General features: G+C 48.6%; 1 protein-coding gene and 1 long non-coding RNA gene across 3 annotated transcripts; one reads left to right on the forward strand and one right to left on the reverse strand.

The window, feature by feature from the left end:
- Nucleotides 1–8,565: 8,565 nt before the first annotated feature.
- Nucleotides 8,566–35,776, reverse strand: LRRC38 (leucine rich repeat containing 38). The gene is made up of 2 exons (XM_036925447.2): nt 33,798–35,776; nt 8,566–9,992 (listed from the first exon to the last, which is right to left on the reverse strand). Exons 1-2 carry the CDS (start codon nt 34,432–34,434, stop codon nt 9,739–9,741), a joined length of 891 nt encoding a protein of 296 aa, XP_036781342.1. The 5' UTR covers nt 34,435–35,776; the 3' UTR covers nt 8,566–9,738.
- LOC130683307 (uncharacterized) lies at nt 32,505–39,993 on the forward strand. Of its 2 annotated transcripts, XR_008996899.1 has the most exons (5): nt 32,505–32,912; nt 33,244–33,445; nt 36,003–36,167; nt 38,178–38,766; nt 39,681–39,993. It is a non-coding gene; the product is annotated as an uncharacterized LOC130683307 (long non-coding RNA). The 2 variants fall into 2 exon arrangements; XR_008996898.1 differs by having other exon boundaries at nt 38,178–39,993.
- Nucleotides 39,994–71,146: the final 31,153 nt, after the last annotated feature.

The following is a 71,146-nucleotide window of genomic DNA, read 5'->3' on the forward strand; positions in this document are numbered from 1 at the left end:
GTGCTGGAGTCACGAGGTACCTAGTACTAGGAATTTTTGGCGGAAGGAATTTTCGGTGGAAGGAATTTTCGGCAGAAGGAACGGAAGGAGAGGGGTGGAAGGGAGCGTTCTCATCCGCAAAGGAGTCACCTCGTTTATGGCTGTTGGAGGGGGGCCTGAGGGTCCGCCGCAGTCGTGAAGGCCTGAGGCGGGGAGAGTTCCCTCCTCGTCCCTGAGCGTCAGGGCCTTGCCGGACGATCACGGTCAATGGCGCTGCGATAGCTCGGGGAAAAGTGGCCCACTCCGGGGGAAAACTTACCTAAAGGCCAGAGAGGAGTGGTGAGTGTGAGGAGCCAGCGCCAGAAAAAGAGGATGGGGGCAAGCTGCTGCTGGTGTCGGGGGAAGACGGGGCCCAGTTGGGGTGTCCCGTCTCCCGGGTTTTGGCACCAATGAAAGGAAAGGAGCGACACACAGCAGCAATTCACCGGAGAATTCCGCTTTATTAGGGAGAGGTGCTGGGTTATATATGAAGGGGCATGGGGTGATTGAGGTGTCACTTCTATGGGGCTGGTGGCTATTGGCTAGATGCTAGGATTAGGGGGGCAGGGGGTGATTGGGCTTCAGGTGGCACCGGCGGGAGCCGAGGACCCGGAAGAGAAGCAGGAGGTTTGCCATCTTATGGGTGGGGGGCCCTTCACCCATGCCCCCCCCACATTATACATGCTAATCGTAAGGCCCCCTTTCTTTCCCCCCCACTTATCCCTCCCTTCCCACCCATCCTCCCCAGTCCCTTTCCCTTTGGTAACTGTTAGTCCATTCTTGGGTTCTGTGATTCTGCTGCTGTTTCGTTCCTTCAGTTTTTTTCTTTGTTCTTATACTCCACAGATGAATGAAATCATTGGTACTTGTTTTTCTTTGCCTGGCTTATTTCACTGAGCATAATACCCTCTAGCTCCATCCATGTTGTTGCAAATGGTAGGATTTGTCTTCTTCTTATGGCTGAATAATATTCCATTGTGTATATGTATCACATCTTCTTTATCTATTCATCTACTGATGGACACTTAGGTTGCTTCCATTTCTTGGCTATTGTAAATAGTGCTGCGATAAACATAGGAGTGCATATGTCTTTTTCAAACTGGGCTGCTGCATTCTTAGGGTAAATTCCTAGGAGTGGAATTCCTGGGTCAAATGCTATTTCTATTTTGAGCTTTTTGAGGAACCTCCATACTGCTTTCCACAATGGTTGAACTACTTTACATTCCCACCAGCAGTGTAGGAGGGCTCCCCTTTCTCCACAACCTCGCTAGCATTTGTTGTTATTTGTCTTTTGGATGGTGGCCATCCTAACTGGTGTGAGGTGATATCTCATTGTGGTTTTAATTTGCATTTCTCTGATGACTAGCGATGTGGAGCATCTTTTCATGTGTCTGTTGGCCATCTGAATTTCTTCTTTGGAGAACTGTCTGTTCAGTTCCTCTGACCATTTTTTAATTGGATTATTTGTTTTTTGTTTGTTGAGGTGCATGAGCTCTTTATATATTTTGGATGTCAACCCTTTATCAGATCTGTCATTTATGAATATATTCTCCCATACTGTAGGGTACCTTTTTGTTCTATTGGTGGTGTCCTTTGCTGTACAGAAGGTTTTCAGCTTGATATAGTCCCACTTGTTCATTTTTGCTTTTGTTTCCCTTGCCTGGGGAGATATGTTCATGAAGAAGTTGCTCATGTTTATGTCCAAGAGATTTTTGCCTATGTTTTTTTCTAAGAGTTTTATGGTTTCATGACTTACATTCAGGTCTTTGATCCATTTCGAATTTACTTTTGTGTATGGAGTTAGACAATGATTCAGTTTCATTCTCTTACATGTAGCTGTCCAGTTTTGCCAACACCAGCTGTTGAAGAGGCTTATACTGCTATTTTAATGCTTCTGTAATTCGATTCCCAAATACTCTCTTAGAACCATTTCAGTGGCTGTGGGTCAAGTGCAATAGTCTGGCTTGGACTCAGCCTGGGCTCTGCCTCATCCCCTCACTGCCTTGGACTTCCGTCCTTACCGGGGGCTACATGGTGGGGCCTCTTCTGGTGAGGAAGTGTGGGTGCTTGTCTGTTCACGTGACAATTAAGGGCTCCTGTCTGCCGGGCCTGGTCAAGTGTTGGTGGATAGTGGTAGAGATCCACGGGCTCTAACCTTCTGGAGCTTACAGTGTCAAGGGCATCTCTGGGGACAGAGGATTCGGTGGGGCAGGGGCAGAGATCCCTGGTGCTGGCTCAGAGCTCCATGGTGGGGAGGTCCTGGCATTTCTCACCTTGCCAGGCAGCTTATAAGGGCATGGCAAGTGAGACCACAGCCTCTCCCAGGCTCAATAGGACCCTGCAGCATCCCAGATCCATCAGGAAAGAATGGAGGTGTGGAATGGCACGGGTGCCCATTTCCCTTCCTGTCGCACCTGAGCTGCTGGTTGGGAAGCTGGCTGGGTGCCTGGCTGTGGGAGGTGGTGGTCCTGTCCAGGGGATCTGTTTGCTAGTATGGATAATCCTGAGTGGAGGAGGCCTAACCAGTGGAGGTTTTGGTATTTAGGAATGGAGCCCAAGAGATGGGGAAATTGGGAAGATCTTAGAGTATCTGGTTCTCAGCCTGGCTTAGGGACTAGTCTGATGCCACATGGGGCCATTGTCCCCCCTTCTATGAGAAGCACCCCGACTGCAGAGTGAGAGCTGAGAGGAAGGTCACTCTGGTCAGCACCTCCAGCTCGGGCAGTCCGGGATTAGATGCCTGGGCACGGCAGGGACGGTGTGCGGAGTGTGTCGCCCAGGACCCGCAGCAGAGTGGGAGAAGGCCACACCACCTGGGGCAAGGGTGAGCCCTCAGCAGACACAGTGGATGCTCGGTGGATGCCGTTTCTGGAGCGTTTCAAGACCAAGAGAGACCCTGCATCCCCAGAAATACTCAGGGTCTGGGGTTTGGGCAGGCAGACCTTTTACTGACTTGCAGTTAGATGGTGGGCTCCATTAGGACAACATAATTTGGGTCTTCATGTGGCCTCATTTGTATTCCTGGAAAGTGGACCCCGAGGATGCATCCTTGTGTAAGGTGGATTACACGTGTAAAAGCAGCCTATGACATTTATGCAGCCATGCCAGCACCATGAAGCAGCTGGGTCTGTTAGGCCGCTAGCGGCAGGGCTAGGGGCTGATTTCAAAGTGTAAAAAGGAGCACGGAGAGCCTTCATTCCGTGCCAGAGGTCTGCAGACTGCTGGCTCTCAGTGCCTGTTATCTGGTGCTGGGATTCAAGCTCTGATTCAACGGTTCTGTTGAGATGGGGTCCTCTTCTGCACACCTGTGATGTTCAAGGAGGCACTGCCAGGATTCTGGAGCAGGAGGGAGGGACCCCGTTTACAGGGCATCCCTTTGTGCCAGACACTGTGTGGGATGCCCCTCCATGATTTCATTGTGTTCGCATCAACTCCGCCAGGAAGTCAGTGTTACTCTGTTCACAGGGGAGGGCTTGAAGCCCCAAGAGGGTCCACGGCCAAGGGTACTTGGCTATGAGAACAGAGTGGACACTATGTAGAAGGCTGACACTTCACCTCCCAGGGCTCCTTTTGAGACCAGTTGCCATGAAGTTGCTTCGTTCTGGTTATTCACAGTCAGAGGCTGGAATGGGGCCGGTGGTTCTGTATTGAGTGGCAAACCCTGAGAGAATGATTTTTGGAAAACCAACTCCCAGCTCGGGCACTGCAGAGAGCAAATGAGTTCATGACTAATGGTCTTGAACATGGGTATGAGATTTTACAAAAGAGTACACTGTATTTTTCCCAAGGCCAAAATATAATAGCTCAGACATTGGACAGGCGTGTTTTCAAAAAATGGATTGCATCTGCAAACAGCAGAGAACAGTGTTCTTTTCATTTTTTAAAAAAAAACTCTTTTATATGGAAAATCAATTTAAAGTGTAGATGTGTGTTTATTAGCCTGGATTCCTAGAGAACAAAGCTACTTTGTTGGTCGCAGGCAAATGAAACCCACAGGCGTCTGCTTTTGGGAAGGTTTTGTCATGGTTTCAATAGACCACTTGGCAAATAATAAATTACTTAGCCCCCAAAGCTGCTAGAGGCCACTAAACAGAAGTTTATGAGCAAGGCCTGGGGCAGCGGCTGGCTCAGTTGGTGGTGGCGGGATGTTAAGGAGACTTAGAGCCTTGATGTACCCCAGGGTCCAGTTAAATTTAATAGAGTTAGAAAAACCACCCACCCCCAACCACTGAGTGTACCTAGGATTCCTGCCTGTAATTTTGGTCACCGGAGCCTGAAGGGACATTGGAGGAGGCGAGAGGAGGGAGGAGCATTGGGGTTCCATGCAAACCCTTCTCTATCACTGTGAAAGCAATTGGTGTGCGTGCATTTTTCAGCCTTTCTGTATGAAGGCCTGTACGGACCAGCCCCACAGGACAGAAGTAGCATCTGGTCCTAGAGCCAGAGCCGGGGCGAAGGGCCCCCCGCCTTTGGTCTCGGCTATGGCACGCTGGCCTAACTGTAGCATCTCTGAAGCCAGGACAAGAGCACAAACACCCTTCACACACCCACACCTGCATGTTCACAAGTCATAAATGAAGTGACCGTGACAAAAATACCTTTGTGATGATTTGGGAGTCCAGGGTTAATGATTCTTGAATTCCCGGCAACCTGTCCCACAGTATGGCAGCAGGGGGCGAGCCGAGCTAAGACCGCCCCCTGTCCCTTCCCAGACCCGGTTCCGCCTTGTGCCTGTAGGAGTTTTGAGCACAGTATGTGGACACCTCAACCTTTGTTCACCCCCCCACCAACTACACCCACTGCCTGGCCACCGGGTCTGCCTTGGAGGAGGGATGCTGGGAAAAGGCCCACCCCTGGGCAGAGAATCCTGGGGTCCTGAGCACCCAGAGAATGTTCTGGAAGAGGCGCTGGTTCTGGGTGTGTGTGTGCCCTTGGCCCCACTGATTCTTCACCCCAGGAGGAAAAGCAGAACAGGGGGAGGGCTGGAAAAGGCCGCTAAAGCTCTGACCCAAGACAGGGGTACCTTGCCCAGATCTGAGGGCTGTGTCATCACAGTAAGATCAATTCCTTTGGGATGCTGAGGAATCCTCCAGTCATCAGATCTTAGGAGAGCAAGAGAGTGAGAAAAGATATTTTGGTGGTTTGGACTTTCCCAAAGGGGTCCAAGATGTTGGATTTGAGGCTTACAAGAAACTCACCCCAGGTACCCAGCAAGTACAGGCTCCTCTTCCTGGCGCCCAGCTCAGAGCCCCAAGAAATGTGCCACTCCTCCATTCTCCTGGCCTGAGAAGGCAATGCAGTGGATGGAGAGAGGGTGTCCAGGGGTCAAAGCACCTGTGGCCAAATCCCTGTCTATCACATACTGGCTGTGTCCTGCCAGGGACACTAATCTCAGGACCAAACCAGTTCTCTGAATAGCCAAGTGGAGGTGATGGATCCGTAAAGGGGAAGTGATAATGCAAACCACCTGTTGAAGGTTTGCTTTATATGTCAAGTTGGTTGGGCCATAGTACTCAGTCAATGTGTGGTCAAATATTATTCTGGATGTTTCTATAGGGTGGTTTTAGATGAGATTATTTAAACCAGTTGACTCTGAGTAAAGCGGATTTCCCTCCATAATGTGGGTGGGCCTTATCAAATCAGTCTAAGGCATTTAACGGTGCAAAAGACTGGCCTCCCCTAAGCAAGAGGAAATTGTATAGCAGCCAGCCTCTGGACTTGGACTGCAACATCAGCTCTTCCCTGGGTCTCCAGGTTTTGGACTTGGGAGCCTCCACAACTGCATGAGACAATCCCTTAAAATAAATCTCTTTCTGTATGTGTATATACACAACCTATTGGCTCTAGTTCTCTGGAGACCCTGATAAAAAAAAAATGCAGAGTTTGTAAGTTGCATAATGGTGTGGTCCAGGGTTTAGCACAGGAAGTACCCTCGGTACGCATGAACTATTACCATAAAACTGGGAGCAGGCTTTCGAGTCCAAGAGCCACAAATCCACTCTGGCTCTGCCATGTCCTGAAAGCTACCCACCTTCTCTGAGCCTCAGTTTCTTCATCTATAAACCTGGGATACTATATATAGCAGCTTTCACCCAGAGTTATAGGGATGCTTAAATAGAGCTCCTGTTTGGAGCGTTTCCAGTGCATTGCCTGGAATTAATTTATTTGCTTTTTCAACTGATACGCTTACTATGTGCCAAACGCTATGCTAGAGGCCTGGGACTCAAGGGCCTGTGATCCTGCCCTCAGGGAGCTCAGGTTCTAGTCCAGAGAAGAGACAATAAACAGGTAAGAAAGAAGTGGGGGGCATTTCACACCATGTACATGCTGCGCAGAAAATAGTACCAGGTGGTGTGATGAGAATAATTCTGAGGAGGTAACATCTGTGATAAATGACACCTGTGGAGATCTGGGTAAGGGACACTTCTGGTGTGGAGGAGGCCCTCAACTGGTATGTAGCGTTGCCCTTCTGGTTGAACTTGAACCCTACAGCAGGCCTGGGGGCACTGAACCATTGCCTACTGTTCGTAAAACACCACTTCTCCAAAGGCATTTCTCCTGGTCGGGATGTTTTCTTGGGCTTGACTGCAGGTGCCCTCATGTCCCCAACATCCGGAGTGCTTCACAGGCTTTATGTCCACGCAGGAAAGGTTCCAGCTGGCAATATTTCAAAGCTCTCCTTCTTCCCCAGAAGCAAGTTCATCCCCCAACTCAGTGCAGCTGGCACAATGATGGGTGGTGGGTGCCCAGCAAGTCCTGGTTGCCCGTCCCCAACTACCCACTCACTCCGGGCATGACCACTGGCTCCTACGTCATGCGGGACTTGTGCCTTCTAAGGAAACCACGACTAGGAGGAAGAAAACGGACTCATTAAGTGAGAATTCATCCACTGGAACCTATTAGAACAAGGCTCTGGTACTATTTCTACCACTTGGGGCACCACCTCCCTAGGGTTTGGGAGAAAAAGAGACTTTGGCAGGGGCCCAGCTGGATCCAGGGCCTCTGTGTCCCCGGGAGGGTGTTCCTGGGGGGTGGGGACCAGAGACTGTGATGAGAGGCAGGGATTCCAGCCCCACTCAAGTCTCAGCCGAGTGCATGGCCCGGCCGGGGAGGTGCCGAGGTCAGATGCTCCGTGCCTCAACCTCCCAGCCACAGAGCCCCGACCCCCTCCACGAGTTCTCCGTCTTCCCTCTGTAGCTGGGCGCCAGAGGACTGCCTCTCTCCCAGCTGACAACATTCTCCGGGAGACTTCCTCCACGTTAAGGGGCAACGGGAGGCTGGAGCCCTTGGGCATTCAAGCAGCACCTGGCGCGGGGTGGCCAGTTCGTTTGCTAATTCTGTTTCCTCAACGGAAGCATTACCTGCACGGAGGGCGGGGCCCACAGGGGGTGGATCCCTCAGGTGTGAGGTTGCCATGCAGTCTGCGAAGGTGCCCCCCACCCAGTGACAGGGAACAGTCCCTCTGAGCTAGGGCCTCCCGGGGCCAGCTATGCTGCAGGCTACAAGGGGTGGCGGGGAGTCTCCTCAAGGGCAAAGTGGGGAGAGTGGAAGAGAAGGAGAGGAGGGAGGGAGAAGGGAGGCAAAGAGGTGGGAGAAGGAGGAGGTGGGATTCAGCTCAAAACCACCCCGTCAGAGGCCTTCCCTGATGTAATGGCTAATTTGGTGTATCATCTGTGTTTGGTCATAGGGCGCCCAGATATTCGGTCAAACATTTCTGGGTGTGTCTGCGGGGGTGGTTCTGGATGAGATTGGCATTACAGTCTGTAGACTGAGTAAAGCAGGCTGCCCCCCCCTCCCAGTGTGGGTGGGCAGCGGTCCATCTGCTGAGGGCCTGACGGAACCCAGAGGCGGAGGAAGGGAGGCTTCTCCTCCTCTCTCTCTTTCTCCTTGCCTGACTGCCAGCCTGAGTCTTCTGCCCTCAGACTGGAGCTCAGACTATTGACTGTTCTGGTTCTTAGGCCTTTGGACTCAGACGGGAGCAACACCCCTTGTCTTCCTTGGGTTTCTATCTGGGCAACTGAAGATTGTGGTACTTCTCAGCTTCCATAATCACATGAGCCAATTCCTTATAATATAGATGGATGATACATAGATAGATAGATAGATAGATAGATAGATAGATAGATAGATAGATAGATAGATAGATAGATGATAGATAGATAGATAGATAGATGATAGATAGACAGATAGATAGACAGATAAATAGATAGATAGACAGACAGATAGATAGATAGACTGACTATCTATCTCCTCTCAGTTCTGTTTCCCTGGAGCATCCTGGCTAACACACCTAACTACCCACTCTTGAGTAGCTCCTACCAGTTAGTACATCACAGGACCTCACATATTTCCTTCATGTTGCTCATCGCTACCTGAAGTTGAATTTTATCAGCTTGTTTATGTTCCATCTGTAAGAGCATAGGGCCCAGTGAGTGGGAGCCCGGTCTTTCTTATTTAGTGTGTACCCACAGCACCTGGATGGGTCCCTGGTGCTTACTGAGTCTTTGAAATCATTGGTGGAAGCAAAAATGGACGGGAGCAGTGGAGGAAGGAAGTGTGAGGAATATATTACGAGGAACAACAGAGAGATGATTCCCAGAAATATTCCAGGAGCTTCTCAGGAGCCCCTCATCTGAGTTTCAGTCCCCAACAAGGTCCAACGACGCTAACATCTGTCACCCTGCATTACCTGCTGGGTGTGTGACATTGTTTTTTTAACATTGTCTCTGAACCGAAGCGCTGCCTTCCTTGTCACAGCCTGTACTCCAAAGAAATGTCACACACACCCTAAGGCCCCTGCTGGAGGTTTTTCAGAGGTCAAGTCCCAGTTTGTTTATTTTCAACATTTTCTTAGTCCAGTGCAATCTGCCTTCACAATCCTGGCCTTGTGGAAAGTTCTAGAGATGACAGTCTGAAATGGTGAAGCAGAGAACAGCCAGGTATCAGGTGGCTGGGGAGGGACTCAGGGTGCAGGTTAGGGATGGGGCTGGGGGTGGGGACAGGAAGGGAAACAACTCAGTTATACTTTAGAGGGAAGAGTGACTGAGTGGAGGCCATCACAACTACACGAACTGACCGTCCTCCCTCTACAAGTGGCCTCCTCTTAGGCTAAGGATCAGGGTTTGAGTTCTGTCAACAGAAGTTTTCCCAAGCCACTCACCAAAATGCAACAGCAAATACCCATTGGCCAGGCCTTAGTTTTCTCTTCAATGCCATTTTAACCAAATGGTTTGCTCTGCACGTAACCTCCCAAGGTTACTGAAGCCCATTACAGCAGAAGCCCTGCTCCCAGACAGGGACCTGAACTTGAATCCCCACTGTCTGTGGGGCTGCGTCTTGGAAGGAAGGAGATGCCACACAGTCTCCCAGTCCAGATCTGAGAAATGGACACACAAAATAATCTCTGTGGCGGAGAGCTGCAAGTCTTCTCGTCTCTGGGCTGGTTTTCAGCTGTCAGCCAGGCAGCCCAACTTGGCCACTTCTGCCCACGCACACACAGCTCAGGCTGGGAGGCTGGCAGCTCTGCCTGGGCACTAGGCCCTGTGGATTCTAAGCTCTGGGATCGGAGGGGCCGCCGGGCACGCCCAGGGTGCAGAGCATGGAGCAGGTGCTGCTCTGGGCATGACCGGCTGATGCTCTTTTGCTTTCAGCGTTCCCCTCTCTTCTCAGAGGGGAGCCCCTGGCTCTGGTTCTGTCCAGCAAGGAAGGGCAGGGGGTGGCTCAGTCGTCCTCATCCTCGTCTTCCTCCTCGGTGTCTTTGTTGGGGGTGCACCTCTGGACGCACTGCACCACGGTGGCCAGAAAGAAGCTGGAGATGATGGCGGCGACGGACACGGCCACCCCCGAGAAGATGATGATGAAGAGGTCTGTGAGCGACAGGCTGAATCTGCACTCGCTGAAGCTGGCCTCCGACAGCTCGTGCAGGAACACCCTCCTGTTCTCCGCGGGCAGGGAGCACTGGAGCCCATCGAGGCCTGCGTGGGGCAAGGAGGCAGAAGGAGAGACAGGCTCATGCTGCAGCACAGGACTGCCTCAGAGTTGGCGAGTCCGGCGCTTACAGGGTACAAAGCAGGGGCATTCTCCCAAAACGAAAGGGGGAAAACATTGGTTTGTATGGAACTTAAAACTTAAAAAAATGTCTGAGTAATCAGCATCGGAAAAATCACAATGTGTTGGTGTCTTTGCCCCACTTTATGGCATGGGACTCGGGTTATTGGTTTGGAGTCTGCTGGGTGGTGAGGGAAGGAGGGCGTCATCATTTTAGGGTTTAGGGCCCCTGTAGACCTTCATCCAGACCTGGGTCATCCGCTGTCTGAGGCGGGGTGCAGGGTGGGCCAGATGTGGGGATGGGGAGCTGCTTCCGAAGTTGGATGCCACGGTCCTTGTCATCGCCCTCAGGGCAGCATGAACCGCAGACTAGCCTGGCACTGTAGAAGCTCCGCCACCACAGAAGGGTTTTACCCCCTTGACCGGAGTGGGGAAAGTTAAGTCTTTACCTGGAGGGGCCTTCAAAAAGCAGTTGCTGATGCTCCTCAATCACCTGAAGAGGGCTTTAAAATGCAGATCCCCAGGCATCCCCCCCGCCCCAAGAATCTGATCCAGCAGATCTAGGGTGGGATCCCACACTCTGCATTTTAGAAAAGCATGTATAATAACCAGGCAGTTCAGATGCTGCTGGTCCACAAAGCCCACTTGAGAAGCACTGTCTTCCAGTTGTTGAAAGGGAGAGTTGGGGGGGACTTGAGAGCTTCTAGGATGTGCGTTCCTACTAGGACCAGAGGAACCCTTATAAACTCTGTTTTGTTTACTGGGATCCCCTTTAAGTTTTCACTTGAAGAGTGTTTGGTTAATTTAAAAAGAAGCTTCAAACTCTCGAGTCTAGAAAAACATGACATCTGAGTACATGCTGAGAAAGTGCTTTATAACAACAATAACAATAAATGCTAACTAGAACTTAGCATGGGCCAGGTGCTTTTCTTAGCACTCACATATAATAATCGTCACAATGCCATCAAGTGAAGTGTGGGTAGACTCCATACCCTCCTTTACTTAGCCTAGAGGAAAACTTGACTGAGGCACAAAGAACTCATGGTCATTCTCCAGACACTCATTTATTCATTCAACACACACTTATTAAGTTCTTAGCATGTGCCAAGGGATTGGTGATAAACAAGGCAACAAAGGCCCCTATTCTCAGGGAGTATAAATATTAGTGGGAGCAGACAGACACTCATTCACACATTCAACAAATGTTTGTTGAGTATCTACTAGGTAGTAAGCCCTGGGGATATAGCAGCAAACAGAACAAAGCGGTTGCCCTAATGCAGCTAATGTTTTAGACAAGAAATGAGTAGATCAAGAAATACATTAAATGTTTAGGATGAAACATCAGGGTAAAATGAGAAAAAGTGTCTGGGACAAAGGACCATTTTTAGCGAGGGTGGTCAGGAGGCAAGATGGAACCAGCCATGGAAGAACAATCTAGGCAGAGAAGATAGAAAGTTGGCAAACAGCTTGGCGTTCAGGGAACAGGATGCAGCCAGGGCAGCAGAGTATGGGAACTGAGTATGAGCTGAGGTAGAAGAGATGGGCACATGTTGAGATGAAGCCTTTGATGGCCAGGGTCTCCAAATGAATATTATGAACAGAGGACTCACCTCCACCACTGACCCTGTTATGGACTGAATTGTGTCCTGCTCCCAAAATTCCTGTGTTGAAGACCTAATGCCCAGTGTGACTATAATTGGAGATAGGGTCTTTAGGGAGGTAATTAGGTTTTAGGAGGTTAGAGAGTGGGGCCTTAAACTCAAAGGACTGGTATCCTTATAAGAAGAGAAAGCGAGAGAGAGATCTCTCTATGCGCACATGCGCAGAGGAAAGGCCATGTGAGGACACAGCAAGAAGGGGGCCACCTGCAAGACCGGAAGAGAAGCCTCATCAGAAACCAACCCTGCTGGCACCTTGATCTGGAACTTGTAGCTTTCAGAACTGTAAGAAAATACATTTCTGTTGTTTAAGCCACTTAGTTTGTGGTATGGTTATGGTTACGGCAGCCCTAGCAGACTAATACAAACCCTCATTGGACATGAACAAAGACACAGAATCCTGTTAATATTAACTAAAGACTATTTGTTACCAAGCATCACCTACACATCCTGACTGATACACAATATGAACTATATAAAAGTCAAGTTACTGCCATGATTCCACAGACTTCAGACATAAGAAAACACATGATGTTAGAATTTACAGAGGTCATATCTTCTGTTTCTGATTTGGAAGAGGAGAGAAAAATTAAGTAGCAGTACCTAACACTCATATTACACTTACTACATGCAAACACTATTCTAAGTGCTACATCCATACTAACTAAATTCTCACACAACAACTCTATGAGGTAGGTACTGTCGTTATGCCATTTTATGGATGGGAAAACTGAAGCACAGAGAATCTACATAGTTGGCCTTCAGCAACACAGTTTCACGGACGTGGGAGGATGCCATTTTGATAGGAAGCTCAATTGCCAGCAATCTCTGCTTACTTTTGGCTTCCTTGCAACTCATAGGAAAACCTTCAATTGCTCTCTTTTTCAGTGCTTCCAGGTTTCAAAAAGCTAGTCCTCAGCCCATCTCCAGAACTGTCTGAAGGTCAGGAATGTTTCTTCACACCTCATTAATTAGCAGGCTTTTGTCTGCAAAGAGCAGCTCTACCAATTGTACAGCAACCTGGCAGCCGCCCTTTGGGTCTTTATTTGTGTACCTTTCCTTTTCCAGCTGAAAAACAGAAGCTTTCTCCTTCCTCTGTGCTGGCCCATCTTTTCTTTCATCTACAGCCAGCCCACGGATGCTCTTTTCCCTGTGGGAACCACTGCCCAGCAACCAGACTCACACTACTTCCTTTCCCTGAACCAGCGTCTACCTTACAGACCCCAGGAAGTATCTATGCCACAGCTCTGTAGGTTTCTCCAGTTTACACTTGACAACAGTTCTCAGCTGTTCCTTTTTTGTTAAAAAGCCAAACTTTTGTTTACTTTGTAGGAGCATTTTGCATGCAATTGAACAGAACACCAGAACTTTAAGACAGAGTTTAGTGGGGTTCTGTTGCAGATACTGTTTTCTGCAATGGAAAAGTGTGGAGATCAATTGCCCCACCTCCTCTAAGCACCATCCAGCCCACCCCCAGCCAAAGATGTCATGAAAATAAACAAGATGGATACCAATGGACTTGCAGGAAGCACAGGCAGTTTCTAAATCCAAGATAATATTTGCGATCTTCAAACCTGTAATGGGTCATTATTACACTTTCTGGGAGTCCTCTTCTTCAATAAGCTGTATTAACTGGAAAAAAAACCACCTCAAAACAACACAAGTTCACAGAGTCTGCTGTTTAAACTCAATCTTTGCTGGCCGAGAGTCCTCAAATCAATTCTGATTTCTACAGTGGAGTTTGTACCTTGAGATTAGGCTTGGCCTTTTTTTTTTTTTTACAATGTGACACTTTTAGAAAATGTCATCTTGAATTTCTCAGTGGCTAGAAGAAACGGGCTTCTTTAAAAAGTGCCACATACAGGCTCACCAGAGGTGGGGGCCTCTGGAACCTTGCTTGATGGGACTAGCATGATAAGATACACTGTCTTAATGCGTTTTCATGACTCACAAAGGGCAGAGAAATAAGAAGAGCTGGACAAAGAGAGTCAGTCCTGCAGACAGGGATGGGCTGGGGGTCGGGGGCAGGCAGGGCAGGGCTGCAGAATGAATGCTCTAAAGACACAGTCAAGGCCAACTGCAGAACTCAGGCGTTGGAGGTTATCTGACTTTGGGGTCCCCTCTTCTGTCCTGTAGAATCTTACTTTAGACCAGAGTTTCTGAGCCTCAGCAGTATTGACATGTTGGGTCAGATCACTGCTGTGGGGCTGTACTGGGCACTGCAGGGTATTTACCAGCATCTCTGCCCTCTACCCACTAGATGCCAGTAGTACCCCCACTACCCAGTATGATGATCAAAAGTGTGTTCAGACAGTGCCACATGACCCCTGGGTGGGGGGGTGGAATAAAGTCCTTCTGGATGAGAACTTTAGACAGAAAAGCTTAGCTAAGTAGTAGCCTTCTAAGGCAGGCTAGTTGGAGTTAGTAAGTTTATTCGGAGGATTTGATTCATGCATTAAACAAAAGAGGTGAGCTTTACACTAGATGCCATGAAGGATACAAGAAAGGGAGGGAGGGAGGGAGGGAAGGAGGAAGAAAGAGGAAGACACAGTCCTGGCCTTGAGAAACTTAGTAATAGGAGGGGCATTAGGACCGGGGCAGTAGGAGGATGGGCATATGGAGAGGAGGAGGGGAGTCCCTGTGATGTCCCTACTTGATCTGGAATGTTCTCTCTCCTTTCCTGACCCCCATCTCTTCAGCCATCTGAGTTAAGAAAAAGCCAGTATCTATAGGGCAGTTCATGTGTGCTGGGCGCTGCTTTTAGGGTTTTACGTGAATTGACTCATTTAATCCTCATACCAACCCAATGAGGAGCCTGTTATAATTATCTCCATTTTACAGATGATTAAACTGAGGCCCAGAGATTCCAAGTGACCTGCTCAAGCCCATGCAGTCAGGGAACAACAAAGCTGAGACTGACCCTGTCTCGGTCTGGCTCCAGAGGCCACACACTGACCACTGCCCCATCCCACCCACTCCCCAGGCAGGGAGACCCCAGGCTGCACCAGCCCCTCCTGGCGTCTCAGAGCAAGTTCCCTCCAGGCAGAGGGTCTCTTAAAGACATGTCCTAGAACTGCCGCCACCCTCCATGTCCCCAGGCCCTGACCTGGACTGGAGAGTTCAAGCTGCTGCTACAGCCTCTCTCCAGCTGAGCGACTGGCTCCATGGGTGCTCTGCAGTGTGGACATGGAGGGGACAGACCCTGGCAGGAGCCTGGCTCTCCTGCCTGATGTTCTGTGACCCTGGGCCAGGCCCAGTGTCCTGAGCACCACCTCATGGTGATACTATGAACATGAAATGAAGGTCTATCTAATATGCTCCAACCATGGTGCCTGGCCACCATTCATGGTACAAAAAAAAAAAAAACCTCAGTGTGCACATAAACATATTTATTATAATGAATTGGCTCACATGATTAAGGAGGCTGAGAAGTCCCAAGATCTGCAGTTGGCCAGCTGGAGCCCCAGGCAAGCTGATGGTGTAGTTCCTGCCTGAAAGCCGGCAGGCTCAAGATCCAGGAAGAGCCAACGCTTCAGTTCAAGTCCAAAGGCAGGAAGGAACTGATGTCCCGGGTCAAGGTAGTCAGACAGGAGTTGTTCCCCTTATTGCAGGAGGGTTAGCCCTTCTGTGCTAATCAGGCCTTCAACTGATTGAACGAGGACCACCCACAATAGGGAGAGCAATCTGCTTTACCATGTCTACTGAATCAGAAGTTCATTTCATCCAAAACACCTTCATAGACACACTCAGAATGTCTGACCAAATACTGGGGCATATTTCTGAAAAAGAAGAATGTGCATATTTCCCAATTCAGTATAATCCACCTCCTAACTCCTGCACCCTCATCCATGCCTTGAACTGGGAAGAATCTGTGGGAGTGTGTGTGGTGGGGAGAACCATTTACTGAGCACCTACTATGTTCGGATGCAGTGCATGCCCCTCAGCCCACACCATTTATCACTTACCTCCCTAAGCTGCACTGTATTATCTTCAACTCAGAGCTGAGGAAGCAGGCCTCAGAAATCTTTGGCAATTGCCATACTATTAAAGCCAGAATTCAACTACACGCTCAGCTTATTTGACTCTGAAGCCCATGTTTTTTCTGTCTCTCTCTGTTGCCTGTAATGCTGCCTCCTGGACTAGAATAGCGTCCCCTAGATATAGTATGGTCCCGAATGATGGCTGGTATCCAGTGGGCCTTGTGTGGAGCTGCTGGAGAGTCATTGCCAGAACTAAGAATTTGGATTAAGGGATTTAAAATGGCAGTTGTGAGGCATACACTCCACGGCTCTAGGGCCAAAGCCCCTTTCTTCTGGCCTTCCTGTGTGTTTTTGTGAATAAAGTCTTATTGGAACCCAGCCAGGCCCCTTGGTTTACTCATTAATTTTGTGCTACAACAGCAGGTTTGAGTTGTTGCAGGAGATTATATATGACTCACAAGGCCTAAAATATTTACTGTCTGGCCCTTTACAGAAGGTTTGCTAACTTTTGTTCAGAACTCAACCTCGGAAACACTTCCTCTTGGAAGCCTGTCTGGAATGCACCTCATGCGTCAGTTCCCAAGTCAGGCCTCCCCTTCCTGGTCCCCCACACCATTCTCCAACAGGTCAGCCCCACCACAGTCCGGCGGCCCTTGTCTCCCACGTCTGCATCCACAGCTCCCAGCTTAGGGCCTGGCACAGAGTACATGGAATATCACCAAAGCTGCGAATATCCAGAACAAGCCAGAAACGTCTAAGTGGGAAGGCTCTTGGTATGTGACACTGGCAGGGTCCTGAAGGTAGTCTGAAAGTAAGGGCTAGTTTGTCAAAAAGCTAATCAGAAACCACTCACTTATTTGTGGGGAGACCAGAGGAGCTACTACTCACACATGCCATTTGTTTGGTAGACAAACTTTCAGTTCCGACATCTATAAACCCCAGATACAATACAATAGGTTCTTCAAGGCAAGAATGTTGGCAGCTATCAATTTTTATGATTTCTCTATCTTCTTCAGTGAAGGGCATCCAGGAAGTGAGGAGCCTTTCCTGTCTATTACAGGTCATTTGTGAAGTAGTAATAGTAATAGCTGGTGGGTTCCACAGGTAACACACCTCCCTCTCTGAGTCTAGAACTGAATGAATGAGGGACATGGGATTCAGAGGAAGATTAGGATGTCAGCTTTGTTACGGACAGAAGACACAGCCTCACGGTGTCTTCCTATAGGCTGCTCCACATCTCCTTTCAGCACGAGTGAGTGTTCTACAGAAAAACCTACATCCCATCATTCCTCTGCTCAACACACCACCCCTTCCCAAAACTCTTCTCTCTCAAAATGAAATCCATGATCCTTACCACCACGCCCCAAAGCCTCTTACTCCACTTTTCTTGCCATTCCTCAGACACCCCAAAAAGAGTGCAGACCTACCCCAGGGCCTTTGCACCTGCTCCCTCTGCAAGATCCGTCCTTCACTTCCCTAAGGCCTCTGCTTAGATGCCACTTTATCAGAGATGCTCTCTGACATTAAATGCTTATAATCGAAGCTGCACAGTAAATTTGTAAAACCAGTTTGGAACCCATGCTATATCCAATGGTGGCCCAAGTCTGGAGGAGTCGTTGGAAAGAACATACAAGGTCATTCTAAAGGGGTTTGGGTGTTATATTAGATCCCAAGGGCCACCACAAAACGGGTGGCTTAAAACAAACGTCTTCTCTCCCAGTTCTGGAGGCCAGAGGTCTGAAATGAAAGTGTCAGCAGGGCCGGCTCTCCCTGGAGGCTCTAGGGAAGGACCCCTCCTGCCTCCTCCAGCTCCTGGCAGCTCCACTCCATATTCGTCTTTCACATCTCCGTCTGTCTTTGTCTGTCAGATCTCCCTCCTGGAAGGACAGCTGTTGTTGGATTTAGGGCATTTCCTAAATCTAGGATGATCTCATCTTGAGATCCTTAACTTAATTGTATGTAGAAAGACTCCTTTCCAAATCAGGTCATATTCACATGTTCCAGGCATTAGGACTTGGACATACCTTTGTCGGGGAACATGGGGGACAGTCATCTGTTACCTTTTGGACTTTCACCCTCCATCTCTCTTCATCTGGAGGCAGTTTCCAGGTTTCATTTTGGACAATCACCTTTCACCCCCTTGGGTAGGTCTTGGTGCAACTTTCTTAAAACCACAGCCCTTCCCTGGACAGGGGGTGGCACATGACCTATACTGGGCCAGCAGCTCTCTGAGCCAGTATACAGAATCTGAGTGCATCAACCAAAAAGATGGTGGGGCCCAATCAGTCCAGCAGCCCTGCCTTGGAGAAATCGGCCGTTGGTTTTTGTCTTCTAGACTCCCAGAACCGCCTCTTGCACTTCTGAGGCTGCTCCCCCAGGCTTCTCTCCCATCTCATGAACTGCCTGACGTCTGTGCACTAAGTCCCTTTGCGTACATTAGCCAGGGCTGGCTGCTGTTGTTTACACTCAAGAGGCCCAACAGTGGGTTATAGGAAAGTGGAGTTAAGGAGGAGCTGGACACCTGCCCTGTTAGCCTCTGTCCCACAGCCACCATCATCTCACTGCCCAGCTGTCCTCCAAAACCATGTGCTTGGAGGCTCCAGGGTCTGGAGGGAGTGGGAACGATTGAGTGCAGCTCAACTCCCTGGGGAGACAACTCAGTGAACAGGCATAACTGACGGCAGGTTGAGCCCCTACCTTTTGCCTTGTATGGGACTTCCTCAAGCCCACATTTACCTTCCACGGAAACTAACTGGGTTCCAGCTCATTCTGGCCTAGGCAGAAAGGGCCCCCCTGCTCCTTCCCTTTATAACCAATTCGTCCTGCTCTACCAGGGCGCACTCAGATGAGACCTGCCACCTTTCTTGTGCAGGGTGGCTCAGCACCAAGCCTGCTGCCACCCTTCAAGTCTCTCTCCCCTTGACTGATGCCTTCTGCCCAGCAGCTGACACCTGAGCTGGAGAGGGTGAAGAGCTGCCATTCTCCCGAAATAGATGGTGACACAGCTGAGGGTAGATTGAGATTAATCTCTTGCCCCTTGTCAACAAACAGGCCTGTGGCCAGAGGATCTCTTGGAGCCTTTCCCCTGATCTGGCCTCCTGGGAGCTGCCTAACCCAGATCAATGTCAGGCTCTCCTAAGCAGGTTTTGTTGTTAAAAATGTATTTTTGTTGTCCTTATTCCAATTATTATGCAAAGCTGGTGTATACACTGAAACAAAGAAAATTTCAAAAAGGAAGGTAAAAAAACCCAAAAATACATATTTAGTACATGTGTTGGCTGGTACCTTTCTGGATTTTTTCTGCGTGTATGTGTACATAAATCCTTCAGGCAGAAATATGTTCTGCCACTCTGTTGGATAACCACACTGGGAGCATCTTCCCAGTCAAACAACATAATTATCAAACATCCCTTGTAATGGCTACAGGGATATTTTATTGCGCAGATGAGCCATGATTTACTTCCCCAATCCCAAGATGTTTCTAGTTTTTCTCTTACTAGAAGCAACACTGTTGTGAGCATCTGTGTATTCATCTGTAATTATTTCCCCAAGATAAATTCTCAAAAGTTGAAGAGGGTGCGAGCGAGTGCCCGCACTCATGCCAGCCGTGGATTTTGTCACTTTTTCATCTCTGCCAATCTGATAAGCCATAAAGCATATATTGCTGATTTAATTTGCATTTCTCTGATAACCTGTACTGCTGAACCTTGTCCCGTGTGCTCACTGACCATTTGGAGTTGTTCTCCTGAGCACTGCCTGCTCAAGAGCCGTGCAGAGATCTTTGTAAGTCTTACCGGGGTATGCGAAGGCCCTGGTGACAAGGTGGCTGGGGACAGAGCGTGGCTGGTCCATCCACCCAACCCACTGCTGCAGCTGCAACTCCCGGGGAAGGGGCTTCCCTCCCGCACCCTGGGAGAAGCCCCAGCACAAAGGCTCTCCAGGGACCCCGGGCGTCCACCAGAGCACCACTCCTGTCCCTCTCCTCTGCCCAAGGAGTAAGAGGGCTCCCCTGGGCAGGAGAAACACCCTTCCGGGCCCTCCCCGCCAACACCCAGAACTCAAAATCTGAACACAGCTTTGTGTTCTTCCACACGCACAGCCAGACTTTCAGGCAGGGCCTACCAATCTCAGGGCGTCACAGGGGTTCAGATCCGAAGGTACCGCTGACCTCTGTTAGACCCCTCCCGGCTGCCCCTCTCCTTGACGTCACAGCTGAGAGGCCCAGAGAAGTTAGGCAACTTGTCTAAAGTTACACGGAGCCTGGATGGAACCAGGGCTCCTGACTCCCCACTGAGCGCCTTCCGGGCCCTGGGTTCCCAGTTCACCATGAGCGCCCGGCGGGTGGCAGGTGGCGTGGCCCCTGCTGCAGCCGCTCGACCTGGGAAGGGAGGCTGCACGGAGGCATGCAAATGGCACTGCCAGGCCTGCGCCTGCGCGTGGGGGGCAGGGTGCCCGGAACGGAGCTCTCATTTCCGTGGTACCGACCTTCGTTCTCCACAACTTTCATTAAATACCGACTGCGGCATCGGGGGAATCTCCCACGTGTCCTCCCTGTTTCAGCCGCCAGACACTGTGTCTGATTAAGTAACCAGCTGATTCCCACTGGAGGAAGACGCCCCGGCAGCACCGGTCAAGGGCTCCTGCGTGGGCCTGGGTGTGTTCTGTAGAGTGGGGGCAGCACAGTGCAGGGGGCGCTGGGCCAGGTTCTGGCTTGTGTCTACTGTCCTCCACCCCAGCAGCCTGCCTCCCGGCCCTGGGCCTTAGGGCACATCAGTCACACACGCAAGCATGGACCACCGGCTGGCCCACAATGTGGTTCTCCCTTGGTAAGAAATGAGCAGAGATGATAACGGAGGGCTGAAGGTTGTATTCCCTGGGAAGGCATGCGTGCATTTCCACAACCACCTCCAGCATCACCATCACTGCCATCATCTCGACCATCACAACCATTGCTGCTTCACCACCTGTCCTGGGTCCTCCACCTCCACCACGAGGCCCACCCGCCCCAGGTCCACACCACTGCAGCCATGTCAAGCATCAGTAACAGACATGTGCTGTAAGTTGGGTCCTGGGCTGGGTGCTGGATAGCCAAACCTGTGTGTAGTTACCATTGATGATCTGGTCAGAGAGAGCCTTCTGGCAACGCCTGTGTGAGGGAGTCTAAGACTGGCCCTGTGAGTCCGGGTCCTCCAGCCCGTCACGGTGACCGATGCTCCTCACTGCCTTGGAGTGCCTGAGACACCCGCTGGGGCTCCCTCCCTGGACCTGACCTCTGAGCACCCAATGTCCCAAGTTAACACCTAATGGTGGGCTCCCTGGCCAGGTGGAAGAAGTGATGTGTTGAGTCTTGGGCGGGATGAGGGGCACGTATGTTAAGTGAGCCCCCACTGATTACACTGTTGAGATGATATTCTACAGGGCAGTAATTATTGAAACTCCTAGCTGTGGATAAAATGAGAGTTCCTGTGGCCAGGATTCTCACCTGGCTGGGTTGACTAGCTCACTGCACACCTGTGGGCAACACATGGCTGTTGACTCTATATAAAGAGCTCTGCCCAGTGCTCTGCACGCGACATGGTGGCAGGGCTGCAAGACTGCAGGAGAGCAGAGCAGAGGCTGCAGTGGTGGCAGCGCCGAGGACGGAGGTGCAGAGGATGGCTGTGTGGGACGACTGTGCAGAGAGGCCCAGAGGACGGCTGTGCAGGATGGCTGTGCAGAGAGGCCCAGAGGCAGAGAACAGCTTGCTGCATGCAGACTCGCTCTGAGTGAATGGGATTTTAGTGACTGACCTGCCACCTGGAAGTAAAGTTGGGTATAACCCTTTCACCCCAAGAACGCTTTGCTATCATTTTCTTTGGTCACATTTAATCCATAGTGAACTTGCCCAGGGCTGAAACCCATTGGCAAGACACTAGCATTTACCAGGAACTATGATAAGCACTTCACCCTTATCAACTCACTTAATCATTTTTCTTGAAAGACCTTGTCTTGCCCATGGGTTTCAGCTCTCGACAAGTTCACTATGGAGTCAATAAGACCGAAAAGTGACAATGGAATGTTCTTGGGGTGAAAGGGTTTATACCCAACTTTATTCCCATGGTGGCAGGTCAATCACCAGAAGCCCGTCCACTCAGAGCGAGTCTGCACGCAGCAAGCTGGACTCTGCCTCCGGGCCTCTCCGCCCCCCCGCAGCCGTCTCAGTCTCTGTCCTTGGCACTGCCACCACTCCAGCCTCTGTTCCTCTGCAGCCGTGCCACCCTGTCGCCCAGAGCACTGGGTGGAGCTCTTTATATAGAGTTAATAACAATGTATTGCCCACACGTGTGTAGTGAGCCAGCCGACAAGGGCCAGGTGAGAATCCTGGCCAAGGAGCCTTCACTTTCTCCACACCTTCAAGCAGTGTTCTCACCTGGGGGTGATTTTGTTCCTGAGCAGGCACTTGGTGATGCCTGGAGGTATTTTTGGCAGTCAGGACTGGGTGGGAAGCTACTGGCACCTCCTGGGTAGCAGACTGGAAAGCGGCTGCACATTCTACAGCACGCAGGATGGCTCCCAAGGCAGGGAATCAGCCTGCACATAACAGCAATGGTGCCAGGCCCTGCTTTGGGGTGTGCCCTGCCTGTGACACCCAGTCACTCCAGGACGTCTCCCCATGAGTGCTGGCATTCCGCCATCAGCCCCTAGGTTTCACTCTATGCCCCAAACAGCCCCAAAACAATATACTTACAAAGCAATTCTGATTTTCCTGGGAAGTCAGGACCCAGGTGGATTTTTTGTTATATTTCTGATTCTGGCAGCTGGAGCCAAGGGTAGACCCGGAATCCCAGCAGCCGCACCTTCACCTTGCGGTTTTCACTGGGTCCCAGCACTGCGGCAACTGCTGTCACGGGGGTCAGGGTTGTGGGTGGTTGGGAAGTGACCGCAGGATGAGGCATAGGGCCTGGGACTGGGGAGGGGGTGTCATTAGGAAAAGCCTGTGCAGGTGGAGAGGGCCTCACCTTCATTCAACTCCCTATATCACAGGTGGGGAAACAGGCCCGGAGAAGTGACGTTACTCTCCTGTGGAGACAGATGCTGCCCGACATGTCCACATCCTAGGGAATGTGTGAGTATGTTTCCTTCTTACATGGTAAAAGGGGCTTTGAGATGGGGATATTATCCTGGGTCACCCACGTGGGCATGGTGCTGTCACAGGGGTCCTTAAAGAAAGGACGTGGGGGGTCAGAGTAGATGTGACAATGGGAAAGGGGGTCGGAGTGATGTGGGGCATGAGTCAAGGAGTGTGGACACAGACCTCTTGATTTCAGCCTGTCAGACCTATTTTGAACCGTAAGATAGTAGATTTGTGCTGTTTAAAACCACTCATTTTGTGGTAATTTCTTATAGCAGCCACAGAAATTAACACATCCTCCAAGATCACGCAGTAAGGCAGGGACAGGGGGCCTGGGAGTCAGGGATCCCCATGCTCAGTCCCAAGCACCTGTGGCCATACCACGTTGAGACATCTGTAGCTCAGTGTGAGTCCCTGGAACTGGGGTCCTTGGAGCGGTGACCCAGGCATTCATCTAGAGCTGAAAACAACAGCCAGCCTTCATCATGGGCTTCCTGTGTACCAAGCACTGTGCTAAGCACATTACAGGGCTATCTCTTTGATCATATTTTACACGAGAAAACTGAAGCACAGAGAGGTTAAGCCATCTGTCCAGGCTCACACAGGGGGATTCAGACTGTGATGGATCTAAATACAAAGCCCAAGTTGTCAGCCTCTGTGCTACATCCCACTCTAGTGACTGCAGAGCAATGTGAGGGGGTAGCATCAGCCTGGGATCAGGGGCCGTGGCCTCGGTCTCAGCTTTTCACTGGTTTGCTGTGTGGCTTGGGGCAAGCCACTTGATCTCTCTGAGCCATGGTTTCCTATCAGAAAGTGAAGAAGGGTAGACTAGAAAACTCTATAATCTAAGCTTGCCGAGTCTTCTGGAGTGTTCTCTCCAATTTGTCAGGTATGCCATCATGTCCTTAGTTTCTGGAGTGGAATTTATTTTCACTGATGTTCAGTCTGCTTTGACTTCTTCTAAGATGTTCAAGTCATCTTTGAATTCAGGCCAGGAGCTGAATCGGGGAAGCTTGCTGACTAAGTATGGCTGTGAGCCTAACGCAGGGGCTCTGGACCCAAGAGGATGAGCCTGCAGTGTGGGGACCCTAGTTTCTGATACGAGATTTGACAAGCCATTTGGTTAGCGGTAAAGATCCTGGAGCCAGTCTCTCGGGGTCATCCCTCCGCTCTGCCACTTCTTGGCTGGTGACCTTGGCTGAGTCACACTAACCTGTCTGTGCCTTGGCATTCTCACATGCAAAATGGGGTGATCTTGGCTGGCACTGACCTCTCTGGGAGACGTGAATAGACTGAGAGCTATGCCATCCATCACAGTAGCCTCTGGCCTCATGCTGAGAACACTATACATGACCAGTCTGGCCTGAGAGGTGCTGGAAGTGTAAAATGCACCCCAGGTTTTGAAGACCTAGTATGCAAAGAATGGAAAAATATCTCAGGAATGATTTTTCCCTTTGATTACAAGTTGAAGGAGTAACATTTGAATGTGCTGAATTAAATAAAATACTAAAATCCATTTCACCTGCTCATTTGACCTTGCTGTGGCTACTAGAAATTTTTATATTTACATACATGGCTCTCTTTCTATTCGTAGTGGGTGGAGCTGCTCTAAGTGCTTAGTTCAGTACTCAGAACACAGTAGACTCTCAATAAACGAAGCCAGAGTGACCTGCTGCGGGCAGGAAGCAGGGACAACCCGAAATCAAATAAACAAGAGCCTGGTCCATACTTTTGTGCCTATTTCCCCAGATGCAAATGAAATGAAGCAATCTGATCGGACATGATAAAATCCAAGGGCTGGACGCTATTTTGGAGGCTCTTGAACCCATCCCTGTCTCTGGCACGGGGACGAGTCCGTGCCTCTCCCAGCTTCTGGCCTGCCCAAGTCCAGGGTGGGATGTCCTGACTCTCAGCTCTAAAGCTCCTGGCCCCCCAACATGACCATGTGTAACCATCATTTCTGATGCAGATAATCATTCATGATGGTTACACTTAAAAATAGGTATCGTTTCACTGGTGTCTTATGAAAAAGCAATGTTATTCTTTCTAATAATTGGAGGGGAACATATTCTTGCTTGTCCGGATTTGAGAGCTGCTGGGGGTGGTGGGACCTGTGCCGAGGGAACACGCCCAGGAGACCTTTGCTAGGACGTGGGGACCCTCTCATCCCATGGCCTGGGGGAGGCCAGCTCAGGAGGGCACAGAGTCAGCCAGAATCAGAGATAGAGGGGCCTCTGCTGCCATCATTTAGGCCCAGGGGTCTAAAACTGGTGGCTGTAGGAGGAACACAGCCACCACATTCGGGGAGCAGGGCTAGCTTAATGCCCTAAAGTGTGTTCATGGGCACGTGCTCTGGGTTCTCGTCCTGCCCAACCTCCTCTGACAACTGCCACTTGCTACCCTCAGAGGGCCACCTGGGGTCACCAGTCATGATCTAGGGCAACAGAACGAGATGTGACTCACAGGCCCCACTGCTAGCCACCGGAGCTGGGAGGGGGACCCGACTCCTGGCCCCTTGGTGGGGCTTGCCTCTGAGAATCTGCCCCTTGATCTTGTGTGGCCACAGCTCCCTTGAGGTCCTGACTCTTCCCTTGTCATTTATCCCACAACCTGCCCAAAGGAGGGAGGAGATGGCACACTTAGGGCTCCTTCATAGGCAGCCTCTGTAATGGAGGGGCTGGGCTGACAGCTGCTTAGAGGATGTGCTGTGGAACAAATCACCTGTCCACACAGATCATCGGCCACCAGGGATTTGACAGGCAATGCTTAAATCCAGTGGGATTTGTGAGTCTGTGTTCACATCTGGTTTGTTCGTCTGCATTTCTATGATTTGGATAAAGAGAAAACAAGAATAGCTTCTATGTGTCCTGGCGGTTTGAGCTTTTTCATATGATAGCACTTGAGGTCAAAGGGCGGATGCTATTACCTACATTTGACCAACAGGACACTGCGCCCAGGAACATCAGGGGATTTATCTGCCATCAGACAGTTAACTGGAAGCCCAGCCATGGCTATGGACACCTCGCAGGTGGCCTGCTCAGCCACCATCCCTAAACTTCACCCCATGCCTATGGTAACCTGACAGCTCCTGGTGGCCCTGGGGTACAAACAATGTCACCCCAAAAGTCCCTTCGGCTGACTGGACCAATGGAGAGATGGCTTCCAAACAGAGCCAGACAGTGCCTCCTCCCAGCACCTGGCAGTTGGGACCAGGAGAGCAGAGTCTCACCCGGCCTCAGTTGCTCTCTTGAATGGAGCAATGTATTTTCTGCCACGTGGATGAGAAAGTAGAGAAAGCTCATCAGAATATGGAGGGGAGAATTAAAAAAGACAGTGGGAGAAGCAGGGAGGAGAGCAAGAGAGGCCCATGTTCCCTGTAGCCTCCCAGCCATTGCCGCATCCTCCCTGGGACCCTGCTATTGAGGAACCTAAGGTTCCTGGTGACACCCAAATCCTTACAAGAAACCTTCCACTTGCTCACGCCAGATGGAGCTGGTTTCTGATTCAGTGGGGTAAACTGAGATCTGTGGCCATGTTGCCCTGAACTGCCTCCACCAGCCACTCACCCTGCACCTTGCAGAGCAGAGAGTAACGGTGTTCCAGCCGCTCCAGGACTCCCAGAATGGCCGCCCTTCATCCCGCCATCCCTGTCCTGACAGATGGGGTGAGAACAGCTGGCCTCCTCCCAGCAGAGAGCCCGAGGCTCAGGGAGGCTATGGGATCTGAGCAGGACCACACAGATCTGATGAAGGAGCCCAGGAATCCCCCCTCTGGGCCTCTGCATTTGCTGAAAGGTGCTTCAGGTATCCTTGGCTGACCAAAGTCTGGGAGGAGGTATTTGGTGAGGACAAAAGCCAAAGCCAATGATCTTGGCCAATCCCCCGATGGCCCTTGTGACAGAGACCTCAGGAGTATGCATTCATCTGCTCACATGTCCCCAGAGTTCCACTGAGTCCCTTCTATGTCAGGCATGGCCCCAGGTGTTGGGGACACAATAGGGAGCATGCTGATCTCCTGGTGTTTGTGTCTCTAGAGGGTCAAGACTTGTGGACAAGATAACCTAACCCACAGTGAGGGTGATGACATTAGCACAACAGGATATATGACAGAGATAAGTGGGGAGAGGGAGGGACCACCCAGGCACGTGGTCAGGTGAAGCCCTTTATGCAGAGGGGACATTTGAGTAGGGACTTGATGATGAGGAAGACACAGCCATCTGGAGGGGAAACATCACAGCGGGAGAGGGAACAGTAAGTTCAGGGGTCCTGGTTGGACGCTGGCGCTTGGCATGTCCCAGGGACAGGTGAAGGTCAGGGTGGTGGGGGTGGGGGGCAGTGAGGGAGGAGATGTGGTGGAAGCTTGGAGAGGCTGGTTTATTCTAAGTGTGAAGGAAGCCATTAGTATACGCCATAGGTATACTGTACCAGCTGCTGAGGAAAAGGCACATTTTGTCTTTGTCTTGGCAGTGACAAGCAGCGGTCACACAGTACAGGATCCAACCAGGTCACGCGGGACAGGCACCCAACCCAGCCTTGGGGGCCCAGAGGGCTGGAGGCAGGAAGGCTAAGCAGGAACCAGAAAATTAAGAAGTAAAGGTGTGAATCGGGGAGGCGGGAGGGAAGACTCTGGGGACCTGTGACAACCAGGACGTGTCGCAGGGCCAGGGTCATGGGCTCCACAGCGATCCTACAGTGGCCACGTTCAGGACGGGATGTGCCCCTGTAACTGCGAAGGCTCCCCATTCAGGTCCTGTGCCGTCATCCCTGCTGCCAGCCCGAACGTGACAAGTCTTGTCAAGCACCTCACTCCAACTACACTGGAGACCGCGAGATTCTGGGACGGCAGGCATTGGAAGACCCCTGGCTCAAAGGCCTAACCCTCTGGGTGTCCGAGTCAGCTGGCAACTTGTCAGCTTCAGCTAACAGTGACCCTGGCCTCCCTAGAGCAGATTCCCAGCTGCCTTCCCCCAGGGCCATCCTAGATGGGCAGGAGGGTAGGTCCACTGTCCCACATTGCCCAGCCAAGAGGTGGCCCTTTGAGTTAAGTGATAGAGCAGCACCACGAATGTGACATTTTCTGAAAGATCCAGTGTTTGGGACAAAGTAGCAGGACTCAGTGGGGCTCCCCTGGGGAAAAACAAGACAGGGCGAGGTTGCCGTAGGTCACATCTGCAGTGGGCTGCACGCGAACTCCAGACCACAGTGCCCACAGAGCTGACACGGGGCCCGGGACACCGTGAGAAACAGCGAGAAAGGTGACACACGGTGAATCAACTCTAAAGAAGAGATGAGCTGAAAACACACTAGCCTGTGCACACAGGACATGTACAGACCTGTCAAAGGCAGGAGGCAGGCGCTTGCAAGAGCCAGTGTTAGGTATGTCACACGTATCAAATGTCCACTCAACTGGAGATCAAATTATGCAAATTAAAGCAAAAAGGGTATGTCACTGTTTTGCCTATAAAATTGGGAAACATGATCAGAAATAAAAAAATGTTTATTATCCAGTATTTATTAATAACAAGAAAGGTGTGGTGAGGCAGGTACTCTGTATGCCAGCAATGCCAGCTGTCTGGACGCAGTTAGGCAAAAAATGTATCCGGAGGCTTAAAATAACCATAGGCTTTCACCCAGCATTTTGCTTCCAAGAATCCACTCCAAAGAAATAACCGAAAGTGTCCATAGACTTTACACGTATGAGGATTTCTGGTTCAGCTTTGTGCGTATACAAAAAATAAAAGGGAACAACCCACATGTCTCACCACAGGAGAAAGGTCCAAGGAATACATCTGTGAAATGACTGTGGCCATTAGCGGTTACATTTGCAAGGAAGAGTATGACAGGAAACTTCACAACTCAGAGGGAAAAAAAAAAATCAGTATTAAGATATATAATGTAATATCAATTTGTTTAAAAAGATATATGTGCATAAGAATAAAACCGGAATAAAATACGGCAAAACTTTAATAGTGGTGGGATTCTGGGAGGTTTTTATTTTCTTCATGATACTCATCTACATTCCCCAAGCCTACAAGGAACCTGTTATTTTATAGCTGGGAAAATAAAACTGTTTTTAATTTTAAATAAAAGGAAATAGAGACCCTGGGCAGAAAGGACCCGTGCTACCTCTCAGCATCAGCTCTTGTCCCTTTGGCCAAAATACTGTTTATTTTGTTGATATGACAACAGTTCCCATTCATCTGGCCAAGCCAGGCCCTCACTGTGTCTGACATGAGAAAAGAGAAGTTGCGCCGCCAGGCACTGGGGTAGGCTCCCCCAAAGAGCAGCGAGTCCAGCCTGGGAAGCAGGCGGGGTAAGTGATGGAATTTGCTGAGCACCTTGCAGCTCACGACACCCCTTCCTGGAAGACACTCTGCCAGTGGAACCTGCCCCACTGGGGCTGAGTCCCCAGAGGCTTGGATGCTCCAGACCCAGTGTGGACCTTTCCTAGGGGCCTGTCCCTGCCCAGGGGGCCAGGGTTAGCAGACCCAAAGCACGACATACGGCCCTGTTTCATTTTCCCCCAGTTCCCCTCCTCCCAGCAGCCCCCAGGGGAGGTGAGAGAAGGTGGCTGGGCAATACAGCCACCCACCCTGGGACCTGGAACCTTTCTGTGATACCCTCTCAGGGCGCTGTGGGTTTGTGTCTCTGGGAGGTGTGTCTGTTCCGTGAACCTCTGAAGCCGAGCACAGAGACAGCCGGTTGCCTGCTGGGGCTCAAACCCATGGCCTTTCCTCTCTGTAGCTCTAGGACAAGGCTGGGAATACATGCAATGTCCTGTGAGTCAAGAATCCCAGCTTGTCTGCGTGCTCTGCCCTCTCCCTGCTGTGCAGAGACACGGCCCCTTGCATTCCAGCAGAGGGCTGTTTAGAGGGACCTGGCCTCCCCAGGCCTCAACTTCCCAATCCTTACAAAAGGACAATATTCCCTTCCCTTGAAACCACAGAATTTTAGAAGGAGCCTTAGGATCCTCCTATCCACATACCTTTGTTTACAAAAGAAGAATCTGAGGCACAGGAGGAGCAGGTAAGTCATTTAAAGTCACACAGCCTGGGTTCCAGTGCCAGGAGGAGACCATGCATTTCTAGGGGGTTGGGGGACTCATCCCCCAGGAGCTCCATCAGTAGGCCTGGGGACCCAGGAATCTACATCTCAAACACACTCCCCTGGTGGTCCGCACACAGGTTCTCATCACCCCTGTGTATCCTTTTTCTCCCCACTTGACTGGGCTGCTGTAAAGACAAGTGAAGCGACAGACCAATATGAAAGGCTGTCGAGATTGCGGCCCACTGAGAAGGGTGTGATCCTGCTTCCCCGGCTCCCAGACTCCCCGGGACCCTCTCCCTCATCACCTGAGTGATCTTCAAGGCCTGCTGCTTCCAGGTCTGGAGCCCCTTCTACTTAGAAAGAGATGGTCACTGTCTCCTTGGCAACACACTGTCCCAAACTGTCCCAAACATTTGTCTCACAGAGAACTACCAGACCAGGTGCCGAATCCGGGCCAGAAGGTCAGCCAGCTGTCACCCAGGAGCACGCAGGAGGGCCGGGGCTGGGAATATGCCCGTCAGGAAGACTCAGGTGTGGGTTGGATGCCTCTGCAAGCTCATCTTGGCCACTAACGACACGACCTTGTGTAAAACACTTCACCTCTTTGCTCCTTGTTGGGTAACTTGTGGGGAACATTGGTAAACAATACAGAGACTATACACCATAAGATAGGGCCACCAGGGAAAACACAGGACAATTAACTGTTGAATTTCAGGAAAACGACAAGTAATTCTGCGTGTAAGTATCTCCCAAATACTGCATGGGGCATCCTTAAGCTAAAATACCATTTGTCATTTATCTGAAGTTCAGAGTGAATCAGGCCTCCTGGGGTTTTGGGGTTGTTTCCTTGTTTGGGGCTTGTTTGGTTTTCTGTTTTGTTTCGTTTACTAAGTTGGCTGCCGGGCATTCTGGCAGGCACCCCCTCACCCTCTTCCTTCGCCCCAGCACGAGCAGGGCAGCCCCTGGACGAGGGGACCGGCTGCCCTGCCCCTGTTCCTTCCTCCCCACCGTGGTTTGCTCTGTGACCAAGGGCTGCCGTCAGCACAGTGGCCGCACAAGAGGCTCGCCTGGCGGATGAGAGTATTTTTCTAACTGTCAGAGTTTGTCAAGGTCACTTGCTCAGCTCCGATTCTCTTGGGGAGGAGGGGGCAGGGGAGGAGGGGGAGAGGCAGTGAGAACCGAATCTCCTTTGCTCCCCCCTTCGAGTCCCCTCCCCTGGGAGAGGTGGGCGCCTGCAGCTCGTGCCTCATGGAGCCTGATTTTCCTTGTGGGTGGTCATCGTGGCAGAAGGCTGGACACCAGGAGGTCCCAGTGACTCTCTGAGGGATCGTGGGACAGGTCCTCCCGGTCACCTCTCCAGGCCTTCTGGTTTAGAAAGGATAATTATAACAGCATTGTTCTAAGTGCCGTTTTGTGTGTCCGGCATTGTTTTAAGTACTTTATAGATGAGCCTCTTTATCCCTCCCAACAACCCGAAGAGGAAGATACCAGTAGCTCCCCCATTTTACAGAGGAGGATGCTGGGGGACAGGAAGGTCACACAACTAGTAAGAAATCGAGGCAGGATGTGAACCAGGCAGCTCAGTGCCAGTCTGGGCCCTGAGCCACCATGCTCTGCTGCCCCCGTGTACATATAATAGACTCAAATGCAGGAGGGGAGGGAAGAGAGCGACCCACACCTAGTGAGCACTTACCCTGAGCTAAGCGTCACTGTGCCCTTGACAGAGCTGATTTCATCCGAACTTCACAGCAAATATGGTGGGTGGGCCGTCACTGCATTTGAGGTTAGAGGCAGAGAAACTGAGGCTCAGGGAATTCAGGGACTTGACTAGGATTGTGAACCTGAGTCTAGACTGGAACTGAGCTGCTCACGTCCGGCCTGTGTGAGTTCCTCCACCCACCTGCCTGCCTCGGGTTCATGGCTCCTTGGGACATGGCCCTGGCCCCAACCGTGGGCAGCCTGCAATGGGGCCAGGTCGCTGTTGGTGCTCCACCTGGTGAGGAGCCTCCATCCTCTCCTGCTGAGTAAGACCACCCTGCTCCAGGGTGGGCACTGCTCCTGGCTCTGAACCTGTCCATCCCTCAACCCAGTCCCACGTGCCCACCTGGTGTCCTTTTCTTCCCCCTGCTGCAGACAGGAGGAGGAACATTTCACATCCTTACTGCTCTTTACTGGCACCCACATTATCTGCTTTCAATCCTGACAACTGCCCAGTCAGATGAACCACACAGTGTCACCCACATCCCAGTTCACACAGGGATAAGATGAGGCTCAAAACAGCTAAGTGACCTAGCCGGAGTCACCCAGGTTTTAAGCCAGGACTCAAACCGATGTCTTCAGTCTCCAAATCCAGAACTCTGTGGAGTCTTCAGAGGTTTCAGAGGTCAAGCAGAGTGCTTTAGAGATGAGGAAACGGAGGCCCAGAGAGGATATGTGACTTGTTCAAGGTCACAGCCATTCATGGCAGAACTGAGACTGAAATCCGCAGCTCCTGACCCCGTAACACCTTGCCCTCATGTGGAAGAAGAATGTTACCAATAATACCAACTCAACTAACAGTGGGGATTAATGCACAAATAGGAGCAATCAGAAACAAGTATACCCCCCCACCCCAGCCCCCCATGAAGTCTTTCTGGTATATTCTGGTGGGGAGGGCCAGGGGAGCTGGGCAGTGAGTCAAGGCAAAGTTGAAAGCTGGGGGGCTCTGCACTTTGCAGGCAGATCTTTTTAGGTTCACTTGGTAGAGTCAGCCTGGGCTGAGAGCCAGCTCAGGGGGCTGCACCTGCTGAGGAGCGTCTGCTGGGGTTCATGTTTGGTGAGGCATGGAAGGAATTTAGGGCATCGATGAGCAGCATCCTTGACTTCTCAGTAAATGGACAAGAGATATACCACAGCTAAATCTGCATCTCCGTCCCCTTTTACAGCGTGTGCCTTACAGTTCCTATTCGGCCAAACCCTTGGGGATGACATGGGAGACAGAGTCTGGCTCTGAGAGGCCAATGCTGGCGTTGATGCCCACCTGCTCACAGTGGAAGGCTGGAACCCACTGAGGGTAAGGACCCCCCACTGCTCCCCGTCCCGGGGCTCACCCCAGTGGATGCAGGGCCCCTTCGTCCCAGACTGGCCTTTGCTTCCTTCTACGGGCCTTCATAGGGCTCCTTACCTTCTGTGCCCTTCGGATTCCAATCTGGCAAGTAGGTATGCATGTCATGTCACAATTGGAAAAGCGCACTAGGAAAGCACAGGGCACACCAGGCCACAGGTCTTTGTTCGGTTATGTCACACCTGGGCCAAAAAGCCATAGCACTGCACGTCTTTTCTGAATCACTGGCTCTCGGTGGGTTGCTTTATTCCTCACCAGGAATATTCCTCACCCCTTTTAGACAGAAGACACTCTGGGAGCTGAGAAACGGAGCCCTGCTCAACTCTGGAAGCTGCTGGAGAGCCTTACAACTGGCTGGCTCGCTCTCAATGTTCAGCGAGCTGTCTCCCACACAGGAGTGACTCCACTTAGGAGGGGCCAGTAAACGACCCACACCCACCAGTACTAGAAACCAAAGCCCAGGGAGGTGATGTCAATCATCTGTGAGTGAGAAATGGCAGGTCCCTAACTTTGGAAGTGAGCTGTTAGAGAAACAGGGGGAGAAGCACAACATCAGGGCCCAGAAACTTTGGAGTTCAGATGCGTCCCTCCCCACCCCCGTTGCCCTGCAAAAAACACAGAAGTTCGGGCTGCGAACCTACGAGGGTTACACCCCCAGCGACTCTCATCCAGAGCAGTTGCCCTGGGTGGGCATGCAAGCCTCCTCTTCCAGGCTGGACCCCAGGCCAGTGACCAGGGGCTCCTGAGCGGAGGTGGCTGCCCTCTGCTCCCTCCCTCCCTCTACCCTCATCCAGCTCAGCCGAGCCCCCAGCCCAGCCGGCCCTGCTGGCTCACCTTTGGGCAGCTTGGACATGTTCTCCTGGATCCAGGAGAAGAGCTGGGCGAAGTCACAGTCGCAGAGCCAGGGGTTCCCGTCCAGGCGGAGGGAGCGCAGCGCGGGCAGCGCGGCCAGGGAGGCCACGTTCAGGCGGCGCAGGTTGTTTCCGTTGAGCTCCAGCACCTGCAGCGACTCCAGGGTCTCGAAGGCGGCCTCATGCACGCCCGCCAGGCTGTTGTTGGCCAGGCTCAGCCTGACCAGCCTCCCGGCCGAGCGGAAGGCGCCGGCGCCCAGCTGGGTCAGGTTGTTGTTGCTGAGGTCGAGGAAGGCGAGCTTGGCCGAGCCGCTGAACGTGCCCTCCTCCAGCGAGCGCAGCGAGTTGTTCCTGAAGTCCAGGTAGACCAGGTCGCCGTAGAAAATGAAGAAGTCCTCGGGGATGTGCTGGATGCGGTTGCCGGCCACCAGCAGCTTGCGCACGTCCAGGGGGAAGGGGTCGGGCACGCTGGGCAGCCCGCGGTCGCGGCAGTCCACGGTGTGCGGGTCGGTGCAGGCGCAGCCCGCGGGGCACGCATGCCCGGGCCCGAGGAGCAGCAGCAGGCTGCAGAGCCCGAGCGCGCCGGCGGCGGCGGCGGCGGCGGGGGCGCGGGGGCGCATGGCGGGCCGGCTGGAGCGGCGGCGGCGCGGACGGGCTCCCGGGGCGAGCGCCGGCGCGGGGCGGCGCGCGGGGAGCCGGAGCGCGGGCGCGCGGGGGCACCGAGCGCGACGCGGACGGACTCGGGGAGCCCGGGGCGGCGGGGACCGAGGCGGGAGAGGCGGGGAGGGAGGGGCGAGGAACTTGAGAAGGATTTAGCGGGACAGGAAATTCACCCGCCGGAAAATCCCCGGGGAGAGGCGGGAGCGGTGGCCTAGTGGCCGTCGCCAAACGCGGCCCCACCTGGGCAGCTTATTTCCGAGACCGGGCGATGAGACCTGTCGCGCGCACTTGGCCCGGCGCGCCCAACGACTGAGTTCAGTTACGGAGCGCCCCACATCCCAGCGGTTTCCAGAGGGCTTGTTGGGGGGTCTGCGCCGCGCTAATCAGAGCCCGCCTTGCGCCAAAGGGAGCGCGACCCGGGTCTCTTTGGCTCTGCGCCCCAGGCACGCCCGACGGGCTGGGGAGCAGCGCCTGGGGCTGCCCACCTGGCGTTGGGCGGGGCTTCCTCCCCCACCCCGCCCGCACTTGACCCATCTCTGTGCGGCAGGCGAGCTCGGCTACGCAGGAAGCTGCCTGGCCCTGCTGTGGCCCAAAGGCGGGCCAGGGCCAGTCAGCATTTTCCATGCTGTCCCCGAGCTTGTCCGGGACCTGGAATCTGCCCAGCGCGGACCTGCTGCTGGTCTTACTGAGGCCCAGCAGAGAGGCACGATGCCCTGGGGTCAGGCCTGGGTTCTTCCTCTCTGGACCCTGCGTGCCCCATCCGTAGAAGGTGATTGGCATGACACCAGCTTCCCACAGATGCTTAGTCAAAGATTATCCTTTCCCTTTTGACTTCCGCTTCCCTCCACCAAGCCCCCAGCTTTGGTCCCCCGAGGAGGGTGGTCAGGGAGGCTGAAAGGACAGCAACGCCTGGGTGAGTTTAGCCTCAGATGCCGGCAGAGCTTTCCCTTCATTGGCCCCAAGCCAAACTCCTTTCCCTACCCCGCGCCGTTTTAGAAAGTTTCTAAGGAGAGGTCCCCATAGAGCCCCCAAGAGATGGTCCTGCTGCTGGTTATTTTGGTCGAGACACCTTGGAATTGTTAAGCTCCCACTGGACCAAAATAACCCCGGGAACAGCTGTTGGGCAGCAGGCCCCGGAGACCCTTCTCTGGCCCTGACTCAGATTGGTGTAGTCCTGGATTCTGAAGCTGCAAAGCTAAGCCCCCGTCTTTTTTCTAAAAGCACATGTAGTCTTGATGCCTTCTGATGGATCAAAGCCTGAGCCTCTGGGGCTGAGACAGCAGCTCAACAGATGACAAGTGTTTGTGGGAGCCTGGGGGCCGCTGGGGTGGGGGGCAGAGACCCAGGGGCCAGCTTGGCACAAAACCTCAGGGATAGTAGGGCTAGTCATGGAAATGTCTTAAGCACTGTTTTTGCTCAGTAAAAAACGATTTAAGATTTAGACCGCACAGGTCAATTATCCAATGAAAAGTTGGATGTTTCTAACGGTCCTTGGGGCCCTGTGCCTTTTTCCCTGCTTACACTCCAGGCCACCAGACCAGAACTCCGGAATCCGAATCCCGTGTGTCCTCCTGCTCCCAGGCTCCCCAGTTCGCCTTTGTCATCCCCAGCGGCAGGGGTTCAGCCCCTGCTCTGGTTTCATCCCTTTGAAGAGGCAAGTGCTGGATGAATGTCCTGAATCCTCCCAGAGCGGGTGAGAGGGCCCCAGGCTGCATAAATGGTCATTATTGCATTGCTGGAACACCCAGGGGATGATTTGTTGTATCCTCCCCCTTTCCAGTCTCAGACTTGGTTCCTGCTGCTCATTCCAGCACGGAGGGGAGCCTGTGCCTTCCTGGTCCACCTGAGTACCAGGGCTTCAGCACGCCTGCGTTTGGGTGGGCTGCCACCTTGCACGGGGGCACCAGCACTCCCTGGCCAAGCTGTCCTGTTGGCCGGAGCCCTGGCCTGGGAGTCAGGTGCCTGCACCCGGTCCTGGCCCCAACACTAGCCCCAGAACCTTTCACGGGCCACTGGATCTCTCTGGGGAAATTTTCTCAGCCTGGGGTCCCTGGGCCCCTTGAAATGAACTCTTTAAAGAATTTCAAAAATTCTGGTGAAAATTGGGCTTTAACCTATGAGGAGGTCACCTAGAGTGAATGTGGCAATTCTTGTCACTGAACTCCGTGGCAGCCCTAGTTTTTCTGTGCTGAGTGGAAAGTGGCAGTCATGGGTGAGTTTGATTAATGAAAACAGAGATGAATTTCTACCTAATAAATGCAGAGCATTTAGCAAGGGTAGGCAAAACGGGGTGGTCGGGGGGAGATGCAAATAACGAAAGGGGCCCCTGGCCTTGTTTTCCTCATCTTAAAACAAGGGAGAAACTACCTTCTCTCTCCTGTTCCACAGGCAACGTGAGACCCATGTGGGGAAATATTAGTGGGGAAAGAGATCTACAAAGTGGAGACACCCTCTATATAAAAGTGTCCATAAATCTTGTGGATTTATATGGCAGAAACTCCTTGCTTCTTGCTTTGCGTGTCCCCCGAACTCCCTTGAATCCAAATCTAAGCAATTATTTTTCATTAATATCAGCAAGGGCAGACATGGCTGGGGTCCATTGGGAGCAGGGAGGTTCCCCACATTCCAGGACTCCCATCCTTTGGGAAAATGCAAGCTTTGCCACCTCCGATTTTCCCCTAGCAAGGAAAACAGAGCTGTGACCTCAGCAAGGTCACACCATGAGTCAGTGATAGCGGCTGGAAATAGAACACAGGCATCCTGACTCCCCAGCTGCTCCATTCACCCTGCTCCCTATCCAGGAAGGAGGCCCCTTCCAGGTTGAGGAAAAGCATTGCAGGTAACATGGACAGAGGCTTTCGGAGACCGTCGGCTCCCTTTCTGAGTTTATTCTCAGAGCCAACACACTTTGTGATTCCAAACTGGTGTGGCAAATACCCGCAGTACCCTGATTTCAAACCTGGTATCGTGCCTTCCCCAGCTTGCCACGCGGGAGTCCCCACCCCTCCTCTGCTCTCCCCAAGCTAGGCGGCACTTCTGTCTTGTTTCCTAATTGGCCCATGTCTGACTCCCCGTGGAGGGGGCTTTTTGGGGGTTGTGCGGATGGTGGTCCCCAGGAAATCCCCATGTGGTACTGCTCCCTGTAAGCAAAAACCATCCCCTGACATATTCTCCCTTTGGTTGCCAGACTGACCTCTAAATTAGCCAAAATTCTAGGCCCTAAATCATAAACAAGATGATCCCAGCGTGGTGTGTGCAGGAGTCTGCATTTAGGTGCAGACACTAGATTGGAATGATGACAGTGTGGCTGCTGTTCGGTGATGTCATTTGGGTTACTGGTGTATATCACCTCTGATGAGTCCCTGCTGACCTGGGCAGGAATGAGGACACCCCGTGGGCCCCAGGAAAGGTGACGCACTCTGGTCCTTTGCCTGGGGCTGCCCAACTCCATGGAACCGGCTCTCTGCTCCATGGACACTGCTGTGTTTCTGTCCCCCCAGCTGGCCAGCCCCAGGCTCCTTCAGGTGGCATCCTCTGCCCTTCCTCACAGCCGCCACGAGGGGGCACAATGCAGCCCGCTCTGGTGAGAACTGAACCCTGCTCTCTCAGGGTAGCAGCTGCCTTCCCTAACCGCTGGGTCTAGGTGGGGTGGGGGCAGGGTGGTGAGAGGCAGGAACAATGACTTCTGTCTTGTTCTGACAAGCCTGGCTCCACTTTTGAGAAGAAAAGCTCCTCCCCCTACTTTCACCCTGGAACCAGGAGATGAATCTTGAACCAGCCTGAATGGAAGGCAGCATCTGGTGGCGATTAGGTAAGAGGCTTGGGGTCCGACAGATCAACATCAAATCCTGGCTTTCCCATTACTACCACTGTCACCCTGGGCAAGTTGCTTGACTTCTCTGAGCCTCAGTTTTCCCATCTATGAAATGGGATAATACTAGTACCCACTCCACTGGGTTGTTATGAGGTTTAAATGAGGCATCTATCAAATGCTTAGCAGTGAGACTGACACAATAAATGGTAGCCACATGATTATTTACTTCTCTGTCTTTTCATCCATACTAGGTAAAGATTTCATGGAGAGGGTATGTTTCAGGTAATGAATTTAAGTGTTTGTTTCTCTGGAATTCATTTGTTAGGGATGTCTTAACATTCTAGGGTCTGTTTTAATAACTCTGCCTGCCCCGAACCATATTCCCCACTCCATCTGTAGCCCACCTGAGAGACAGACAGACAGACCCACACACCTTAGCCCTCTCCTGCTCCGGCTGACTTTGTGAGCACGGTTATAGGTGAGTGGTTCCCCGCCCCTAACCCGACCCTGGTGTTGGTCTGAGCTTGGGCAGGCCGGTGAAACCAAGGACAGAGGGCCCGTCCCTTAGCCGGGCACAAGGGCACATCTATTCTGTGCTCACGGCTGGTGCTCCTAATGCTGGCCAGCCAGCCAGCAAATGGGTGACCTTGGGTAGGTCCAGAGGAGGATGGGTGTAGTGCCACCCTGTCTTCCTAGGAGGAGAAAAACACAGAGCACATGTCCCAAGAGTCACAGCCACTGTCATCCCACAGGCAAGAGGCACATGTCCCAGCAGCCTCGAAGATCATCCCCGATTCCTCTTTGCTTGCCCACACCTCCTTCCACTGGTGGGGGTGCTTGGCTCTCCTTCTCTGCCTCCCCACTGTTCCCTCCTTGGTCCAAACCAGCATCAGCTTTTTCAGAGATCCCCTGGGGCCTTTCTGCTTCCACTTTTGCTCACCCCCCACCCCCACTCCCAGGGCTCAAGAAAGCCAAAATGAGCTTTTGAAGATACACGTCAGATCATGTCCCCTCCCTGCTTAGACATCTCCCATGGCTTTTTGTGTGTTGTAGGCAGATTTCTAAGATAACCCCCCCATGGCCACCACATCCTGGTATTCCTAGAGTGAGGGCAGGACCCCTGACTTGCTTCTAATGAATGGAATATGGCCATGACATCTTACTACACTGATGGACACTGCCTGCATTGGGGTATGGGTGGGGACTTGATAATATGGGTAAATGTAGTAACCACATTGTTTTTTCATGTGAAATCTTCACAAGAGTGTATATCAATAATACCTTAATAAAAATTAAAAAAAAAAAAGAATATGGCCATGAATATAGATGAATAGATGGATGCCACTTCTCTGATTAGCTTACAAAATATAATCACCTCCCTATTGCTATTAGCCTCTCCCTGTTGCCTCTCTGGCTCGTGTGTTTTGATGAAGCAAGGGGCTGTATTGGAATGGCCTGCATGGTGAAGAACTGAGGATGACCTTAGGTCAACAGTCTGTGAGGAACTGAATCCTGCCAATGATGGCATGAGTTTGAAGCAGCCATGTGTGCCCACCCAACATCTTGATGGCAGCCTATGAGAGACACTGAGGTAGAGGACCCAGGGAAGGCATGCCCAGGTTCCTGACCCACAGAAACTGTGAGATACAAAAATGTGTTCTGTTTTAAACTGCTAAATTGTGGGGTGATTTGTTACACAGCAATAGCTAGCTAATACACCTTGTTACTTGGAATAAAATCTTACCACACCCTGCATGGTCTGGTCCTGCCTTTCTCTTCCACCCCATTTTTGGACCGCTCTTCCCTTGGATCACCACCCTCCAGCCTCTTTGGTCCTTTTGTACAACTAATTCATCACACTTGTTTCCACCCCAGGTCCTTTGCCTGTGCCGTACTCTCTGTGTGGAACGCTTCCTCCCCAGCTCTTGGCATGGTCAGTGCCATTGGTCATTCAAGTTTTCTCAGCCCTAATGTCATCTCCTCAGACTGGCTTTTCCTGACTTCCCTCTCCATCCACTCTCAAGCTACCGCTTTGTTTTATTTTCTTCCCAGCATTTATTTCCACCTGACATTACCTAGCTCGCTTGTTAGTTTACTTATTCACTCTGCCTCTGCCACTAAAATGGAACCCCTGTGAGGGCTATCATGTAGTCTCAGTTCCTAGAACCAACCCCAGAACATAACAGGCACTCGAGAAATTGTTTAATGCATTTACTAACTGCTTCCTACAAATGATGCTTCCCAACTTGCCTACAAGGTTCTCAATAGTTTTCCGTGACGTCTCACCTGGAAATGTCTATCCACCTCTTCTGAGGAAGCAAGGACCTTCATCCCTCCAAAGATGGCCTTGGCTCTGGTACCACACGGGGAAAGGATACACGTGTAGAGCATGAAGTTCTCCACCTGTACCTCTGAAGTAGTCTGGGAGTTTGGGCCTCCTCCAAACACATTTCTCGTTCTTCTCCACACCATCAAAAGCATGCAGCGCCCCATAAAGGGATTTACTACATCTACCTTTGAACTTTCACCCATACCCTCTTTCACCAGTTTCCAAGTTTGGCTCAAGGAAACGTAGCTTCCTCGAGGGAGTCCTTCCAGAATTGCCCTAAACAATTCCCCGGTTCCTTATTCTCCATTCTGGGAGAACAGGCACCATGCTAGGTATGGAGGCACAGAGCTGGAGCCGGCACAGCCCCATGCTTCAGGAACTCACGGCTTAGGAGGCAGCCATAAGAAGAAATAACCACAATTTGGTTGCAGTTCAGGACTTGCATGCCAATGTGTAAAACTCCAGTGCAAATGTTTTATTAAGTGGACTGAACCAGGGGCTGTAGGTAGAGTCAGAGCTAAAAGCACTTGCCTTTGGCCAGTCAGCCTGCATTCAAATCCTAGGTCTATCACTTCTAGGCTGCATTTTTTCTGCAAGGAAAGCTATCTCTTTAAGCCTCAGTTGCTTCATCTCTAAAATGGGGACTCACCTAATCCACCTTATAGGGTTTTCAAGAATTAAATGAGATCATGTACAAATTAGCATGTGACACAACATCCGAGGGGGTGCTCCAAAATAGCATTCCTGACATCATCATCCATTTGTACACTTCCTGCAACAAGGGTCTGTTGCCTGCTTAATATTCACAAGAAAGACATTGACCTGGGTCCCAGGGAGGCAAAGACAGAACAGACAATCTCAGTTCTCAGGTGATTCACAATCTCCTTGAAGAGATAGGACACACAGCAGCAGCAGCAGCCGGAAAGCAATTCAAGGACTCATTGTGTACAATAACTGCCAAACAAGTCTGATGGGTTCATAAATGTCACAGGCATTTGGAGGACTCAGGGATGCCTGGACTGGCATGACTGGGGAAAGGTACATCTTGACACTGTTGACCCTATTTTCCAAATCAGATCTTGGAGCACATGGCCGTGTGGCTTCATGCTTCTGTACCCTGGCACACAGCGTTCCCTCTGCCAGTCCTGCTGGCAGGCTCCTTCCTGCTCACCCTTCAAGACATCATGCATTTTTCTAGGTGACCTTGACCTTCCCAGGTGCAACCAAATGTTTCTTCCTTAGCATCTCTTGCTCTCCAGGCTTCTATTACTGTCCCTGGCGTGTGGTGTGATGTTTATTGATGACATGTTTGTCTCCCCTGCTGGGTGGTTAGTGAGCTCGGGTGTAAGAAGAAAGAGGTGCTTGTGAATAAGGGCAGCAGGAAAAGGTCCATGTGAGCAAAGATCGTGTATTTTCCATCTTTGAATCTTGCAGCCCAGCATAGGGCCCTGTGCAGGGCAGGTGCTCAGTATCTTTGCTGAATGAACAAAGGAGAACAAGCGCACGGAGGAGAGACTCTGCCATATGGACTGATAACTGGACAAAGTATTTGAAGTCTGAGTTGCTTTGGAAAGCTCAAGAGGCATGGGTCTCTGTAATTATGCTGCTGAGCTATTTGTTCAAGCCCACAAATTCTACACGCTGCTCAGGGGCCCTGGGGCCCTGGCTCCTTGCTCTCATCTCCCTCACAATAATGCTGATAGTGATGGCGAGCATACTCCTTCACCGTTTGCAAGACCAGAAGCCTCTGTACACACATAATCTTCCTCAAAGCAGTTGTCAGTGGACAGGCCATGGGTCACTGTGTCCATTTTACAGAAACCAAGAGTCAGACAGCTCACCAACTGCTCAGCTTTTCACAGCTGGTAAGCTCTGAGGATAACTGGTGTTTCAAACCTCAGAACCAGTTTCCTGTGCAACTTTTGCAGCTGTTACAGCCTAAGATGCGCTATTATATAATCAAGGGAGGTGGTTGGCTGGATTGACTGATTGGATGTAGGGCCTCAGAGTCTGGGTTTTCAAGTTTATTTTGGTCCAGCCACATGTCTCTGATTGCAGAGTGGTGTTTGAGCTGTCGTCACCAGCCTCCTCTGCCTGCACCCCCACCCATGCTGAAGACGTGTGCCCACCCCCACGTGCACACCTCCACACCTCCACGTGCGCACACCTCCCTCCTTCCAGGTGTGTCTTTCTGAGAGGGTAGATGGGAAGCCTGAACAAATAGTATAAAACCACCAGAATTCTTTCTAGTAAATGCGTAGGCATGCATGAGGCTATTTTTATGTGAATTTGTATGCAATTTGCATAATTTTGCATGTATTTCCCAAAGCCATCACACTGAGTTCATGAAACAAGTAATGGGTGAACTTCATCAATACCAGCCAATGGCAGGAATAGACACATCTACTATCCAAGCCACCATGGCTTCCTTTTCCCTGAAATTTTTCTTAATTTAACATGAAATAATTTTCAGTATTACTAAAGACCTTCAAGGCTGCAGAAAACATGACATTGACGCAATAATAATAACACCATCTAACACTTACTGACCACTTACTATGTGTTAAGCACTACTCTATGAGCTGTAAACATATTATCTTAATCTTCTTGATAATCCAGAAGGCAGATTCGATTCCTGTCCCTATTTTACAGGTGAGGAAGTTGAGGCCCACAGGGTCAAGATCACATGGTTTCTCCGTAATTCAAACTCAGGCAGTCTGGTTCCATTAATTTATACAGCAAATATTAGTTTGAGCATGTGCTATGAGCCAGATATTATTCTAGGCACTGGGAACATTGCAGTGAACAAAAAGAGCTGAAATCTCAGCCATCACAAAGCATTAGCATGCAGTTAGGGTAAGATTGGGTTGCTGTAACAAAGACACCCTAAAATTTATTAAACTAAAGAACAAAGAAGTGGATTTTTCTCTTGAGTAGCAATTCAAGGTATGTGTCCCAGGCTGGTGGGCCGCCCTCCTCTAAATGATCTCTGGGGACAACCCAAGTTTCGTCCCCGTCACTGCCTTGCTAAGCAGCTGGCACACTGTCTTCTCCTGCTTGGGTGGCTCTGAGCTACTAGCTACTACCCACATCTGTGTAGCCACAGGAAGGTGGAAGGGAACCCGCAGGCCCCACCCCCAGTATGCCACAGCCCAGGCCTGCAGGCAGAGGCAGCCGTCATTTGTTCCCTTTTGTGCGTGCAAACCTAGTTGCATAGCCACATCCAGCTTCAAGAGGGGCTAAGGAGCAGGGCCTGGCGGGGAGCCAAGGAGGAAGGGAGAAAGGATCTGTGTAGGCGATCAGCAGCCTTCGCCACAGTGTGACATTGACCAAGCAAATCACTATACTGGATGATGTCAGAGAACAATAAGGACAGTGAAGGAACGTAACAGGAGGAGGGGCTGGAGGGTGACAGAGTCAGATTTTTAGACCATCATGAGCTCTTAATCACTGACCTCCATCCACACCCATACTCACAGCAATGGTGCTCAAGGCTGACAAGATCCCCAAGCACTTCCTGAACCAAATAAAGTCAGTTTCATGTCCACCTGAGTAACCAGGGGCTCTAGTCAATTGACAGTTTACTGGACTTGACCTGCGTGGAGTCACTCATGCCTTTTATCAATGTGTTTTTACTTAATGTTCACTGTATGCTCACATTTAATATCCTTAGGACACCTAGGGCAAGTATGTCATGCTCCGTTGGCAATGGGGGAAATTGAGACTTGGGAACATTCAGTGCAATTGGAAAATAAACCACATTGATGCCTGCACGTCAAGGAACTGAGATAAAAAGGCAAATGGGACGTGATTCCTTCAGATACCTTGATAGGTAGCTTAGTGTGGTATGAAGACATATAAACAAATTTGTAAAACATACCATGATAAAAAATGTGTACAAGATACAGTGGCAAAGGAGGAAAGGATTATCCCTGGATGGGAGGGATCAGGCAAGTTATCACAGTAGAGGCAATGGCTGACCAAAGTTTTGAAGGATGAATAGGAGTTCTTCAAGCAGATGGGGAACTTTTCCCAGATAAGGAAAATATGTTCCTATGCACATAAAGGCACTGAGGTCCTACAAAATGCTTCAGAATTTGGCTATGAATGTTTGAGTAAGGCACACTAAGCCTCTAAAGTCAGTGCTTGGAAAGTAACCCAAGCCTCCTGATTTCTAGTCCGCACTAGGTTTTGACCTTCTTTCGTAGCTGCCCAGGGTCCGGTGGCCAATCCCTGGGTGCTGTGCAAGCATTTTCACAGCACTATTCTCATGCATTTATCCAACAATGCCATCTGAGTGTCTTCTAAATGGACTTGGACACTGAGGACAGATACAGTGACAACCCAGCCTGGCCCAGTCCCCAACATGAGACAGGGGCTCCAGAGGGGAGAGCGGGGCTGCACCCAGAAGGCCACTGTGTATTTCAAGGTCAGGAATCTGGACCTTGTTCAGAATTCTTGAAAGGTTTTATGCTGGGATGAGACATACTTGGGTGTGGCTTTCAGAGATGACCATGGGGACAGTGCAGGGATTGAATTGGAAGGAGGCCAGTTCTAGACTTCCACAGCAACTCAAGGAAATGATGATGTCACCAGCACGGCTAGGACTCTGTCCAAGAGAAAGGACAATATAAGTTCACCCAAAGACATCGAGGCTAATGCTCCCAGCAGCATTATTCATAATAGCCTGAAACTGAAAACAACCCAAATCTCCACCTGACAAATGGATACACAGCTGACAAATGGATACACAGAGTGCTGTATGTCCATACAGTGGAATACTATTAGGCGATATAAAAGAAAAAACTACCACTCCATGGTACAACATGCGTGAACTTCAAAAGCATGCTACGTGAAAGAAGCCAGGCATGAAAACCACATTGTATAGGAGTCCATGGAATGTCCAGAAAAGGCAAATCTGTAGAGACAGCTGATCTGCCCGCAGACAACAATGGGAGTAGGGGTTAGCCCACAAGCAGGAGAAAACTTTTTTGGGTAATGGAAATGTTATAGAATTGGATCATGGTGATAGTTGTACAACTGTATACATTTACTAGAAATCAATGAATTGCACACTTAGAGTGAGTGAGTTTTGTGGCATGTGAATTATATTTCAGTAAAGTTATTTAAAACAAGGGTTAGACAGGGGTCCTGAACCAGGGTCTAGACAGTGGAAATAAGAGGCTGGAAAGCTTCTGAGGGGATGATGGAGTAGAGGACTTGCCACTCTAGGTCCCACTGACATGCCCTTGGAACCCCCAAATGCCACAGCCCTGCCTTTTCTTAACCCCACGGCTTACTAGTTCGTCTTTAATCAGGAGCCTTGGGTGAAATGGCCAGGCATTAGTGCTGGGTGACCTGATTAAGTTGAGAGGGCTGTGGGGAGTGAGGGCGGGAAGGCATGGTTCTAAGCACGTGGCCTGAACCTCAAACGGGCTTTGGGTAGGTGTGCAGCTCAAGTCTAAGACTCAGATGCAGCAACCCCATAAGGGGAACTGACAGCAACCCTCACCTGTCCTCAGGAGACCCCAGGGCACTGGAGTTGAAGAGAGGTGGGTTTGCATGCTTGTACCATTCACTAGCTGTGGGAACCCTCTGAGCCTCAGTCTCCTCATCTGTGAAATGGTCAACATGCCTCCCTTGTGTGACTTTTGTAAGGGTTAAACAGAGGTGTAGATCATGGGAGGTGCCCAGGAGGATCTAGTTTGACTTCACATTCCTTGCCTGCTCTCAGCAGCAAACACCATTCCCTGAAACTGCCTGTCTTCACGGGCTACCGGGGACTTCCCAGTGGCGTAGGCACTGGCAGGGCCACTCAGATTCCTAGGATCGCTGGCAGCCCAGAACCCCAAGAGTGCCCCACATGCCTTCCAATCTACATGCCTTTGTCCAACCTTCTCTCCACCAACCAAATATACCAGCAACCCAGGCCCCTGGTGCCTGCTTCATCTGGGAGGATCCACTCAGTCATGAATCCTGCTACTGGGTAAAACTAGATTAATATGCTTCCTTTAGCAGGAAATGCCCTTGCATCAAATGAGGTCCTTTGGGAGAGGCTGACTGAACTGTGTCCCCGTCCCAGCACCACCTCCCGTGGACCTGGAGGGCATCTGGGTTTAATACTTAGGCATCCACAGATGTTCTGACTTAGCACAAGGCAGAAGTCAGTAATCCATTTGAAAGTGTGAGTTTACTAAAGAAAATGGTCAAGCCCATCCCAGGATATGGCTAAAATTGGTGGTTTTGATGGAGTTTAGGAAGCAGCGTTCTGGCTGATGCGGTGGAGGGTTTAAACTGGCGGGAGATGAAGACAGAGCAGAACAAGGGAGGCGGGGGGATTGGAGGCCAGGGTCTTCTGGGTGTCCCTGGAGGTTACCGTGTTTTTGATGACTACCTATTTCACCAGTATGTATACGGCTGACCCCTCCCTGGCAGGGGGTAGGATGAGGCAGAAAGGCCCATGTGCAGGGACGCACTCAGCAGAGGTTACTTGCCCATGGCCAGCAGGGGGCATTTTCCCTCTGCGGCATCTCACCTGGGCCCTCAACAGGGTGAGAGCTGCCGCTCCGGGTTAGCTGGGCAGGTGAAAGCCAACTGCTGCTCCCAGAGTTCTCTGGTCCTGTGGCACTCAGTGCATGGGGCTCTCAGACCCCCACAGACCCAGCAGGCAGCCCCCTTGGTCCCCATGATGAGTTGTGTTCCCCCAGCAACACCCAGCTTCTAGGCGGAGCCTCTCGTCGGTCACATGGCCGTGCACTTACAGGACCAATCCTTACCTGTACCTGCTATGCGAGCATCCAGGTGCTAAGCACCGCCTTGGGGGTACACATATCTGTTCAGGGCCACAGAGACTTTGGTCTCCACTTTGGGGATGAAATGACCAGATCTGCTCTTCTGCCAGCTGGACCACCGGCCATCAGACTGTGGTCCTGGCTAGGGGGCCAGGTGGGGACTGTGAGCAAAGAGCTAAGCTTGCAGATGGTACAGACACCCTGACAGCATTTGAGTCCCAGATTTGTCACTAAATCCATTATTTTGATTAAAGTTATTTGAATGGCCTGTGCCTCATTCTCCTCATCTGTAAAATGGAAATCATAGTACCTCCCTCTGAAGGTTGTGTGAGAATGAAAAGAGAGAATACAGGCTTAGAACAGCATCTGCTAAGTGCGAGTTCTATTACTATACTGGTCTTCACCATTGTCACTCTTGTTGCCATTGTCACTATTATGTCCCGGGCTGCTGCTGCTCATCCCTCTATCCATACCCATTAACACCACACCCTAGAGATTCCTCTGTGTTTTCCTTGTCCTTATCTTCTTCCCCAGCCGACCACAGTCCAAGGTCTGGGCAAGTAAACCTCACACTCATCATGGTGGTTGTAAAATATTTCTGCTCCTAAGGCTGCCTGTCTCCAGTCTCTGCTGCAACCTAAATCACACTCAACGTTCCTACCATTGTGATCTTTCTAAGTGAGATCTGCTTTGTCTCAAGTCTTCTAATGAGCAGAGGTGTGCACCAAGATGTTCGTCACGTTGTTATTTATAATGGCAAAAAAAAATTAGTGACAACTTGGAATATTGTCTTGGTCCATTTGGGCAGCTATAATAAAATACCAGAGACTGAGTGGCTTATCAACAGCAGATGTTTATTTCTAACAGTTCTGGAGGCTGGACATCTGACATCAATTTCTGTGACTGATGAGAGCCTGTTTCCCAGTTTATAAATGGCCATCTTCTGTAACCTCACATGGTGGAAGGGGTCAAGGAGTTCTGGAGTCTCTTTTATAAGGACACCAATCCCATTCCTGAGGACTCCCCCCTCATGACCGATTTCACCTCCCAAAGGCCCCCCACCTCCTAGCACCATCACCCTAGCAGTTAGGATTTCCACATGCGAATTTGCTGGGGTGAAGGGGGAGGACACAAGCATCAGGCATAACAAATACCCAACCACAGAAGACTTGTTACAAAACTTATACAATGTCCGTAGAATGAAATACTATGCAGCTCTTAGAAATCTTGTTTCAGAAGACTATTCAGTGACGTGGAAGACATTAAGTGAAAACGAGCTGTTTACAGAACCGTGAGCAGTATAGTCCCCATTTTGTTTTACAGGCATGCACGCAGAGAAAAAAAAAGAATAAAATATTAACAGAGCTTATCTCTAAGGGGAATTTTATAATCCAGAAAAAGATCTTGAAATCTGAAGAAAAACTTCTGATGGCTTTCCTTTGTCCTTAGAGTAGGTCGAGACACTTACGGAGGCTTTCAGGGTCCACACGTGACCTCTGCCTGGCTCCTTCCACCCCTACCGCCAGCTGTCCTTCCTCCTGCTCCTGAACTGCGGGCCATTCGCCTCTGTGCCTTTAGCCTGCTGGTATCTCCATCTCCCCCTTCTCCGTATCCCCTCCACCCTAGGGCCCGTCTCACCTGTGCTGCTCCCGGAATACGGTGACTCATTCCCCCACCTGCATTCTCCTAGACCTCCATGCAGCCTCTAACGCACCCCACTGAGGTGCAGGTGTTTGCTCACCTGTCTCCCACACGAAACCACGAGCCTGTAAGAAGAGACCCTGACTCACCCTCATCTTCAGCCCCTGGCACATTTCAGGTGTTCAGTAAAGGCCTGTTGTTTTACTCTCTAGGCACCCCAATTACACGCCAGGAATACATGTAAAGAGTCTCCATGGTGTCAAAGTTTAAAAAGTGCCATCGTTCAACTTTTGCGGGCGCTTCTTCAGTAACATTAAAGGGAATCCAAGTAACCAGGCACAGAGGCTCTTTAAAAATCTCTCTGGGTCCCTCCTCCCCGGTTTCCTCAGGTCCACACAGCTGTCCCAGGATGCCCGTCCCGCTTGGCGCCCTTGGAAGGCCCAGCCCACTCACCTTTTCTGTTCTTTCCACCCTGTCTCCTGCTTTTCTGTCCTCATGGTCCCAATCTGGTGTCTCAAGAGCCGAGGAAGGACAGAATATTGCCAAGCAGGTGAAGAAGGAAAAGCCGAGCAAGTGTTGGCAAGGACACTCTCTCGTGAGCTCAGGGGGCCGTGGGGAGAGAAGGGGCTTGTCCCGCACTGGTGAGCGTTAGGTAATGGGGTGGCGAGATGCTTGTCTGATGCCGGCTGGGAAAGGGGCTGGGCCTCCCCTCCCTCTACCTGTTAGTGGTGAGCCTGATCGGTGCAGACCATGTGTTCTGACTTTATTCTCTAAGCTCTACAGATGTTAGTTTTAACCCTGAAGCTACCCTCTTCATTCCTGAGTATCAGTGATAGTTAGGAAATTCCAAGTGCCATTTCCTGCTCACTTTTATCAGCTGGGCCTTGCTTATTTTCCAGCTGAATTCAAATATGATTTTTGCTGAAGTTGTATGAGGTCCAACAATTGGTCTCTCCCTCTGAGCACCAAGTTTCCTCTCCTCATGTTCAAGGTTCCAACAACACCCTCTTCTCAAGTTTGCTGCAAGGATTAGGTAGGAGAATATCCTTGGAGCTCCCGGTAAATCCTAAAATGCTTTGCAAATACATGTAAGGTCCTCTTTCTCCCAAGCGCCTGAAGACCATAATATATTCATCCTTCCCTCGAGTGTGAAAGAGGAGAAAAGTTAGACACACCTGTTTTCCACTGAGAATGTTCTCTTCCTAGGATGTCATGATAAATCAGATGAGTTCCAAGTTCCTTGGCGGTGGGGAGAAGCACTTAATACCCATGTTATTGTGGAAATCCTACCAGATTACTTACCCAGAAGACTGTGTGCTTCTCTTTTGAGGCCAAGATGTTTTGTTCTGAATTTCCTGCAACATACTCTAAAAAGTGTCATTTTGTTTATTCATTTAAACGTCAAACAACGTGATTCCCTGGCTACACTCTGGGAGGCAGGGATATACTGCATGTATCTGAAGAAGATACTACAGAATGAGTCTCTGAGTGGGGAAAATGAATTCATTTCAACTGGCAGGTGGAAATACATGGAACCGATTCTGAGCAAGAAGTCTCTTGCTGATTCATCCTACTTTTTCTATGAAGCGCCAGTCTCCCTTACTCTCAACGCTGCCAAAATTATGTTTTTGGGTCTTGATAATAATTTATGATAGCTCTAGTGGGATTGTCACATTTGGGGGTAAGCTTTGAAGCATGTTAACCATTTAAATGGGGCCCTATCATACTAGAAATGAATGGTAGTCAGTAATGTGCTGGTAAATACTTGCTCTCCAGATAAAAATATGCTGATACATATGCACATAAGTAAGTAAAAATTTTGCTGATATAAAGCATCTTTAGCACCCAATTTACAAATAATAATAAATTATACAAAAATTACATCTTATTGTATAACGTAACATTTTTATAAAATGTAATTATTTTTCTTGGAAAATGATTTTGCTGATTTTTGTAGAACTCTTGATCTATAGCAAACCTATGGCTGAAATTCAACCCTGACTGGCAAAATCAGACCAGGAATAAGTGCCTGGTCACCGTCTCATTCAGCAAAGCAGTTGCTTATGGCATTAACTATGGAGTGCAGTTCCCACATAGTATTGATGGACCTCTTCATCTGCATTAATGAGTAAAATAAAACAATGAAGATATATGTTGAAACTTCACTAATGATGTGAGCATCTCCTTTGCTGAATCAGGTAAGCAGTTGTCAAATACCAGAAAATTCCCTAGATTTTTTTTGTGTGTGTGCTGGTCTCAGTGTAAGGGTCACAGACAGAACATGCTTTTCAGTTTAACCTGCATATCCTATCACTTTCAAATCTATATAATTAAAGTCTAAGTAATTTTTTAAAAAACAGCAACAGACAAAGCTCTGACTTGTAGGGTTTGCCAATTTCTGTGGTGTAAATATTCCCATTGTGGCTGATTTCAGGCTACCAATGTGACGTCACTGAGCATATAGAGTTGAGGACAACTGAGCAATGGTACACCACTTAATAGAATTTCTACCATACCCACTGACATGGTAGAGATAAACAACCTCAAGACCATAGATAATAGTAATGTGTGATGAAATAATTATGAAACTGTGAGTTTTGACTATTTATTACCTTTTTTAAAAACATTTTAACAATTTTGATTTCAGTAGCATTAAGCACATTCACCATGATGTGCATCCATCACCACTATTTAGTTCCAGAACTTTTTCATCACCCCAGATGGAAACTCTACATCCATTAAGCAGTCACTTCCCATCCCCTTCCACTGATCTGCTTTCTGTCTCTATGGATTTGCCTGTTCCAGACATTCCATGCAAATGTGTCTGGCTTCTTTCACTTAGGATAATGCTCTCAAAGTTCATCCATGCTGTAGTACATATATATCAGTACTCCATTCCACCATATGCATAGACGACATTTCATTTGCCCATTCATCTGCTGATGGACATTTGCGTTGTTTCCACCTTCCAGCTAGGTTCATAGTGTCTGAGTTGGACTGAACTGTGGAGCATGCAGTTGGTGTCTGGAGGATTGGAGAATTGTTTGGTGTCAGAGAAACCACACCAGAGATACGAAAGAGGGTTCACTGCAACCTTCACCCTTGTTGGCTTCTAATTCTTAGTAAAATTAACCCAGGAAACATGAAATTAATGACTAGCAGTTTACAGTCTGCTCGTGATATCAGAAGTTGAATTCAAAGATGTCCTAGGAAGCACATGCACCTGTGGTGTCTCCTCCCTGGAGATCACCAGTGTGAACTCACCCAGAATTCCTGGAGCGGCTGATGGCTCAGGCTTGTGGAGGGACGCAGACCTGGCTCTCGTCTCTGCTCCTGCCTCCTGCAAGTTGTGCACCTTGGGCAATCCCACCTCCTTCCTTCTACTTCTTCCTCTGTAGGATAGGGACAATACATTCCTCAAAGAAGCATTGTTGAGAGGATGTAACTAAACAAAGCTTTGGTTTTGTGTCAATAGTACTTTCTTTTCTCCCCAAAGCCCTATTAGCTGCCTCATTCCAGATTCCCGCTCTTTCCTGGCCCTTCTTTGAAGCAGATACAGTTATTTTCGGAGCTTGGAAGGTGACAGTGATTCATGGCTTCTCCTGTGGCCAGCAGACTAGCTCTCTCCATAGCAGTTTACAGATGAGGTACATTTGGGCCTGTTGATGAATGACGTGGAGCAGACCTCAGAGGTGACCAGGTGGTGGAATGGAAAGGTAAGGGGACACAGGTAAGCCCAAAGTCACTCAAGGAAAGGAATAGACTAAGCTAAATGAGCTAACTGTGTATAAAGAACCGGGTCAACAAGAATAGACAGTGGGGAAAAGGCAGTCTCTTCAATAAATGGTGTTTGGAAAACAGGACAGCTACACGCAAAAGAATGAAACTGGACCACTTTTTAATGCAATACACAAAATAAACTCAAAATGGATTAAAGAATTAGATGTAAGATCTGAAACCCTAATGCCCCTAGAAGACAGCATAGGCAGTGAGCTCTTTGACATTGATCTTAACCACAGTTTTTGGGGATCTATCTCAGAAGGCAAGGACAACAAAAGCAAAAATAAGCAAATGGGACAACATCAAACTAAAAAGCTTTTGCACAGTGAAGGAAACCAACAACAAAGTGCAAAGGCAGCCTCCTGACTGGGAGAAGATAATTTCAAATGATGTATCTGATAAAGGGTTAACATCCAAAATCTATAAAGAACCCATACAACTCAATAACAACAACAACAAAAAACCAACACTCTGATTTAAGAAGGGGGGCAGAGGACCTGGATAGACATTTTTCCAAAACAAGACATATAGATGGCCAAAAGGCACATTAAAAGGTGCTCAGCATCACTAACCTTTAGGGGAACACCAATCAAAACCTCAGTGAGAGATCACCTCACACCTGTCAGAATGGCTATGATCAGAGAGACAGGAAATAAGTGCTGGCAAGGATGTGGAAAAAAGGAAACCTTTGTGTACCGTTGGTAGGAATGTAGGATGGTGCAGTCACTATGGAAAACATTTTTGGAGGGTTCTCAAAAAATTAAAAACAGAACTCCCATATGATCCAGCAATTCCACTTTTGGGTATTTATCCAAAGAAAATACAAACACTACTTCAAAAAGACACATGCACCCCTATGTTCATAGCAACATTATTTACAGTTGTCAAGATAAAGAAGGAACCTGTGTCCATGGATGATGAGTGGATAAAAAGTGGTATGTATTTATAATGGAATATTACTCAGCCATAAAAAAGAATGAAATATTGCCATTTGCAACAAGATGGATGGACCTAGAGGGTATTATGCTCAGTGAAATAAGTCATACAGAGAAAGACAAATACCATGATTTCACTGATATGTGAAATCTAAAAAACAAAAGAACAAACAGAACAAAACTGAAATGGACTCAGATACAGACTGACAGTTGCCTGAAGGAAGAGGGAGAGAGGGAAGGACAAAGTGAAGGGGTTAAGAGGAACAATCTTCCAGTTATAAAATAAATAAGAAAATAAATAAATAAATAAATAGATGCGACACTAGGACGTGAAGTACACAATAGAGAATATAGTCAATAATACTATAACAACTTTGTACGGTGACAGATGGTAAGTAGACGTTTTGTGGTGACTATTTCATGATGTACATAAATATCGAATCACTATGTTGTACACCTGAAAATAATGCAATATTGTATGGCAATTATTCTTCAATAATAAAAAAAAATCATGTCAGTCAGTAAGGATTTGTTGAGCACCTCCTGTGTGCACGCAGAGCCCTAAACTAGCCCTGAGTTAATATTTGGGAGGAACGGAAGGCAATGGAAGGCACAGTTCTGAGTGGCAGACATGAGTCCTTGGTTCTTAATCACCAGACTCTAATCTTCTCATGGCTGGCTCATCATGGAGACGCTCTTAATCATCACTGGCTTTAAGGGGGAGGCACTTAGGGAGAGCCACTCAAATGGGACTGGAGATGCTGGCTCTGGAAACTCTCCAGGGTCTATTAGAGGCCCCGGCCGCCTGATTCTTTAGGGAGAAAATGACCTCAGCAGAGGATGGATTTCATCACCTGAAAGAACAGAGAGACGGGCGGGGGGAATGCCTCAGGAAATGACACCTAATTGCCAATTTCCTATCCTATTTCAGCGCCCTGCAGGCAAAGTCCCTCTGGGCGTCTGGTCTGCCCTCCACCCAGAAAAAGCAAACCAGGCACGCGCACGCCCCCCCCCACGCACACGCAGGGTGAATCAAGGCCTCTCTCTCAGAGCAATCACATCCGTACGAGAGCAGAAGATGAGTTCTGCATTGTGACGCTCCATCTTCCATTCCTGATTAGCTTTTCCGAAGCTGTTGATGGGTGACACTCGCTCAGAGTTGCAGCGACTCTCAATGTCCTGAGGTGTAGAACTTGGGGAGGGAGTCCTCTGCACGGAATGATGATGCATATTTAAAAAAAGAAGAAAGAAAAATTGCTGCCTTGAAAATAGGAATGTATCAGTGATGAGAAAGCACCTTGCAGATGAGACTCAGAAAAAGAACTTTTGAGTTGACTGTTTCTGAGAAATATTACTGGTAGTCTATTTTGCCCAAAGACACTCACCGTCTGGTTATGAAGGAATGAATGAACAGCTAGGGGACAAGGGGACTTTTCATCTTCTCTGAGATACACAGGCACCTCCCCTTTAGGGAAGAGATGTGTTCCTGACAAGTTAACTGCAAATTGGAATTTTTATAGCTTAAATCATTTTTTTCTATTACCTTCCTTGCAAAAACGGTTCTTGAGAATATTCTTAAGCTCTGCGATGCAATAAAGCTGCAGTGAAGACTGTGGCAAACTCCTACCATTATCAGTTTTGTCGCTGGAACTGACCATGTCCTTCTATTTTAAAAACTACATTTCAAAAAAAACCAAAAAACGTGAAATAAAATAGATAGGGTTATTTCTCCAGAGGGTACAATAGTTTCAATGTCGGCCACTATTTCCTTGGTAGTTTTTAAGTTTGGGGCACCAGATGAGACATTTTCACATGGTATCTAATTCAATTCCCACAATGTCTGTGAGCTACATCCTATTATTTCCCATTTTAGGGGGGCATGCAATGATAAAATTTTAGGACATTCAGTCACTTAGCCACACTGGTGAACTAGAAAGTGGCAAAGCTGGAGTTGAAACCAGGTCTGGCTGACTCGGAATTTTGTATCTTTCCCCTTCCACAGGGACCTGGTTTAAAGGTCTAAAGGAAGAAGCCAAACAAACGAGGGCTCCCCCACCGCCAACAATCTCAGCTGCTAAATGAGACAGAACACAGCCCCAGGCTCTAACAGATTCCTCTCTCAAGTGTCCTTCAGGAGCCTGAGAAACCAGTCCCACCTTTTGCTGTCTAGATTCCAAGTCCAAACCATATACGAAATCCGTCAGATTCTCTCACAGCCTGGGCGGGGCTGAATGGGCGGTAAGACAAAGACCCCACCCCTTAAAGCTCAGAGGGAAAGGATCACGAGGAGAACCCCTGTGTAGAGCACACATCAGGAGTGGAAGTGCTCCGTGCTGAAACCCTCCACAGCCTGCAGAGGCTAGGAAGCCCACGCTGCAGGCCCCGTCACTGGCTTCCTAAGGCTGCCGGTGTTCCTGTCTGCAGTGTGCACTAGCTCGCCTCCGGGAGGCCCCCAGCGGCCCGCTGTCCTGGTATTCACACCCTGGGGGACCCCCTCCCACACTGGATAGAGGTGGTCCTTGTGACCCACAGCTGATGGCATGTCAGTTCTGATACTAGGTTATGAAAAGACAAACTTCTCTCCCAGCCACTCTTGCTGTCTCTCAAATCACTGTCACTGGGGGAAACTAAGCGCCATGTGGTGACACACAAGGGGTCGATACAGGAGTGCGTGTGCCAAGAGCTGAGGCCTCCTGCCAACACGCATGGGAGTGAGCTTGGACACGGAGTCTCCAGCCCGGATGGCTGCAGCCCCACCCGCATCTCCAGAGAGACTTTTGAGCCAGAATCACTCAGCTAAGCCACTCCTGGGTTCTCGACCCACAGAACCTGTGAGATAATACATATTTGTTGTTTTATAAGCCTCTGTGTTTTGGGGTGACTTGTTTTACAGCAACAGAAAACTTACACAGATTGCTTTCTTTTCAAAGCTTCCCCTGGTGGCACTGAACCATACTAAGTTGTACCCAGCCTTGGCAGCTTCTCTCCTCCTTCCTACCGCTCATTTATCCTCTCACTCCCTTTATTTTGAGTAACTTCATTCAGGCAGTGAATCTCAACTCAGGGCCACTGAACACAACGCAGGACCTCAGGGGACAGCAGTGCTCTGTGAATGGCGCCCCCTGGTGGTGTGGGGGTGTAAAACCGGCGCAGATCTATGTGGCTGACCTGCCAGTGCGGCACCAGAAGAAGTGCCCAATGCCAGGCTTTTCTGCTGGACGTAGCAAATGGGGAGACATCTCCAAAGATTACAGACAAGGAGTGGGGGTGGTAAGGTGATGAGTTTCACCGGGGCTGGAGGACCCATCTGGGGTTGCAGGCAAAGCCCAAGCGTTGGGGCCATTACCTTCCCATCTCAGGAAAGTACCTTCTGGGCGTGACTGCGTGGTGGTCCTGAGCTTGGGCTCCGGGACGAACCCAGTCCCAGCTGCCCATGTTATTAGCTGGGCCGCTCGGCATGCGGCTTCATCTCCCTCTAGGACTCAGATTCCTCAGCTGTCAATGGGAAAAATAGTAACTGCCCAGCTCAGCGTCTGAGGCCTAAACAACGGCGATTATTATCAACTTTCGGTTCCCCCAGGCAAGCCCCACGCCCTGCTTGTACAGAGCACATATTCAATAGGGATTTCTTGAAGTAATTGAACGAAAAGCTCTGTGTCTCCAAGAGGGAGACAGCCCTGCCCTCCAGTTTTGGGTAAATCAACAAACAACGACAATAATAATATACAACAATAATAATATTATTATTATAAATAACATTATAATAATATATATATTGTGTATATATATATTTATAATAATATAAAATAATAATAATGGTCACATTTTTATTAAAAATAAAGTTACACTTCTAACTGAACAATACATGGCATACAGTCCAATTGGACATCCTTGTCCCACAAGCCAGAACTGTAATTCAGTCACTTTTTCCACATGGGAGGAATTTCAAGAAAAGAAACCTCATCCGTTGGCAAAACACAGACTCAGAGGCAGCAGCTGTGCGGTGCCAGATGCCCTTGGAGGACTCCGGATAATTCTAACCTGGAGATGCACACGCAAACACATAGGCAATCACTTAAGCCTGACTTAACTCGAATCAAGCTGCTGAGCGCCAGGCAGCTATAAACAGCCCTGCCTGGATGATCAGCCCTCCCTCTGTCTCAGGGGTTGCGTCTGATAGTCTCCAAGCGGGAGAGAAAATGCCACTTGTTCCTTCTCTTCTCGGGCTTCAAGACCCGGGTCAGGTCAACCACTGACGTCAGGGGAGTTCACTCCCCTCTTCTGGTCTAGAATTCACAGCTCGGCCGGGCCAAGGACTATGCTGCGTAATGGACCCAGAGGGAGGGGCGCTCATGTGGTAGACGGGCACTGCCCTGCCTGGCGGGCACACCAGTGTTCGCAAAGAATTAAAAAGAAAAGAGAACTATCTACCTCCTAACGCAGTCACATCTCACGGCCCTCACTCATCCTCTCCCCGCTGTCTGAAAGCTCGGTGCGTCTTGCATTCTCGAGACCTTTGTCTTGCACAACCCATACTCATCACGACCCCACCTCAAAGCCACCCCCTACCCTGTAAGCCCAGCCTGCAGGCTGGCCCCACCCGCGCCCCCCCAGGAGCACCCACCTCCCCAGCTGGTCCAGCAGAGTGCCGGGCACACGGCGGTTTTATCGAGTGAGTGACTGAGTTGATGGATTCACGTGAGAAGACGTTAAGACCCTGGCTCCTGAGCCCAGACTGTGACCTGGAAAAGGAGGCTATTTCCAAACCCAGCACGTTTCCCTCTTATTAGATGTCTTTTTTTAAAAAGTCAAAGGAAAGGAAGAAAGAGAAGACGCTGGCATCCGAAACTGTGGAATCCAAATTGCAGCCTCCGACTTTGTTGACGCTATATTTGTCCTGTCTCCAGGCGTCCTCTTTGGGGGACAGAAAGGAACATGCCAAAGCCGTCCTCCAGGCACGTTGCCCTGCTGCGCCCTCTCGTGGCCGCAACGGACGCTGCATATGCCCTGAAGCCATTTTCACCACCCTCCAACCCCCAAGACTGAAGGAAGAACAGGAAGGTTTGGATGGTGAACGTTTAGCCCAAAGGAGGGATTTGCTACCAGAGAGGCTGGGGAGGCTCACAGCCTCTTGGGCTTGTGGCCTCCGTTAACCTGGGCTGTTATTTACCCTGGATCCTCCCATAATTCTAGGATTGCCACACTACACAAGAGTTGGATGGCAGCTCTCCTGGACAGGCAATTTGCATCCCTTGCCGAGGGAGGACAGAAACACTGAGCCTTTACATGGCTTTTTATGGTCCCTTCACAGGGCTGTTTTATTTACCTGCTGCATGGATGAGGCCTAAGAAAAACCCAGATCCACCATATAATTTGGAGCTAAGTATAGGATGAAAGCCCAGAGATAAAATTAACCAAGTAAACTTAATACGGAGCATTATGCTTACTTTCAAGCGCCTGCATGTCTGTTAGGGAGGCATCACTTGGGAAGGACTATTGGTAAAATAATCAGACTCCATCCTCCCTGGAAATAATAATAATAAAAAAAAAAAGGACCCACTCTGAAGGGGGACCAGTTGTCCCAAATGCCCTTCAACCAAATCAGTGAGCAGAGCTGGTTGTCTGTGTGCATTCAGGTCCCACGTGTAGGGTTATTTTGTGGTTTGCAAATTAAAGTGAGATGTGGGGTGATTTCAAATATGTATTTGCTATTTTATAAACACATCCTGCTTATCTTTCAAAACTGAGGTCCACTTACCAGGTAGATGATGGTAGACAGAGGGCAATGAAGAGGCTTATCCTTTGGCATCTCTGGCAAACTCATGATAAGAAAAGAGATGGTGTAAGTTCACATTAATGGCTATGGGAGGGGCAACACTGACCCTTAAGTTCTTTACGTGCATGATTTCATTGAAGTCTTACAACAACTTTACAAGGCAGATATTATCTCCATTTAAGAGGCTGAGCCTTAGAGGTGCCAAATGACTTACCCACGATTATGCAGGAGGAAGTAACAACAGAGCCGGGATTCAAATTCGGGTTTGCCCGACCCGGGCTCAAGCTCCCTGTATTACTTTATCCTGCAGGGTAGTGGAGCCTACCAAGTGTCAGACCTCAGATCCTGTCGTCTGTTGGAATAGTAAGGAGCCAATCAAGAACACCTTTTACTTCCCTTTGGCATATACAAACAGTTGAGAGATAGACCATATTAGTTAGCCACTGCTGCATAACAAATATTCCCCAAATTTAGCAGCTTCAAGTAAAAAAGATTGATCATCTCACAGTTTCTGAGGGTCAGGAATCTGAGAGCAGATTCACTAGGTGATCACAGGGTCGGGACTCTTAGCAAGGCTTCAGTCAAGAAGCCAGCCAGCCCTCACTCATCCATGTTGGCTGGATGGCTGGAGGCTTCATTCCTGGCCACGTGGGCTTCCCCACAGGAAGGGTCACGATACGGATGCTGACTCCTCCCAGAGCAAATGGTAAGAGACGGAGGGACGGAGAGCTGTGAGTGACCCAAAGTGACATACTATCATTTTTTCCATCTGCTAATGGACACATAGACCACCCCTGAAACAATGTGGCATTATGTAAGAGCAAAAACCAAAATAAACAGGGGATAGGAACTGTTGGGTGCCATTTTGGTTTAAAAGTAAAAAATCCTCATCAAATCATGTGGCATAAGATGTGTGGCCACAGGGGCTTCTTAATCCTTCCCTAAGGCAGCATACTTGGCCACTTGATCAAAGGTGGGGCTGGGGAACCACAGCTCCCCATGCAGGAGCGCCGTAGGCCAAGGAGGCTTCATACATGGAGAACACACATTCAGAACAAGCCATTCTCCAAAGAGCATGGGCAGGGTCCGCAGCATCTCCCAGCTGCCCACCCAGGTTATTCCTCCACTCCCAAGAGGCTGGGAATGCCCTCACTCTAGGATTGTCAGTTCGCAGACTGACCCTCCTGTGAACATATGGCCAGGGGATGGTTTTTCACTAACACCATCCCTGGTCCAGTCAACTCTCTGGGCCACCACTGCCTGCTATAGCTGATGGATGTTTTATGGACCCTCGTGGGCAAGGGATGCTCCTCACTGATACTGGTGTCCCCAGAACCTGAGATGATGCATGACATGTGCCAACATCATCATCATCGCCGCCACCACCACCACCACCACCACCACCATCCATCATTAAGTGCCTAGCGTGTGCCAAGCAGTGTCCAGACTCCTTCACAGGAATAATCTCATTCCATCACTGTAACCCTCTGCAGCAGGTATTTGCTGCTCTCGCCATTTAGTGGAGAAGGCAAGTCAGCCTTAGAGAACTTTACATGCCTGTGGTCACCCAATTATCAGATGGCCGAGGTGGGATTAGAAGCCAGGCATTCTGACTCTACAGTCTTGCTCTTAAACCCCAAGCCAGAGAAGTCAATATATATCTTTTGAAACAGATGAATTTAAAAATAAAGGATGACTTGCAAAAAGGAAAGAGAACCTAAATAAGTAAAGTTCTTGGACCATAGCAAGTCCTAGAAAAAGACCCGCTTTCTCCATGTCTTAGGAACAAAGTTAAGGCTGAGAAAAAAAACTTCTTGCAAAATAAATAATTAGTTTCCAAAAGGTACAAACATGAGTCAGGAAGTGATTTTCTTGTCCACTAAGAGCATCTTCTCTCCGTCCAGTTCACTTCTGCGGATGCCTCCGTGATTGAAACAAGGCTGTGCGTGAGACCTCAGCAGAGCAGGAGTAGGGGCTTCGACCGCCTTAGTGCTCACTGGGGGCCGGCGCAGCGGTCAGTGGAGACAGCCTGCTGGCTACGAGCACCAGGAAATGGGCACGGGTTCATAGTGCGCTTCCCAAGAAGCAGAAGCCCAGAAGTTTGTTTATGTATGAGACAAACACACAAAGACCAGGAGACAAGCTGCTTAGGGTCTTAGTGCCTCCACTCAAATCACTGGCCTGCCTGTCAGCAGCAGCCCATTTGCGTGAACCTCTGGTGTCTCGCCTACTGCTTATGCTCCCTACTGCCACCCCCAGTTGTGTCCCTCTGGCTACACCAACTCATTTTAATGTCCAAAGAAAATCAGAGTTCACCGACAGCCATGAGAGCACCAATTATATGGAAGGCACAGGGCCAGGCTCATGGGGAGACATGGAGAAACCAGGTCTCATGGGGAGATAAAGTGCAGGGGAACATTTACCCTGTGTGGAGTTGGGTTTGGGTTTTTATTTGACTGTCCTCTACGAGCTTGCTTCCGTCTGAATGACACCGAATAAAGGGGTGATTGGCAGGACAGAGTCTGAGAGGCACTGGCCACAGTGCTTTAGTTACTCAGGGGAGGAAGGGAGCACTTGGCCTGGGCTGAGGAAGGAAGCTTTTAGGACGGATATGGGATCTAAGGAATTGGGAAGACACAGTTCAGTGTTTCCCAAACCTCATTCTCACATGATTTGTGCACTATTTGGCTGCAGCCTGTACTATTGTTTATTTCACATTTTTTTTCAGTTGAATCATTTTTTCATATACAAATTAATTCTACCTTAAAGGAAACTTTGTATCACTTTCCATAACATAAGATAAAAATAATGAAAACAAAACAATGGTATTAAACTCTAGCTAGATACTATTGCTGGTGAAGTCTCTGACTGCTACCAGGTCTTCCAGAGGTGCCAAGACACAAGAACACTTAATTCAGACTTTTGCCTTGATATAACCCAAAGATTAATAATGAACAGAATTCTCTGGCAGGAATATGGCAAATCAGTTTTCCCCTGAAGAGCCCTCCTGCCGTAGTATAACTAGATCCCAGGAAGAATCCAATAAACATACTTCTATGATTGCTAGGTTGTAGGAAAATAAGGACCATCTCCCAGGTTGATGGGGGCGGGGAGTGGAAGACAATACTGAAATGGCAATAGATTGGGAATCATTAGTAAATGTGATGGCAGGAGATGGCCTGAGTACCAGCCCTGGGATCAGGATGCTAAACCTTGAACTCTGCAAGAGGAGAGGATTAAACTCGAGACTCCTGATTCTTTGGAATTCAAGTGTGCCCAGCATGGTAACTGCCTCTGGCTTTTGAGAAAAGCAAACATAAATCTTCCCTGACAGAAAGCATCACCAGTGTAGGCTCTCAGGATCCCTACAGATTATGTTCAACCAAATATAAGCTTACAGTAAAAAATTACCAAATGCTTAAGGAAACAAGCTTCATTGAGTGAGATTGGCAGAATTAACCCAATACAGGTTTAGGATCATACGAATTTCCGATATTGGAATTGTAAGATACAAAATACAAAGTATAAAAAGTTTGTAGGAAATACATGTAACTAAAAAATGAGCAGAAAGCCAAATGGGAGACTATAAAAATTTGCAAGGCAGATTGGAAAAAGAACCAAATAGAACTTTGAGAGATGAAAACTGTCATTGAACCTCGGTGGAAGTGTTAGGTAGCAGCTTAGAGAGAGAATGGGGGAACTAAGAGATGGATCTGAAGAAAGACTCCAGAATACACAACAGAGACCGGGAGATAGAAAGCACGAACAATAAGGAAATTATAATGAGAAAGTGTCATATGCACCCAATTAAATTAGTTAATGTAGGTAAAGCACTTAGAATAGTGCCTGGCAATTACTATCAACAAAGCCAGATGTTTCTTTGAAAAGGCTGATGAAAAAAATGTTAAACTTCTGGCAAGATGAACCAAGCAAAAGGGAACTGCCCAAATAAACAAAATCTGGCATCAGAAAAACAAACAGCAGACGTAGCTGAGATTAAGATAGTAAGAGTAAACTACAAGCCTTATGCCAATTAATTAGAAAATATAGTTGAAATAGACAAGCTGGTAGAAAATGTAATTTGCCATAAGTGGCTAAAGGAGAAATAGATAATTTTAATAATCCTATCATCATCAAGAATATAGAAGTTTGAATTAATAGTTTAAAATTAACCCAAAGAGAATGCATCAGTCCTAGAGACCATTACAGGTAAATCCCACCAAGCTTCCAAAGAACAGTTTATTAGAGGAAACATTTCCCTATTTATTCCATAAGACAAACAAAACTTTTGATATTCAAGCCAGACAAGAATAATGCTAGAAAGGAAAAGTACAGGTCAGTTTCACTCCGGAACATTGCTGTAAAAATTGTAAACCAGAGATGACCAGATTCAAAGCAGCAATCTACAAGAAATGTAAGATAGACCAAATGGGGCATAATCTAAAAACGCAAGGGTAATTTAACATGAGAAAAATGTATAAGCACAATTTGTTACATTAACAAGGTAAAGGACAAGATCATATGGTCATCTTAATAGATGCAAAAAATTACTTGACAAAGTTAATACCCATTCATTATTAAAAACTCTTAACAGATAAGAATAGAAAGGAATTCTTCTTCCTACCTAATCACAACCTTTAAATAGAACTCATGCCACATGTCGAATTTACCGAGTATCATAATTCTTCCAAGTGGTAAAGACACCTCAAGACAAATGCTGGGCATAGAAGCCACAGGGCATAAATATGCAAAGAAGTAAAAAGCTAACCTTTTCAAACGATAAGGCTTCTCTCTCACTTACCAACTTAACATTTCCCTGTATGGCCCCGGAAGATGACTGGTTAGCCAGAGACGGGTAAGATTCCTCAAGGGAGGAACAACCTAAGACAGGCACAGTCGCAGGGGGCCATGTGGTGAGAAAATGGGGAGCAGCAGAGGTGAGGCTTAGAACCTCCCCCCTCATGTTCTGAGAGAAATCTTCTGCATACATGGATGTTTATTGCCCTGGTCTAGCTTGGATTAACACATAGTCTACAGGCACACACCTGATCATCTACATTTGCTCTCTTACAACACTAAACTCTTTTTTCTACCTTTATCTCGTATCTACCTACTTCAGCATTTTATTAAAAATAATAATAATAGAGAAATGTGGTATCCACATATAAATCAAGTTTAAAAATCAAATGAATATTCATATTTGAACTGACTGTGTATAGTTCATAATGCATGAACAAAACCGAAAGCTTCTGTGATGACTGCCCTTGCACTGTTCACCATGTAACTTATTCACTATGTAAGAATTTGTGCTCCATGTAAGAATTTGTTCGTTATGCATCAGAAGATTGGAGACTGACGAAAATTAGGCTTGGGGTGGATTAATTATTGTGCATTGAGTATTGACCCCCCTATACAGAAATTTATTGTGGTTAACAACTATTTGATCAATAAATATGAGAGATGCCCTCACAAAATATATATATACATATATATATATATAAACACACTTCCAATTGTAAAATAAATAAGTAACCGGGATGTAATGTATAGCATAAGGAATATAGTCAAAATATTGTAACAACCTGGTATGGTGATACCTGGTACCTAGAATTATCATGTATATAAATGTTGAATCACTGTGTTGTACACCTGAAACTAATGTAATGCAATACTGTTGTCAACTACCCTTCAATAATAAAATAAAAAATAAAATAAAAAAAAAAGAATAGAAAGGAATTACCTACAGCAAGCATCATTCTAAATGGAGATACATTAGAAACATTCCCTTTGAAATTAAGAACCAGACAAGGAGGTCCACCATTCCTGTTTCTATTCAACATTGTCTTGGACATACTAACCAGGACAAGAGAAGAAAAGGAAACAAGAGCCTCTCAGGGTTAGGAAATAAAAGTGTCAGTCTTCCTAGATAACATGATTATCTGCAAAGAGATAGCCCTGAAGATTTTCACACCTGATTATTAGAATTAATAAAAGAGTTTAGCATAGTGGCTAAAAATGAGAGCAATATTCATAAGCCAATAGTATTTAAAATGCAAGCTACAAATGAAAATATTAATTTTTAAAAGATATTATTTACTATAGCAACAAAATAGAAGGTACCTAGGAATAAATATAACAAAAGAGGAGCAAGTTGACAGATAGAAAGTTTTTAATTTTTGAAAAGTATTGCTTTAAACCCTAAATAAATACTGTATTATGGCTATAAATACACAATATGAAGCTATCAATTCTCCAAATTGATCTATAAAGTCAACGTAATTTTAGTCATCATCCCAATAGGTTTGCTGATTGTTTTTTTGTTTTTTTGAGGAATTTGAGAAGTTGATTCCAAAGTGGATATGAAAAAAGAGCAATAGGCCCTGAATAATCCAGAACCGTTCCCAATTGAGTCACTCCTCTTAGAACACAGAAAATAAGTTCAGTGATTATTTTCTCAATCCTCCCAAGGATGGGGGTAACTAGTACCATCCTAGATGCCTAGGAGAGAAGTAATTCTTTACATAGAATCAGTGCTTTAGGACATTAGGGTGAAGAAAGCCTAGCTGGGAGGTGACAGTAGAGAAATCTTTCTGATACTGTCTCAAGATTTATTATGAAGTCACAGTAATTCAGATAGTGTAATATTGATGCGATGATAGACATAGTAATCAATGTGGCAGAACAGACCCCCAATTATTTGCAAACCTGATACATGTAGAGGAGATAAAGCAGTACTGTGAGTAAAGGATGGATGATGCAACAAATCTTGAGACAACTGTCTATCACCCTGGGATGAAAGTGGGGGGAACCCTTACCTCACACCATATACAAAGTTAATTTCAAGCAGATTGAGAATTCAAATGTGGAAGGCAGAAATTTAAAGCTTCAGAAGAAAATATGAGAGAATATTTTGGAATAAGGAAAGATTTTTTTTTAAATGTAAGGCTTAAAAGAGAAGCTTGACACAGTGAGTTGCATTAAAATCCATACTTTCTGTTCATCAAAAGACACTGAAAGAAAAAACAATCCATGAACTGGGACATATATTTGCAGACATATAACCACAAATGATTGGTAGCATATAAGGAATATAAAATTCCTACAAATCAGTAAGAAGAAAGACAATCTAATTCAGTGTTTGGTAATAATGGTAATCTAATAATGGGTAAAAGATACAAGCAGGACTTTCACAGAAGATAAAATGTATGTGGTGGGTAAACACATGGAACAATAATCAACAATTACCAATTAGTAGTTAGCTATCAATTTGATAAAGAACCTGAATGAAGTGTACTATTTTACACCCTCTAGATCTGCATTGTGCAGGAGTTAGGAGCATAGACTTCAGAACCAGACTGACTGGTTGCCAACCTGGCTCCTCCAAGCCTTGGGTAGGCAACAACTTCTCTGTGCCTCAGTTTCCTCTATGTAAAATGAGACACTAACCCAGTAAAACTTCATTGAAAACTGGTTTCCCATTATCCACCCAGCCCCTGTCTTCATTCCATCAGCCCCAAAATAGTACCACCTAATATCTTAAACAATTGTGGTTTTTGGACCTCATTTATAAAATTATGGCAGATTTTTACCATAATACCTAATTTGTAAGGTTGTTGTATTATGTGAAAATTAGTATCTGTAAAACATAGAACAGTGCCTGACACATAGTATTATGTAAGAATTAGCCATAGTATTATAGACAAGTCTGACATTAACAAGTGATGACAAAATGTGGAGTAATGGGAACTTGACTGCTGTTAGGGTTCAGGGGTGGGGTGTCAATTATGACAATGAATCCCTGGAAAACAATTTAGCATTATCCTGCAAAGTGAGTGTTTTAGTCCATTCTGGCAGCTGTAACAAAAAAACATAGACTGGCAGGCTTATAAACAGAATAAGTTTATTTCTCACAGTTTTGAGGCTGTAAAGTCCAAGATCGAGGCACAGGCAGATTCAGTGTCTGGTAAGAGCCTGCTTCAGACTCATAGGTGGCTGTCTTTTTGCTGTGCCCTCAAATGGTGGAAGTGGTGACTCTGAGGTCTCTTTTATGAGGCCACTAAGACTATTTGTCAATCTAATCATCTCCCTAAGGCCCCATGTCCAAACACCAGCACATAGGGGGAATAGGTTTCAACATATGAATTTTAGGGAGACATTTAGTCTCTGGGAGTTAAACACAAATATTCATATGCACATTCCCTATAATCTAGCAATTCCATTCTTAAATTTATTCTCATGGTTATCACATTTTAGTGGGTATAGAATTGACTGGAGGACTTGTTAAAATACAGATTACTGGGTCCCGCTCTGAGTTCCTGATTCAGTAGGTCTGGAGTGGGGCCCAAGGATTTGCCTTTCTAACAAATTCCTGGGTGATGTGACGCTGGTCCAGAGACCACAATTTAGAATGATTGGTTTAGAGAAATTCTTGAAAGTGGTCACCAAGGGACTTGAACATGAATGTTCATAGCAGCACTGCTCATAACAGCAAAAAACTAAAAATCCAACCCAAATGTCTGTCAACAGGAGATGTACAATAAACTCCGGTAGTGCCACACAATGGAATGTTACACAGCAGTGAAAATGGATGGCCTACATTATGTGCAACAACAGAGATGAATATTAGTGACTTAATTTTGAATGAAATAAGAAGCAAATTCCAGAAAACTTCTTCAGTTTGAAAACAAGCAAATAAACGAATCATTGATTAAATATATATGCACATATGTGGTAAACCTATTTTAAGAAAATCAAGAGGAAGACAAATACAAAATCTGTGATGGTGTTTGTTCTGGAGGTTGGCAGAGAATCTTGGGGGGGAAATTCCTATAGCATCGGTAGTATTTTTGTTCTAAAGTTATGTGGTGAATTCACAGGTGTTCATTTTATTATGCTGCTTTATAATTTATTACACAGTATTTGCATGTGTCAATATTAAATAATTTTTTATAAAAGAGCATTGAAAAGAATAACTTTCTCACTGCAATTCATCGGTACTTAATGTAATGGAAAACACTTTGTAGCCAAAGGAAAAAATTAAACACTTCTTTGGAGGTAGGTGTAGAAGGAAGTTTTCTTCATTTTTTTGGAGACATTCTCACTTTGATCCAGATGTGGGTATTAGAGGAACTTGAACACTCCAGTTATCACTAACTTGATCTCTTCTAGCTTAGAACAGTCCCATAACATTCATTCTTTCTTTCTGGGAAATGCTCAGTTTCTCAGATTTCTCTCCCTAAACGATGCCTGGGTGCAGGGGAAGTTTTCACGTCTCATGGGCACAGTGGTGAGAGCCTATGGTTATTAAATATGGTGTGACTGCTCTGGCTTTGACCTTGAGCATCCAGCTTGCCCATGGGCATTGGCCTCTGTCCTTGCTGAAATGGCTGGTGGTGTCACTGGGCCTGCCTGCTCTTAAGCCATGAGCTGACATCTGCTGTTGCTGCTGATTCTCAGCTTTGCTATTTGCTCTGGTCATAAGGTCACTGCTCTTGAGGTCTCGTCCTGAGCCAGGCTTCTGTCAGGACCACTGGTCCTCTTAGCATCTGCTTCCCCCGGGGGGACATGAGGGATTTCCCACTGTGGGGAGCCAGTAGAACCATTTCAGAACCTATACGGACTTCCCTCCACCCTCCTGCACTTCTTCCTCCTCACCACGTTGGATGTTTCTGGAAGCAGAAGGTCAGCCCATATGTTCTTGGGACGGGCCCTCAACCTGTCTGGAGTTTCTGTCTTCTTCCCATCACACCAGACCTTGGACAGAGCCCCAGGACACCCAGGCAGCATCTGTTCTGCCCCCTCCGCCCTCCCCAGTGTCTCCTTTCCTCTTCCTTCTCAGAAACATTCATCACTTCCTCCCTAGGAGAGAGCGGCCCAGCAGGCAGCTGAGTACACGAATCTGGAGCTTTGGCAGAGATCTGGCCAGAGACATAAATCTGGGAGTTGTCAGGATTTAAGAACCATAATTCTGATGACAGTGGTTTGCAAAAATATATGCCATTGAGTCATTGGAGCCATTTTCAGTTTCTGGAAAGCGCACCAAAAAACATATTACCAGCATCTATTAAATGACTACTGATTTGCCTGTTATTCTTCAACTTGGAGGCCCTTTAATTGGTTATACTCAAAAAACAGTTGGGAAAATAAAAACATTTCTCATTTTGAGACACTTTTGCTGATGTATTAAAGTAAACAGATTTTATCCTATCACATGCCTTATACTCATTTTCACAAACACCTATAGAGACTTGAATATTGCTCAGGGAAATCTCTGCCATGAAACCTACTCGTCAAAGCCAGTGTTCATTATCAAATTAATCAACCAACTCAGACTTTGGTTCTGTCGAGAGTCTAACTTTTGTTTTGGTTCAAAATGACATGTTACTGTCCACTTTCTTGAGAATTCTGGTTCTTCTGAATTTTAATTCTAACAAGGGTATATGGCTACAGCGGGGACCTGGACCACGCATTGGCCTCCTGTTTGAAACCAGGGGCTGCAGCCTCTGTTTCTTTCTGTTTTCCTCTGGGCCTGGCCTCCCAGGGCTCTCCCTCGGAGCCATGTGCCTGGGTCAAGAGCCTGGGGATGGAAGAGGTCAGGTCATCAGTTAATTGCTATCAATCTTGCCACCCAAATTCTGAATAACCCAACGCGGGTTAAAATATCCCAATTCTAAAGCTCGATTTCATACTTAACAGGAATATCCCTGTGACAAGGCAGTTTCTCCTGCAGGCTTTGCTTAAAGAAGGCTGTGTCCACACCAGCGTTATTTGTCCTGGAGGGTTTTTGCATCCCTTAGGCAATGTGCCATTGTGGGATTAAGGGTAACTAAGAGGTTTGTCTTTCTGCAGCAAAGTGGGAGGAAAACAATTGTGAAAAGAGAGGTAGACCTATATGAGCAAAGAGAACATGTGTTACTTGAAAATTTGAGAACTGATGCCCTTTAAACTTTTGTGCCTGTGTGTGTCCCCTGGGAGGGTCAAGGTCCCCTCAGTGGTGTGCAGTCCTACTTGGAAGAAGTTGCTACTCTGCTCTACTGACCACTTTTCTTTTTTTAGCAGCACCATCTCTACATACTTCCTTTATTTCTGTACCTATTCTCTGTCTTCTCATAGAATGTAAGAGGCTCAGAAGCAGCCACCCGGATGCCATGTTCCCTGCCGTGCCCCGAGAGCCCAGGACACTGCCTGGCACGTGGTGGGATGTTCAGTAGATGGTTGTTGAATGAAAAAATAAGTAATCCGCAGTGTAGCTCCCTGCTGTTAGTGCCACTAATAAGAAGGTGAGCAGGTTTCCTAGCTCTGCTAAGGAAAACAGTTAAATCTCTCCAATATAATCTCCAGAAACTGCTCTGTGCCTCTGGCCCATGCCCAGAAACCCTCAAACTCGCTGCTCCAATGCAAGAAGAGTCCTTGCCCTCCCTTAAGGTAGACGGGGATGGAGGCGAGGGGTAGCTCTGGATATTGGACTGCTAACACTAAAGCTGTTTTCTTCCAGCTTTATTAACTTTTAAGCCATTTCCTGCTTGGCTATCATGGCCAAACCCACCTCTTGGCAGACACTGAAGTCTGAGTTTTTGAATTAGATTCCTGAACAGTGATTTAAACAG

The sequence above is a fragment of the Manis pentadactyla genome, chromosome 4 (assembly GCF_030020395.1).
Source record: "Manis pentadactyla isolate mManPen7 chromosome 4, mManPen7.hap1, whole genome shotgun sequence".
Taxonomy (NCBI): domain Eukaryota; kingdom Metazoa; phylum Chordata; class Mammalia; order Pholidota; family Manidae; genus Manis; species Manis pentadactyla.

Coding starts and splice junctions, on each gene's coding strand:
- LRRC38 (XM_036925447.2), bottom strand. CDS start 34,434: ATGCGCCCCCGCGCCCCCGCCGCCGCCGCCGCCGCCGGCGCGCTCGGG. Junction 9,993..33,797: donor CATGTCCAAGCTGCCCAAAG/GTGAGCCAGCAG, acceptor TGCCCCACGCAG/GCCTCGATGGGCTCCAGTGC.